The sequence below is a fragment of the Pan troglodytes genome, chromosome 6 (assembly GCF_028858775.2).
Source record: "Pan troglodytes isolate AG18354 chromosome 6, NHGRI_mPanTro3-v2.0_pri, whole genome shotgun sequence".
NCBI classification, from domain to species: Eukaryota; Metazoa; Chordata; class Mammalia; order Primates; family Hominidae; genus Pan; species Pan troglodytes.
The window spans coordinates 163,720,628-163,792,716 of NC_072404.2; the positions used below are offsets into that span (position 1 = coordinate 163,720,628).

The 72,089-nt window shown below is 43.6% G+C and overlaps 1 protein-coding gene, 1 long non-coding RNA gene and 2 pseudogenes across 2 annotated transcripts; 3 read left to right on the forward strand and 1 right to left on the reverse strand.

The window, feature by feature from the left end:
- The first annotated feature begins 8,172 nt into the window (after positions 1-8,172).
- On the forward strand, positions 8,173-8,748 carry LOC129144509 (large ribosomal subunit protein eL32-like; annotated as a pseudogene).
- A 10,014-nt stretch (positions 8,749-18,762) lies between these two features.
- On the forward strand, positions 18,763-43,713 carry C7H7orf33 (chromosome 7 C7orf33 homolog). Its single transcript, XM_001164684.6, has 3 exons — positions 18,763-19,034; positions 41,895-42,149; positions 43,180-43,713. The coding sequence occupies exons 1-3, from the start codon at positions 18,831-18,833 to the stop codon at positions 43,252-43,254; spliced, it is 534 nt and encodes a 177-aa protein (XP_001164684.4). The 5' UTR covers positions 18,763-18,830; the 3' UTR covers positions 43,255-43,713.
- LOC129135575 (uncharacterized) lies at positions 34,846-57,864 on the reverse strand. The gene is made up of 2 exons (XR_008536542.1): positions 57,740-57,864; positions 34,846-35,347 (listed from the first exon to the last, which is right to left on the reverse strand). It is a non-coding gene; the product is annotated as an uncharacterized LOC129135575 (long non-coding RNA).
- An 11,726-nt stretch (positions 57,865-69,590) lies between these two features.
- On the forward strand, positions 69,591-69,985 carry LOC107971641 (huntingtin-interacting protein K-like; annotated as a pseudogene).
- Positions 69,986-72,089: the final 2,104 nt, after the last annotated feature.

Genomic DNA, 72,089 nt, shown 5'->3' on the forward strand with positions numbered 1-72,089 from the left:
CAGGTGAATGCCAGCAGTTGTGCCAATGGAAAAGGCTACCTGGGACTAGGCATGTTCAAAACGGCAGCTCCATCGTCTCTTTCTGCCAGCCACGTGTACAGTATGGCGCAGACAAGATGGCGCTGGCTGAGTGGAAAGTCCATTTGCAAAGTAAGATGAGGATGGGGCAACCAGCCTTCCCTGCCACAATGTAAATGTCACACCTGGTTGAACCAATCTGGGGGCCCTATGTAAATCAGACACTGCCTCCTCAGCCTGCCTATAAAATCTGCTGCGTCCACCACAGACCAGCTTTTCCCTTTCAGATGAGGACAGAGACAGAGAGAGCGAGAGAAAGAATGAACTTCCTTAAAGTAGGACCTATATTTATTCAATCAGGACATATTCCGTTAATATATGCTCATAGAAATATTTTTGAACTGAAAGAGAAAAATCTGTTTCTGAAATATTTCTAATCTAACAATATTTATAATTACATTGTGATTACCTAAATTAGAATTTAGGATTGCCTATACTTGTTTACCTGGTCTATTTTTCCAATATTTCTGAATAACTACATAAAAAAATTTAACAGATACGACATGCGTGGTTCTCTGTGGAAAAAAAACTATAAATTTGCTTCAAAATTCATGTACTGAGGAACAAACTTGAATGTTTACTTTTTTTAGGTTTTTAAAATACTGACTAACATAACTGCCAAATAATTTAGACAGAGTTATATTTATACTTCCACGTTTCTCCCCTATAATTCATTCTCCTTTGCTTCCCCAGAGAAAGGGGGACGTGTAAGAATATTTATATTCAGCCCCCACTTTGTTGTAAAATCAAAGACCTAAGTAAATAGAGAGGAATTCTGCTTTAAGCTGTGAGAGATCTGTTATCATAATCAGAAGGTAAAAGTAATTTACCAAAGATAAGCATTCAAGCCCTAAATTTTTATCAAGAACAGAAATGTTTCTTAAAGCATGAAGTGTTTTACTAAGTTTTATACAGTTAGGAAAATGCCAATAAAATTTTCACTACCTGTTTTCGTAATAAAATGAATACTGCTTTATTTCATTTTCTGAATTCTGCCTTCATTTTCTTCAGTAAAACTGAAAATTGCACTTAGGAACAGACACACCTGAAAATATATTCAACTGTATTTATCTCACCTTTCAAGGTGAAATTCCAGATTTTAAAATTGTAGTTATCTCAGATGATTACCAGAATGCGATGTAATGATATCTTGCATTTATGATTATTGATGCACCTTTTTATAGATTCATTTTAATGTTGAACTACTTATTTTATATGCATTGATGAGCATAATTGTAATTAGTTGTCTAGTTTGGTAAATGAGTACCTGGGATAATTTATGAGTGCTTCTAATTTTTTTTTCTTTATGTCTTCTAAAAAAAAATGGGATACATGTGCAGAAGGTGTAGGTTTGTTACATAGGCAAACGTGTGCCATGGTGGTTTGCTGCACCTATTGACCTGTCCTCTAAGTTCCTTCCCATCACCCCCCACCCCCAACAGGCCCTGGTGTAAGTTGTTCCCCTCTCTGTGCCCATGTGTTCTCAATGTTCAACTCCCACTTATGAGTGAGAACATGAGGTGTTTGGTTTTCTGTTCCTGTGTTAGTTTGCTGAGGTTGATGGCTTCCAGCTTCATCCATGTACCTGCAAAGGACATGATCTCATTCCTTTTCATGGCTGCATAGTATTCCATGGTGTATATGTGCCATATGGTTCCATGTCTTTGCTATTGTAAATAGTGCTGCAAGAAACATATGTGTGCATGTGTCTTTATAGTAGAATGATTTATATTCCTTTGGGTATATACCCAGTAATGGGATTGCTGGGTCAAATGGTATTTCTGGTTCTACATCCTTGAGGAACCGCCATACTGTCTTCCACAATGGTTGAACTAATTTACATTCCCACCAACAGTGTAAAAGAGTTCCTATTTCTCCACATCCTCTCCAGCATCTGTTGTTTCCTGACTTTTTAATAATCACCATTCTGACTGGCGTGAGATGGTATCTCATTGTGGTTTTGATTTGCATTTCTCTGATGATCAGTGATGTTGAGCTTTTTTTCATATGTTTGTTGGCTGCAGAAATGTCTTCTTTTGAGAAGTGTCTGTTCATATTCTTTGCCCACTTTTTGATGGGGTTGTTCGTTTTTTCTTGTAAATATGTTTAAGCTCCTTGTAAATTCTGGATATTAGACCTTTGTCAGATGGGTAGATTCCAAAAATTTTCTCCTATTCTGTAGGTTGCCTATTCACTCTAATGATAGTTTCTTTGGCTGTGCAGAAGCTCTTTAGTTTAATTAGATCCCATTTGTCAATTTTGGTTTCAGTGCTTCCAATTTTTAGTTCAGGCTTGACATTTTGATATTGACTTGAGTACTTTATATACCTTGCTGGATATTTTTGATAATTCACACTTACAATGAAGAATATACTACAGAAATTTATAAGCATAAAGTTAAGCCTGGAATTTATTCATTCAATATTTATTTTTTTCAAAATATAATGAGCTTCTGCTGCTCAAAAAGGACTCTCCAACCTGAAAAGCAATTTCTAAAGATATTTATTTTCTTCAAGTCAACTGTATTAGTTATGAATTAGAAACCTAATTTATTTTAAAACTTGAAGCTCTATTTTTAAATCTTGCTATTTTATTTATAAACCTAACTAATTTTATATGAAGAAGGACAGCCACTTCTTTTTGTCCCTTTATTAATATTTCGATGAACTCTTACCTAACCAAATCATATTTAAATGTTTAACATGACTTAGAAAATTAAATTCCCTTAGACACTTAAACTCTGATTACAAAATTAACACATCTGGTTCTCTCACTTCAAACACCTAAGAAAATGTCTTAGCTTAAGTTATCTGCCCCCGTTATGTAGCAGTAAGCCTGCCTTCTCATGACAACCTGTCACCTGTCAGCATACTGGCTCCCTCATTGCCTGCTGTCCACTGCCAGGAGGAGACCAAATGACCTGACCAATTGGCATCGACAGCTTTAGGTATGGTGGAAACCATATTGTATTCCCTATTGAAAGTGTCCAGACAAGAATTCATGTAAAAGTGGGCTGGGCGCGGTGGCTCACACCTATAATCCCAGCACTTCGGGAGGCCAAGGCAGGCAGATCACTTGAAGTCAGGAGTTTGAGACGAGCCTGGCCAATATGGTGAAACCCCATCTCTATTAAAAATACAAAAATTAGCCAGGCCTGGTGTAATCCCAGCTACTCGGGATACTGAGGCAGGAGAATCACTTGAAGCTGGAAGGTGGAGATTGGAGAATCACTTGAACCTGGAAGGCAGAGATTGCAGTGAGCTGAGATCACACCACTGCACTCCAGCCTGGGCAACACAGCCGGACTCCATCTCAAAATAATAATAATAATGGTAATAATTCATGTAAAAGTAATTTATTAGGAAAAAATGGTAAAGGAATGGAGAATTAGGAATAGGAAGGCGAGGAGGCCAAGTAAGGGTAACAATGTCAAAGTCGCATATAGAGTACCTTCAACTCAATCCCAGAGAGAGCTCTGGAGACAACATAGGTCACACTTGAGAACTGTCCTAATTAGCAGCAAAAGAGCAGGGAATTTATACCCCAGTAGCCATCAACTATTGGCCAAGGGTGGCCCCAAGGGAATATACTAATACATTCTCAGGCATTTCCAGCTCTGGCCGCTGGAGGGCAGCCCTCCAACAAAGAGATGTGGCTCCTGACTGTTGGGAGAGAAAACCCTCAGGAACTAGTGTGCCCAAAAATGGTTCAAGGTCACAGGGGACATGGGTAGAGTACTGCCCACCCATTGCACCAGCCAGATCCATTTGTGCCTGTCAAGGTAATCCTCTGCGACAGGGGCTAGTCACAATTTCTAGAAGAAAAAGCTTTGAAGAGAAAGATGAGTGGAACAAGTTTCTACTGGTTGGTCCTCAGACTGTAACTGATTTTCACCTTTCTCCTCTACTCTCCATTCTAAATTTCCCTCATTCTAGGCCAGTATTTGTCTGATGGGTCATCTCTGAGGAGCCTGCACCCCTAGTTGTCACCCCCTGGTCACATTGTAGTTGCTGTAATTGTCTATTCACTGTTATAAGTGCAGAACAGTCTAAGAGGTGGCATGGTGGGTTGTATTTTTGTTTTGTTTTGTTTTGTTTTCTGAGATGCAGTTTCACTCTTGTCACCCAGACTGGAGTGCAATGGCGCGATCTCGGCTCACTGCAACCTCCACCTCCCGAGTTCAAGAGATTATTCTGCCTCAGCCTCCTGAGTAGCTGGGACTACAGGCACCCACCACCATGCCCGGCTAATTTTTGTATTTTTAGTAAAGACAGAGTTTCACCACGTTGGGCAGGCTAGTTTCAAACTCCTGACCTCAGGTGATCCACCCACCTCAGCCTCCCAAAGTTCTGGGATTACAGGCGTGAGCCACGGCGCCCAGCCGAGGTGCCCTAGTGGGTTCTAAACATGTGCCTCTCTGTCCCCATCATGTAGCAGTAAGCCTGTCTCCTCATGACAACCTGTCACCTATCAGCGCACTGACTCCCTCATTGCCTGCTGTCCACTGCCAGGAGGAGACCAAATGACCCCACCAGTTGGCACCTACAGCTTTAGGTACTATGGAAACTGTATTGTATTCCCTATTGAAAGTGTCCTCCCTGCAAACCCTCAACAACCCAGCAGACATAAAGTTACAAGTATAGGAAGCCTGCATTTCCCAAGTGGGTCCCTGAAGGTGATAGTGAGAAGGGCCACTCCTACTTCTAGGCGTTGGTTCCCAGATGTCCATGTGCTACCCCTCAGGGGCAGAGCACATGTGATGACGGTTGGTTCCAAGGTATGTACTGTTCTCTAAAGGACAGTAAGCCAACCCCAGAGGTGTCCTCTCAAGCTGGGGGCTCAGATGTGCTTTTACCAGCCTGGGCAATACAGCAAGACCTTGTCTCTATTTTATTTATCTATCTTTTTTTTTTTTTTTTGGAGACAGAGTTTTGCTCTTGTCACCCAGTCTGGAGTGCAGTGGCATGACCTCAGCTCACTGCAACCTCCACCTCCCAGGTTCAAGCAATTCTCCTGCCTCAGCCTCCCGAGTAGCCCGTCACCATGCCTGGCTTATTTTTGTATTTTTAGTAGAGATGGGGTTTCACCATGTTGGCCAGCCTGGTCTCGAACTCCTGACCTCAGGCAATCCACCTGCCTCAGCCTCCCAAAGTGCTGGGATTACAGGAGTCAGCCACCGTACCTGGCCTCTACTTTAAAAAAAAAATAAAAATTCACCAGGCGCAGTGGCATGTGTCTGTAGTACGAGCTTCTCAGGAGGCTGAGGCGAGAGGATCACCTGAACCCAGGAGTTTGCAATTGCAGTGAGCTATGGCCTCACTGCACTCAGGCCTGGATGACAGAGGGAGACCCTGTCTCCAAAAAAAAAAAAAAGATATGCTTTTGTTAGCACCATTCTCTAACCAACTGAGCTAACCAGCCCCTCTAAGATATGCTTTTAAAAGGACACCCCAATATTCTTCCATGTCAGGAGCTGGACCTGGCTCAAGGATGGTTTAGCTAAAAATGGATGGCTACTGTGCTAGAACCCAACTCGAAAGTGACCTTGAGAAGGGGCGGTGAGGGGAAAGCCTTCCAGTGTGCAGAACTTTCGCTCGGTATGGAGGGAAATGTGCCCCAAGTACAGGATACGAATATACGTGGACTTGGCTGGGTGGTGAGGAGCATAGGAGGACAAAGACTGGCTGATGGGGGAAAAGCAGTCTGAGAAAGACTTGTGACATGAGAGGGGCATAGCCAGTGGATCCCTTGGTCATGTGTCCACTGTTGCACCTACTTAGCTATGAAGTGAGCCCCTTCATGCAAGGCAGCGTTTTGCAAGATCTCCTGTCAATAAATTGGGCATTTTATGTGCCCTTAGATAGTAGTGGCAAAAAATTTAAACCCGTATCTGGAAGCTATACCAATTCTGGTCACAAAGAAATCACTGCCACATATTTCTAGGGTGGAAAGTCTCTAATATAATCGACTTGCTGCCAAGTGCCTAAGTGGTCTCAAGAGATTGTACCATGTTGGCTAGGCGCGGTGGCTCACGCCTGTAATCCCAACACTTTAGGAGGCTGAGGCGGGCAGATCACATGAGGTCAGGAATCTGAGACCAGCCTGGCTGATATGGTGAAACCCCGTTTCTACTAAAAATACAAAAATGAGCCGGGTGTGGTGGCAGTTACCTGTAATCCCAGCTACTTGGGAGGCTGAGGCAGAATTGCTTGAACCAAGAAGGCGGAGGTTGCAGTGAGCTGAGATCATGCCACTGCACTCCAGCCTGGGAAACAAAGGGAGACTCCATCTCAAAAAAAAAAAAAAAAGAAAGAGGTTGTACCATGTCATGGAGCCCAGTATTAGTGTCTGCTACTGACAGGCAGAGCAGGAGTCAAATTAGCCTTAGTGATCCAATGCTGTCAGGCACATTCACAACCTCTACCTCTCCCACCAAAGTTATTCCCCTGGTGGGCCCATGGTGTGAACACTGGGCTGGCTGAGGACGGCGGCTGGCTGACATCAAGGTGAGTCGTGCTGTCCATCTGCTTATCCAGTGCCTCCTGTAAAGTGGATGTTCCTGGCTGGGCCTCGATGAAGATACCAAAAGTCTCACACACTGGGTGGCTCCCCTAGGTCCACCCGCAGGCCTCTTTCCCAAACTCCTTTGCAGATCACTTCTTCCAGGGTCCTGACAAACCAGGCAAGCCTTAGCCACTGCTCAGGAGGCCAAGCGCATCCTTACCTGGGGCACTTTTCTCCACGTGAAGGAGAAGCTCTGTGGAGAGAGTTTGCGCTCACCACAAACTTCAGGGCCACTTCTGAGTCAGGCAGTCCTGCGGTAGAAGTCCAACCTTCCACAAACCAGGCCCAGATTGTTTCCTCCATCAGTTGGTCATAGGGAGCACCCCACAGGGCCATGGACAGAAGCTTGGGAGAAGAATGGATGCAAGGGCACTGAATGACATGGGGTCTGGACCGCCTCTTTGTGTAACTTACTTTTGCCCCAGACATGCTTAGGCTCCATCCTGGATGCAGCACTTTTACATTATCCTAGATCGCTCTGTGCTCAAGTCACTTTATGACAGCACCATAGCAGCCAACTCGTGATAGGCGCTCTGGTCATACGTTGGTTGATATCCATAGTCAAAATATACTTCGTGCCTGTATTAGTTCGTTTTCACGCTGCTGATAAAGACAGACCTGAGACTGGGTACTTTATAAAGGAAAGAGATTTAATGGACTCACAGTTCCACATGGCTGGGGAGGCCTCACAATCATGGCGGAAGATGACGGAAGAGCGAAGGGACCTCTTCAATGAGGCAGGCAAGAGATTTTGTGCAGGGAAACTCCCCTTTATAAAACCATCAGATCTCATGAGGCTTATTCACCATCACGAGAACAGCCTGGGAAAAACCCACCCCCGTGATTCAATTACCTCCCACCAGGTTCTTCCCATGACATATGGGGATGGATGATCACAATTCAAGGTGAGATTTGGGTGGGGACACAGAGCCAAACCATACCAGTGCCCAACAGCATAAGAAGAGCTTTTTCCAATGATGTATAGTTTTCCTCCCCAGGTGGCATGGCCTTGTTCAGAATTTTGGAGTCTATATTGACATGCTTTTAATGGGGTTTGCTAGAGATGGTGTCTTTATCAAGCATGGATTCCTCTAGCACCATGGGATCTGCTGAGCCATATGGCCCCAGTAGCAGGGCCATTTGTTCCACAGCTTGGACCTGCTGCTAAGCCCCCTCTTGCTCTGGGACCCACTCAGAACTACCCTCCATATGCAGGTACTTGCTGGGTGTCAGAGAGAAAATTGCTGCCACTAGTAAGCCTGAAATTGGAAAAAGGATCCAAGAGCAATGACAGCATCTGCCACAGAAGGCAAAAATTCTGCACTCTTTTAAGTGATTTTTGTAAGTCATAATAGTAAATTTAGTAAATCAGGTTTTCTTAAATGTTGCAATGATTGTCTAAATACGAGAGAATACTCAAAGAATTCAAGATTACGGATTATTACCACACCTATATAAACACACCTAAACTGAATGCAGTGACTCACACCTGTAATCCCAGCACTTTGGGAGAGTGAGGTAGAAGGATCACTTGAGGCCAGGAGTTCAAGACCAACCTGGGCAACCTAGTGAGACCCCCCAACTTCTACAAAAATAAAAATTAAAAAATTAGCCAGTCTCTCTTCCTCGGTGCCGCCTACGGAGGTGACAACCATCTACTTGACATGATGGCTGACCTCAGACCCCTCATGAAGCCCAAGATTGTCAAAAAGAGGACCAAGAAGTTCATCTGGCACCAGTCAGATCGATGTGTCAAAATTAAGTGTAACTGGTGGAAACCCAGCAGTATTGGCAACAGGGTTCGGAGAACATTCAAGGGCCAGATATTGATGCCCAACACTGGTTATGGGAACAAAAAAACAAAGCACATGCTGCCCAGTGGCTTCTGGAAGTTCCTGGTCCACAATGTCAAGGAGCTGGAAGTGCCACTGACGTGCAGCAAATCTCCCTGTGCAGAGATCGCTCACAGTGATTCCTCCAAGAACCACAAAGCCATATGGAAAGGGCAGCCCAGCTGCCCTCAGAGTCACCAACCCCAATGCCAGGCTGCGCAGCAAAGAAAATGAATACACAGCTCATGTGCATATTTTATTTATGTTTAAATAAAACCATTAAAACTGCCAAAAATTTAGCCAAGTATGGTGACACGTGCCTGTAGCCCTAGCTACCCGGGAGGCTGAGGCGTGAAGATTGCTGGAGCCCAGGAGTTTGAAGGCTGCAGTGAGCTATGATTGTGCCACTGCACTCCAGCATGAGTGATACAGTGAGATCCCATCTCTAAAAATAAATTAAAATAAGATAAAATCATAACAAATAAACACACCTTAAAATGTGAATTATTTCTTCATCATCTGTATTAGTCAGGATTCTCTTAAAAGGACGGAACTAATAGGATATAATAGGAGATATACATATATATATTATATATATATAGGAGTTTATTAAGTATTAACTTACATGATCACAAGGTCCCACAATAGGCTGTCTGCAAGCTGAGGAGCAACGAGAGACAGTCTGAGTCCCAAAACTGAAGAACTTGGAGTCTGATGTTCGAGGGCAGGAAGCATCAGCACGGGAGAAAGACATGGGCTGAGAAGCTAGGCCAGTCTCTCCTTTTCACGTTTTTCTGCCTGCTTTATATTCTCTGGAAGCTGATTAGATTATGCCACCAGATTAAGGGCTGCCTTTCCCAGCCCCCTGACTCCAATGTTAACCTCCTCTGGCAACACCCACACAGACACACCCAGGATCAATACTTTGTATCCCTCAATCCAATCAAGTTGACACTCAGTTTTAAACATCACATCATCTCTCTACTTTTTAAAAAATATCTTCCTGGGGAAATGATTTTAAGGAGGTTAATTGATTGAAAATTCAGAATCAAAGAATTTCCAGACCACTGGGGACACCGCTCCTCAGGATGTTTAACAAAATGCTCCCCAGAAACTATTGAGATGAAACCCACTGAATGGCCATCATTGATCTGACAGGTCAATGGAGTTTTTCTAGCTCTATTTCCATCAACAAGGTTTTAAGCAATCCCGTAAGTTTCAATTTCTTGAAACTCAATTCCTTTCCCCTAAATGACCTATGTGTTAAAATAAATGTGGACGTTTTAAAGTCCCTGGGTTTCACTTCATCTTGTGGATAAAACCTTATTGTGTAACCTCCTGAAATGCAGTCTGGTGTATACTGGTAGAAAATGCACGCCTTCATCAGTCCCTATTCCACCCCCTTGCTTTTTTATCTTTTTCTTCATCTCATTGACCACCTTTTTTTTGAGACGGAGCCTCACTCTGTTGCCAGGCGGGAGTGCAGTGGTGTGATCTTGGTTCACTGCAACCTCTGCCTCCCGCATTCAAGCAATTCTCCTGCCTCGGCCTCCTGAGTAGCTGGGACTACAGGTGCCCGCCACCACGCCCAGCTAATTTTTTTTTTTTGTATTTTAGTAGAGATGGGGTTTCACCATGTTGGCCAGGATGATCTCGAGCTCTTGACCTCGTGATCCGCCTGCCTCAGCCTCCCAAAGTGCTGGGATTACAGGCGTGAGCCACCGCACCCAGCCTGACCACCATTTTTAATTACTGTGTGTGTGTTTTTTTTTTTTTTAGAGATGAATTTTGGTTTTTAATTTTTTTAATTTATTTTTTAATCTTTTATTTCCAAAGATTATTGGGGAGCAGGTGGTGCTTGGTTACATGATTAAGTTCTTTAGTGGTGATCTGTGAGATTTTGGTGCACCCATAACCTGATGAATCACTGTTTTAATGAAGAGGAATAAAACCTACACACGTCATTCTGCCATGATGCCTCATACCACCTGAAAGAGTACACAGTCACACGTGGAACATACACAGTCACTAACCTAACTGGAGAATGGTACAAAATACAATCGTTACAGGTCGTGCTAGGAATATTTCCAGCATATGGACAGCCTGTCTTCCTGGGATAGGCACCTGGAAGTCCCTGAGGCCTTATCTCCCTTCCTCTTTCCTTCTCCATCACTCTTCTCTCCACAGTACCAAGTTCACCTTGCTGGAGCCTCTAGGGCTCAGGCTGGTAAGCGCGCTTTTCACCCTGTGAGAAAGGCCTCTTCACGCAAGGTCCTGGCATGCTGCCTCTTGTGTTCAAGGTCAGCAGGGCTCATCCACTTTGGTCCTCTGTACTTCAAAGGGAAGCATTTGAAAATTAGTTTTGTTTTATTTTATTTTGAGATGGAGTCTCACTCTGTCGCCCAGGCTGGATAGAGTGCCGTGGCACGATCTCGGCTCACTGCAACCTCTGCCTCCCGGGTTCACGCCATTCTCCTGCCTCAGCCTCCCGAGTAGCTGGGACTACAGGTGCCTGCCACCACGCCCGGCTAATTTTTTGTATTTTTAGTAGAGACGGGGTTTCACCACGTTAGCTAGGATGGTCTAGATCTCCTGACCTCGTGATCTGCCCGCCTCGGCCTTCCAAAGTGCAGGGATTACAGGCATGAGCCACCACACCTGGCCTCTTATTTTTTTGAGACAGAGTCTTGCTCTTGTCACCCAGGCTGGAGTGCAGTGGCATGATCTCAGTTCACTGTAACCTTCACCTCCTGGGTTCAAGCAATTCTCCTGCCTTGGCCTCCCAGAGAGTTGGGACTACAAATGAGCACCACCATGCCCAGCTAATTTTTGTATTTTTAGTAGAGACAGGGTTTTGCCATGTTGGCCGGGCTGGTCTCAAACTCCTGACCTCAAGTGATCCACCCACCTTAGCCTCCCAAAGTGCTGGGATTAAAGGCTGAAAATTATTTTTAATGCAATTTTTATGCAGATGATATATGCTGCCTGGAGCAAGGAAGGGAAGAAATAAAGGATGAAAGGAACACCAAGAACCCCAGATCTTTCCCTACATTTTTCCCTCCAGCAAGGATCTCATTACTCCCAAAGCACTCTTAACCTACCCCACCATGACACAGGGGCTCACCAGTTCCTCTGCCTCTCCACCGCGATCATTCTACAGGTGATCCAGATTCACAGTGGAAGAATCAAAAACGAAAACTAAGACTGTAGCTCCAATATTGCTAGGTCTCACCTCTAAGTGTATTAAATATTCTCAGAAAGGGCTGGGTGCAGTGGCTTATAACTGCAATTTCAGCACTTTGGGAGCCCAAGGCAGGAGGATCGCTTGAGCCCAGGAGTTTGAGACCAGCCTGGGCAAAACAGTGAGACCCTATCTCTCCAAAAAAAAAAAAAAAAAAAAAAAAAAGCCAGGTGTAGTGGCATATGCCTGCAATTCTAGCTACTCAGGAGGCTGAGGTGGGAGGATTGCTTGAGCCTAGGAGGTTGAAGTAGCAGTAAGCTATGATGTGGCACCACTGTACTCCAACCTGGGCAACAGAGTGAGACCCTGTCAAAAGAAATAAAAGAAAAGAAAGAAAGAAAAGAGAGAAAGAGAGGAAGGAAAGAAGGGAGGGAAGGAGGGAAGAAAGAAAGAAAAGAATGAACTTCTAGCTCTTGTAGGTAGCCTAAATTAAATTTATGGACTGTTCCTATAATATTCGTTACTGATTCAGGAACTGTCTCCAATCTGAAACTCCTTGAAGAAACCTAGAACCTATTTTCAGCCTTCTCACCCCAGTCAACTCTGTCTGTTCCTCCCTGGCACAATGTAAAACACTTAGCTGTGTAATCCAAGTGTTGACTGGCCTCGCTGCCTAAAATATAATGAGAATGAGATAACATCAGCTTTAAAAAAAACTGTTGTAAAATATACATGCACAAATGTACCATCTTTATCGTATTTATGCGTCCAGTTCAATCATTTTCAGTAGAAACACATTGTTGTGCAGACATCACCACCACCCATCTTCAGAGCTCTTGCAAAACTGAAACTCTGTACACATTAAACAAGAATTCCTCATTTCCCCCTTCCACCAGCCCGTGGTAACCACTGTTCTACTTTCTGAATTTGACTACTCTACATACCCCTTATAAGTACAATCATAAAATATTTTGTGGGGTTTTTTGTGGTTGGCTTATTTCATTTAGTATAACGTCCTAAAAATTCATCCATGTTGTAGCATGTGGTAGAATTTCCTTCATTTTTAAAGCTGAATAATATCCCATTGTATGGCTAGAACACATTTTGTTTATTTATTCATCTGTGTGTGAACACTTGCATTGCTTCTAACTTTTGGTTATTGTCAATAATGCTGATTTGAACATGGGTATAAACATTAGCTTTTAATGCCCAAATTATTATGACATCCAGAGCCTCTTAACTAGATGCCTTTCCCAGGTATTTCTGAGGATCTACAAATAAAATGACATGCTCCACACATCCGTCCAGTGGAAAGCTTGCGGCCTTTGGTGGTATCAGGCCTCAGACTGCCCCTGTCCACCTCCCCGCTGCAGATGACTTCCTGTAGGGTCTGCATCAGCTTCTGAAGCTGTTGCTGTTCTCACACAGTGCGCTTTAGTCAAGCATGGGCAAGGACCCCTCGTGAACTTTCCATGGTGATAGATGAGACATAGCTTATACATTTAATAAGATAGCTTTAGAAGAAAATGACAGAAACTCCAATCGAAACTGACTCCAGCCAAAAAGAGAGAGTTCTTTGGTTCACAAAGCTGAAAAAGTACAGGCATATTCTTAATTTGGGCATGGCTGGATTCAGAGGCTCAGGTCTTCAGTCTGAAGATATGGCTTCAGGTCTTCACTCTGAAGACATGGCTGCAGGTCTTCAGGATTCAAGTTCTCTTTCTTGGCTCTGTTTCGCTCTGTGTACTTTATTCTCCAAGTGGTGGTCCCCGGAAGCTCTAGGCTTGTTCCTTCCAAAGGTAAGAGGATGACTCTCCCTGACAGTCCTACCAAGACCCAAGCCTGGCTCTGATTGGCCCAGCTGGGGTCACATGCTCAGCCATGAACCAGTCACCATGGCCAGCGGTGCACAGTACTCACATCGGCCAGCTCTGTTGTCACTAGTGTACCCACGAAGCCATGGGATGGGGCCAGCCCTGTCTGAAACCCATGGGACGAGTGGGGAATCCAATCTTCCCCAGGAAAATTGAAGGTGCTATTACCAAAAAAGGGTGAGTTGAACATTAGGAGGGCAAAAACAAATGTCCACTACTCTTGGGGATAATAGGAAATAATTGCAATACAGAAATTCTTTAAAACTGAATTCTAGATAAGACTGCTTTCAGAATTTGTAAGGCACGGACCATTCAACAGGGTCCCTTCTGGCCCACGAGGCCCGGAGAAAGGGCAGTTTCTCCATGCCCTCTCCCAGGCCAAAGGCCACTTCCCCAGGCCTCATTCACCATCCTGGGATTATTGATCTTCTCAAGATCTTTGATGGTGGGAATATCCACTCTCTCTGGGAAAAATTCCCAATTCCTGCCAATAGTGCCGTCTGACCATAGGATTTCAACAAGACATTCACATCAAAACACAGTAGTTCAGCATGTATCAGACTTCTCAGCATCTGGCTTATTCAGTATGGAATAACATCATGAACGGGACACCAAGACTTCAAGCCACATGGGGTTTAGCCTGGCCAAACCCAGTTCCTTTTCTCCAGATGAAGGTTGGGCTTGTGTGTCTTTCCTGTAGTCCTGGAGACTTCTCTACATCTCGTGTAAAGACCTACATGAAAAAGAAGCCATATCACCCTAATGTCAGAGGCATTTGAACCAGAGCAACTCCATCTTGAATAGGAGCTGGGTAAAATGAGGCTGAGACCCACTGGGCTGCATTCCCAGACAGTTAAGACATTCCGAGTCACAGGATGAGATAGGAGGTCGGCACAAGATACAGGTCATAAAGACCTTGCTGATAAAACAGGTTGCAGTAAAGAAGCTGGCTAAAACCCACGAAAACACAGACGGTCACAAGAGTAACCTCTGGTCATCCTCACTGCTACACTCCCACCAGTGCCCTGACAGTTTACCCATGCCATGGCAACGTCAGGAAGGTACCCTATATAATCTAAAAGGGGGAGGCACGAATAATTCACCCCTCGTTTAGCGTGTAATCGAGAAATAACCATAAAAATGGGCAACCAGCAGCCTTCGAGGCTGCTCTGTCTGTGGAGTAGCCATTCTTTTATTCCTTTACTTAATAAACTTGTTTTCACTTTACTCTATGAACTCGCCCTGAATTCTTTCTTGCACGAGATCCAAGAAACCTCTCCTGGGGTCTGGATCTGGATCCCTGTCCAGTAACACTAAGATCAACCCATAACTTACTGATCTGGAATTGTGAGTGTGAGGTGGTTTGGAAGGATAATTCATCTGAAGCACTTAGCATCAGAGAGCTCAAGAAACAGTAGATATCAGTTTTTTAAATTACAATACAAATATTCCAGGCAGGGGCTGTTACTGCTCTGGCAGAGACAGACGCATCCAATGCTGAAGGAGGAAGTAGGAAGCCCGCCGTTAGGAGAATGGTCTCTTAGCCAGAAAGGAAGGGACAGGGGAAGGGGAAGAGGCTCTCCCAGGATGGGCAAGAGAAAGATGGAGCACAGCAGCTGCTCAGTTGCTCCTTGAAGGACCCCACCCTGAGAGCCTGAAGGCAGCTGCTGTCAGCCCCCAGGAGGCCTACAGACCAGAGCCCAGAATAGACACCAGGCTGCTTGGGGCAGTCTAATCTCACGGAGGGTTTTAACACTAATGTTGCAGAGCCCATGTGTCTTTCCACCATGCCACTGCCATCCATGCAACAATCAACACAGAAGGAAAGGGTCAAAAGTCGCTTTTGGAGCTTTGCATTTGCACATGGGTGTTTCTAAGTCAGATGCTAATTAATGCTTGGGGGGGCTGCCAAAACCTTGTTTCTGAAATATTTTCTAGACCCTTTAAATTCATCAGTATAGACACAATGACGATAAACATTTTTATAGTAGACTTTCACACAAGACAAAGATCAAAGGCATGTGTAATCGATGATAAAAGGAAGTGTTTCGAGTGATAAAAAAGTCATTCTCAAGTATATCTTGGTGTCGATTTTATTTTTAATAGCTCAGCTATGAGACTGTGACTTTGTGCATATACTTAAAACAGAGCTAACATTGGAAGCCTCTAACTTCACAGTTAGAGGGTCTTCATGCCCAAAGCACCTCCAACCATCCAAGCCATGATGGCACTCATTCTGCTGTTCCATCCCTTTTCTGAAGATTTGCAGAAGTCATCCTGAGAGTCCTTGGCACTATGCTTATAATTTGGACTTTGAACACCACGTGAACTCTGGCACCTGGTTATGGGGGTCCAGTATCCACAGCCCCCAGTGGGAATTATGGCATTTCTCTTTTGTAGCATACAATACCAAATAATTAGGCTTTTTCTGTGAAAATAAACTGCTTTTAATACATGTATTATTAAACCAATAAAGCATTAATATTTACTAATTACTAATTTAAGCAAAGTAAAACCTATTTCAGAGTAAGGGAAAAGCATGCAGAAACACACATTGTTATGAGTTGTTGATAAACAAGGCTTAATATAATCCTGGTTTTCCCCATTCTATGTTAAAGGGACATTTCAAACTCTTGCTTTCATAAACAAACCTTTGTAATTTGAAAGAGTCCAGGTTTTTATAATGATCAGGTTCCTTAAAATTAAACGACAGTTTTCACTTTTCTTAAAGGGAAAAGTGTTCAAAACTTTCTCACAGAGAGAAAGCATTGATTTTCCTCTGAGTTCCTCCCATGAACTGTCTTGATCGCTGCCAACTCAGTTCCTTCTGTATTCTGTGCACGTGGAATACACTGTTTTCTGCTTAACGAGTTATTTCCAACCCCATCCCCAGCCACACCTCAGTTCCACGAGTGTTCGTGGCTCAATGACCTAGGGACCCCAAGCATTCACCATAAATAAGGCTGTTTACTGACCTATTTTTACTAGGACTACTGAGATATGCTGAACCCTGGCGGGGGTGGGAGTCGGGGGGATTGAAGGTACACTTCTCCCTAGCACCACTAGTCATTGTTCAGATATTTAAATTTCACAAACAGAATCAATGGCCTGCTGGGGGCATTGTCACTTACACCGAGCAGGGCCATCTGTCGCAGCACTGGCATTTTCAGGCATTTTAGATGACAGCATTGCGGGATCTCTTTCTTTGTTCGTGGATTTCAGGATGAAGTCCTTCAATGGGGCTTCATGACTGACCAAGGTTTGAAATTGATAATGTCCCCAGATGGGGACTTGCTGATGTGGCTGCATTCACAGCAATTAGAAGATAATCTGGTGTAAAAACTGTCCAGAGAGCGAGGGGCACAGAATCCCTGAGCTCAGGTTGAGCAGGACAAGAGAAAGCCAGATCTCCATTCCAGAGGCAGAGTTTTCCACTTTTCCCTAAGGGGTCGTCTCAGCAGCCGGCCTCTCAGCTACAACGTGTGGAAATCTCACTGCCCGATGTGCTAATCACAGAATTGCACAGGCACTCCCTGAATCCAACTCGGGTTATTAAAACAACAATGAGGCTTAGGCATTTGGCTCAGTCCACCCCCAGGGTGACCAGCTGGTCACCTCACTCCGCACCCCAAATCCGGGGGATTCATTCATTGTCTAGGAATAACTTCTTCCACCTTGGGAATTCTCTGGTTTACTCTTACCTAGGTCCACTGGTCTTGACCAAAATGTGAGGTGTCCTTAACTTAAGGTTTTGACTTTTAAGAGGCAGTCGAGGAAATAATATTATGAGGTCTGTCTATTTCTCTAGTGGTCAAAGACAGATAAGTAAAAAGGCAAAGCTAGAGTCCGAATGTATGGCTGCAGGTTCAAGATTCCAGGCCGAGTTCTTGGAACTCCAGCACCTCTAGACTCACCAGCCCCACCAGCCCCTCTGGCCCCTCCAGCCCCACCAGCCCCTCCGGCCCCTCCAGCTCTGCTGCAGGAAATCTTGCCTCAGGGAATCATGATGCACCACCCAAGGAAGTATTTGCAGAAAAAAGAGATTCCACTATTGCCTTCCCTCAAGGGTGGTGTTGAGCCCATTAAGCTTTTCCCCAGCAGTACACAGAGTAATCTTAGGGATTCTGGTGGGAAAATATCCCAAATTCTGCTTCCTTATGCTTCACCACATGACCCTAGGGCACACGCACTAATCAAGAACAGCCCAGGGCATCCTGTCACCCCCCACGGTGCACCTGCAAACTGGCTTTTACAGCAACCTTGTCTTCCAAATGGGTCCGTATCTTTCTAGGCATCTTTTGTAATGCTAACCTGTTTGGCATTACCCAGAAATGCTAACATCTCTACCACTTTAACTAATCTTAAGAGATTAAATCACACTCCATGATACTCCTGACAACAAATAGCATTTTAACCAGTAATTTACGATAAGAAGATTTTCAATCAGTGGGCTAAGCCCTTCCCTGGTGATTTAAGAAACTGCCAGCCTCGATGGAGATTCTTCCATCAATTCCTCATCATTATAAAAGAAACAATGGAGGAAAAACTCATCCAATTAAGTGACAATTCCAATGTGTAAATCTTATAATATTTTTTGCATTTGTGATATGGGTTCTACACTAAAAACGCAACTTGTCTAATCTGAATGAGATGAAAAATCCTGAAAAAGGATGTTATCCTCAATGTTTTGTTTGTGCCTCTTGATTTAGTCAACTCCCAACCACTTTTTCATCCTTCCCCGCCAAACCCCACTACAAAATGTTTCTCATTATGACCTGAGACATTAATTCTGATTGTAGAGGTTTTAGATCATTTCTTCTAGGTGTTAATCAGTTCTGGCCATATGGTGAGGGTGAGGTAATCATTATTACTTTACAATGAATGCCTTTAATTACTTTTTCAGTAGTAATATTAGTCCTTGTGTTTATTTGAGTACCTAAGAGCTGCAGGCAACGTGATCTGAATTACATGGAGGACAAGCTCCAGCTGACTTTCCGTAAACTCGCATTAGGATTCTAATATGCGACGACAGGAGCAGGTGGGGATAATGAGCTGGCGGAAGGGGCTGCCTATCACACTGCTCGGTGGCCCCTCTTTCACCCCCACTTTGCCTCAGGCATTTTCTACTCAGCTGTGACCTTACTTATGGTGATGCCAATCCAGTGGTCAGGAGCGAGGCGCCCAGCCTGTGTCTGAATCCTCCTACTGACCCTGGGGATCCGTGCGACTTGATCTTAGATATTGGTGGTGAAGCGCCGCTCTCCTTGACAGCATCCAGGAAAGGTAATTACCTTTGCCAAAATGCAAGTGGAAGTTCAAAGCCTCAGCCTTGAAGAGTGTCCCTGGAGACTTCCAGGCCCCCAATGTGAATGTGAAGCCCTCCTGCCCAGTGGGGCAAGGCGCCGGATTGACCTTCGCCTGAGTGGGAGGGCAGTCGCTGTTTGGGTCCACGTTAGGGACGGTCCAGGTCAACTTAACTTGTCATATGCCACGGGAAGACATAAGGTAAGTTAATGATTCTAAGATGAATCAACTGCTCTTTTAGTCAGTCAGTGTCTCTTGAGAATTCATTCACTCAATCCATGAATGTTTTTGACTCTCTACTATGTGTTATGGAACTGGGCTTAACGACATTTAAGTAAAGAGAGAGACAGAGATTAATTCACTGCCCCAAAGAAGGCCTGGAATCTTCTTAGGGAAAAGAATCCTCACAAAACACTCCACTGAGTATTCTTGTGTTTAGCCTGAGTCATGTTGATTTGAAAAATTCCAGCGTAAAAATTGTATATTTTCACACAGTGTGGTAGAAGGAATGCGCTTGTTCTCAGACTATGTTTTGCCCTGGAGATGGGTCCACAGGAAGCCTCTATCTTGGTCACCCTTTGGCACAAGCTTTGCACCTGTTCCCTTCTCCTTGCCTAGATTCTTGTCTCTTCTCTCGCTTTAAAGACCAGGAGTTGTTGTTGTTGTTTTAGAGATAGTATCTTGCTCTGTCACCCAGGCTGGAGTGCAGTGTCACAATCATAGCTCACTGCAGCATCAACCTCCTGGCTTCAAGTGATCCTCCCAGAGGAGCCTCCCGGGTGACTAGGACTACAGCCATGTGCCATCAGGCTTAGCTAATTTTTTTATTTTTTGTAGAAATGGGGTCTTGCCATGTTGCCCAGGCTGGTCTTGAACTCCTGTCCTCAAACGATCCTCCCACTTCAACCTCCCGAAGTGCCACCCATGCCCAGCAAGACCTGGATCCTTAACTCTTTGCCTGTCTTTGATCTTTGACACCTCCTGATCCCCAAGCCCCTGCCTCCCACTAGGCAGGCATTTTTGGTTAAAGTATGAGCTCCCACTTTGTATTTATCTCCAGCTTTGGGTGTTCAGTTTGATGGGGACCACAGGTGTCCCCACCTAATTCTCCAGCCCTAATTTGTTTTCTCCCATGTTGCAGTTCCTGGCTTCTTCCCATTTGCCCACACCCTCATTGTGGCACAGTGCCTCAAACTGACACATGCCACAGGCTCAGAGTATCTTCTGATATGAAGAATGACTCTGGTCATTCGAGGGCAGAGAGGATTTCATGACCTTTCCCTGAGAACAGCAGCATGAACTGCAGGGTCAGCAAGGGGGTCGTGTCTGCCTGCTGATAAGGTCAGATGCAGACAGCCCATGTCAGGGAAAGCCCATTTAGCATTAGAAGAGTAAAAAGAAGAAAATACCTCCTCAGCCAGGGGTACTTTGATGTGAACCAATACAATTAGTCTCTGAATGATGAATATAAATGATAATCAATGACATATATGTGCTTAAAAGGTGAGAAGAGATTATCACTGCCTAAACCTTCCTTCTAAAGGATGCCACAAGTGCATGGGTGGAGCATATAGGGTAGATAGGATTTTTTTTTTTTTCAAGATGGAGTCTAGCTCTGTCGCCCAGGCTGGAGTACAGTGGCGTGATCTTGGCTCACTACAACCTCTGCCTCCTGGGTTCAAGCGATTCTCCTGTCTCAGCCTCCCAAGTAGCTGGGATTACAGGTGCACGCCACCATGCCCAGCTAATTTTTGTATTTTTAGTAGAGACAGGGTTTCACCATGTTGGCCAGGCTGGTCTCAAACTCCTGATCTCAGGTGACCTGCCTGCCTCAACCTCCCACAGTGCTGGGATTTCACGTGGAAGCCACTGTGCCCAGCAGGGTAGATATGATTTAAATCTTTTTTTTATTATTGTTTTTTTGAGATGGAGTTTCACTCTTGTCACCCAGGCTGAAGTGCAATGGCACGATCTCAGCTCACTACAACGTCCACCTCCTGAGTTCTAATGATTCTCCTGCCTCACCCTCTCCAGTAGCTGGGATTACAGGCACCCACCACCACACCCTGCTAATTTTTGTATTTTTAGTAGATACAGGGTTTCATCATGTTTACCAGGCTGGTCTTAAACTGCTGACCTCAAGTGATCCACCCACCTCACCTCCCAAAGTCCTAGGATTACAGGCATGAGCCAACATGCCTGGCCAACAGGATTTAAATCTAATTAGATCACTGGAAGACACAGCAAAGTCTCAAAGTGGTTGTCTATGGATGGCACTATGGGTTACATATTATTTTTCCAAAGCTCAGAATGTTCTGAATTTCTTTATTTTTGTTATTCATTTTGAGATGGAGTCTTGCTCTTGTTACCCAGGCTGGAGTGCAATGGCTCAATCTTGGCTCACTGCAACATCCGCCTCCTGGATTCAAGTAATTCTCCTGCCTTAGCCTCCCAAGTAGCGGGAATTACAGGCACCTGCCACCACTCCCAGCTAATTTTTTTGTATTTTTAGTAGAGTCGAGGTTTCACCATGTTGGCCAGGCTGGTCTCGAACTCCTGACCTCAAATCATCTGCTTGCCTCAGCCTCCCAAAGTGCTGGGATTACAGGTGTGAGCCACTGCAACTGGCCTGAATTTCTTTAAATAGAGAATCTCTATTGCCTTCATAATAACATGTTTTAAAGTTAGTTTTTATTTTAAATGTTAATTTGAAGTCAAAATGCTTTTCCTCTGACTGGGTGTTTAATGCATTTAGGAAAGGCTGAGCATGAAGCCAGGGTTGGGGGATACAGCCTGTTTGGAGGGGATTGTAAAAACGGAGACTCCCAACTGGGATTGTCAGGAAAGGGTCAGAGCCCAGAGAGATGCCTGCTGGAAAAGAAGTGACATGGTTGAATATTTGCCCGGCTAAGCGTCATGCTGGAATGTGATCCCCAGTGTTGGAGGTGGGGCCTGATGAGAGGTGATTGGATCATGGGGGTGGATTTGTCATGAATATTTTAGCGCCATCCTCTTGGTGCTGTCCTTGCGATAGTGAGTGAGTTCTCACAAGATCGGGTTGTTTAAGTGTGTGGCACCTTCTCTTGCTTTCTTGCTCTCACTTTTGCTGTTCGATGTGCCTGCTCCTACTTTGCCTTCCGCCATGAGTGAAAGCTCCTTGAGGCCTCCCCAGAAGCCGAGCAGACGCCATGTTTCCTGTACAGCCTGCAGAACCATGAGCCAATTAAACCTCTTTTCTTTTTTTTTTTTTTTTCTGAGACAGAGTCTTCGCTCTGTCGCCCAGGCTGGAGTGCAGTGGCACGATCTTGGCTCACTGCAAGCTCTGCCTCCCGGGTTCATGCCATTCTCCTGCCTCAGCCTCTCGAGTAGCTGGGACTACAGGCATCCGCCTCCATGCCAGGCTAATTTTTTGTATTTTTTAGTAGAGACGGGGTTTCACCATGTTAGCCAGGATGGTCTCGATCTTCTGACATTGTGATCTGCCCACCTCGGCCTCCCAAAGTGCTGGGATTACAGGCGTGAACCACCGCGCCCGACCAACCTCTTTTCTTTATAAATTACCCAGCCTTAGGTATTTTACAGCAGTGCAAAAACAGCCTAATACAAGAAGTAAGAGGAAAGATGATACCAACTTACCAGTAAGGGTACTAAGATGACACCCAAGTAAAATGCAGAACAGTTATCATTTCATTTGCTTGGCAGAAGGAGGGTGACAGTTTGTAGGGAGATACAATCCAACCAAATTGTTTAGGGGAATGTGAAACCAAATGGTTTAGGGAAAATATGATGAAATTCAATATATTTGAATTTGGGAATATATTCAATATATTTCAGTCCAATATATCCTTACAGAGTGAGGTTTGGCATGGTACCACTGTGGATCATTTGTCTTCTATTCAAAAGAAGGACAATGTCTATGTTAATGTTATGGTTCAGGAACCTAACAGCAAGTACAGCCTGCAGCCTGCACTCCCAGCCACTCCTGCTTACATGAGACAACAGTGAGCCACAAGACAGTGTCCCCATCTGAACATGCTTGGCCCTGGGAATCATTAGGGACTCTTAAGAAGCAGAAAGTCCTGACCACCTAACAATGAGCACCGGCTTTTCACTTAATAGTTTCTGAATATTCACCAGGTCAGGTTTTCTTTTGTTTGTTTTGTATTTTTTGAGACAGGCTGGAGTGCAGTGGCACATTCACGGCTCACTGCAGCCTTGACCTCCTGGGTTCAAGCGATCGATCCTCCTGCTTCAGCCTCCTGAGTATATTATATAATGTAGATATCTATATTATATGGATATATATTATATAGATATATATCATGTATAATATAGAGATATCTATATTATATAGATATATATTATATATATAATATATTATATAGATATATATTATATATATAATATATAATATAGATATATATTATATATATAATATATAATATAGATATATCAATATAATATAGATCTATATTATATTGATATATCATAGATAATATAGATCTATATTATCTATGATAATCAATATAATATAGATCTATATTATATAGATATATATAGATAATATAGATCTATATTATCTATGATATATCTAGATCTATATATAGAATATAGATCTATATATATAGAATATATCTATATATATAGATCTATATATAGAATATATCTATATATATATAGAATATAGAATATATTCTATATAATATAGATCTATAGTATATATTATATAGATCTGTATTATATATAACATATAGCTATATAATATATATAATATAGATCTATATTATATAGATATAATATACATATTATATGTATATTAGATATAATATACATCTATATTATATAGATATAATATATATATATCTATATCTCAAGCAGGCCACTGTGCCTGGCCTGCTTGCTTCTTTTAACCTATGCTATTCCTATTTTTACCTTGACCTTAAAGCTGATTGGACTTCATTTTATGAGAGGATGCTGTGGCTTACCCAGGTCATAACCATTAAATTTATCACATTAACCAATGTTTAACCATGATCACAGATTACTGAGAATACTGGCAAGAAAATGAGTAACTACAAAATTGCAACAGGTTGTGTGCAATTAAATTTTTTTTCAAATATATTTTAGGTTAACATTAAACATTCCAGTTATAATCTCTATTCTGCAGTTGATGCAGAGTTCGTGTTTTAAAAAAAGAACTGCCTTCACAGAAATGTGGACTTATATACTTTTATATAATAAACTTTATATTTTTAGAGCCATTTTAGGTTCACAGTAAAACTGAGCAGAAAATAGAGATTTCTGATACCTCTTGCCCTCACACATGCACAACCTCCCTCCCTATCAACTTCCCCCACCAGAGTGGTAGATTTTTTACAACTGATGAACCAACATTGATGTATTATCACCTGAAGTCTATAGTTTAGATGACAGTGGGTTTGGACAAATACATAAGGTCATGCATCTACTGTTACAGTCTCATTCACTGCTGTATTAGTCTGTTCTCACGTTGCTGATACCTGAGACTGGGCAATTTACAAAAGAAATAAGTTTAATTGGACTTACAGTTCCACATGGCTGGGGAAGCCTCATAATCATGGTGGAAGGCAAGGAGGAGCAAATCACGTCTTACATGGATGGCAGCAGGCAAAGAAAGAATGAGAAAGACGCAAAAGCGGAAACCCCTGATAAAACCCTCAGATCCCATGAGACTTACTCACTACCATCAGAACAACATGGGGGAAACTGCCCCCATGATTCAATTATCTCCCACCAGGTTCCTCCCACAACACTTGGGGATTATGGGAGTACAATTCAATTTGAGATTTGGGTGGGGACACAACCAAACCATATCAACTGCCCTAAAAATCTTCTGTGCTCCATCTGTTCCTCCCTTCCTCCTTCCCCACTCCCTTCCTCCCCCACTCTACTCCTTGGCAACTACTGATCTTTTTACTGTCTCCATAGTTTTGTCCTTTCCAGAATGTCATATACTTGGAATCCTACAGTCCGTGGCCTTTTCAGATTGGCTTCTTTCACTTAGCGATATGCATTTAAGCTTCCTTCAGGCCTTTCCATGACTTGATAGCCCATTTCCTTTTAGTGCTGAGTAATATTCCATTGTCTGGGTGTACCACAGTTTATTTTTTCATTTACCTACTGGAGGACATCTTGGATGCTTCCAAGTTTGAGCCAATTATAAATACAGCTGCTACCAACATCTGTGTGGATATTTTGTGTGGACCTAAGTTTTCAACTCATTTGGATACATATATATATATACACATATATATAATACATACATATATATGCATATATATTTAACCAAAAATTATAATTAAAATAGTTTCAAAATGTATTTAAAATGTTATTTATTTATTTTTATTTATTTTTTTGAGATAGAGTTTCACTCTGTCACCAAGGCTGCAGTTCAATGGCACGATCTCAGCTCACTGCAACCTATGCCTCCCGAGTTCAAGTAATTCTGCTGCTTCAGCCTCCCAAGTAGCTGGGATTACAGGCACCTGCTACCATGCCTGGCTAATTTTTGTATTTTTAATAGCAATGGGGTTTTACCATATTGGCCAGGCTGGTCTCAAACTCCTGACCTCAGGTGATCCACCCACCTTGGCCTCCCAAAGTGCTGAGATTACAGGTGTGAGCCACTGCACCCTGCCCAAAAATATTTTTTAGACAAAAGTCATCAAATAACATAACAAGAATCTTCATGCTACTATCCAGCATACTAGCCTCATCCTTCCCAATCTCCCATCCCAAAAAGTAACCATTATTCTGAATTCATTGTGGATCATTCCCTTCCTCTGCATTTCTTTTCTTTTTTTTTGAGACGGAATCTCGCACTGTCGCCCAGGCTGGAGTGCAGTGGCGTGATCTCAGCTTACTGCAAGCTCCGCCTCCCGGGTTCACGCCATTCTCCTGCCTTAGCCTCCCGAGTAGCTGGGACTACAGGTGCCTGCCACCATGCCCGGCTAATTTTTTGTATTTTTAGTAGAGATGGGGTTTCACTGTGTTAGCCAGGATGATCTCGATCTCCTGACCTCGTGATCCTCCCGCCTTGGTCTCCAAAAGTATTGGGATTACAGGCGTGAGCCACAGCGCCCAGCCTCCCTTGCATTTCTTATACTCTACTTATATATGTATTCTTAAACAACACACTGTATTTTTGCGTGTTTTCAGCTTTATATCAGTGGTATTATACACTGATTATTTTGCAATCTGCCTTCCTCCTCTCCTGCCCCCACCCCTTATATGAGGCTTAGGAAACGCATCCATATTGAAATGTTCAGTTCCCTCAATTTCATTGCTGTTTTGTGTGCCATTCTATAAACATCCCACAGTCTGGTTTTCTACTTCTTTGTTGATGGACACTTAGGTTGCTCCCAGATTGTTGCCACAATTGCCAACGATTAGATTACAAACAATACTAACAGAAACATCCTGGTACGTGACAACTCTGGCACTTAAGCAAAACTTTCTCTGGGACAGTGCTACTCAAAATATGGTCTGAGAACTGTTTGTTTCTAGTAAACCAATGCCCTGCTTCCTTAATCATGAAAATCTTACTATGAAACAAACATCAGCTAAACTTGTTATGTTGCATAATAAAGTTAATCTACAACATTCTGGTGCAAGTTCTTCCTTCTTATAGCAGAACTGGCACTCTGCAAATAAGTGAACCTATATTCTCTCTCTCTCTCTCTCTCTATATATATATACACACACACACACATACCTATATACATGTATATATATATATAAAAATTTCATTCCTGGAGATAGATATATATATATATATAGAGAGAGAGAGAGAGAGAGAGAATGAGAATATATCCAGGAATGAAATTATTTATTTTATCTTTTTTTAATTTTTATTTATTTATTTATTTTAAGACAGTCTCACTCTTATTGCCCAAGCTGGAGTGCAATGGCATGATCTTCGCTCACTGCAACCTCCGCCTCCCAGGTTCAAGTGATTCTCCTGCCTCAGCTTCCCAAGTAGCTGGGATTACAAGCACTTGCCACCACACCCGGCTAATTTTTGTATTTTTAGTAGAGATGGGGTTTCACCGTGTTGGCCAGGCTGGTCTCAAACTCCTGACCTCAAGTGATCCACCCACCTACGCCTCCCAAAGTGCTGGGATTACAGGTATGAGGCACTGCCCCTGGCCAGGAATGAAATTATTGAGCCAGATGCAGAATGGTCTATTTTCTAAATTATGGCAAACTGCTCCCACAGCTTAGTACCTAATATCGTAGTGTTAATTCCTACAAATCTGAAATCTTAAGAAACGGGTCTACCTCAAATATTATAGGGCCTGAGACAAGAACACAAATGAAACCGCTGAACAATATGTCTAAATATGAAAAAGTTTGAAGTCATGTGAATAAACCGTTAAATATCTTCTATCCTCCTACCTTGACAAAAATGCCTTTATAACAACCTGGAAGGCCAGGTTCAAATTTACAATTCTCAGATTTTTTTTTTTTTGGAGACGGAGTCTCGCTCTATCGCCCAGGCTGGAGTGCAATGGCATGGTCTCAGCTCACTGCAACCTCCACCTCCCGGGTTCAAGCAATTCTCCTGCCTCCAGCTTCCCAAGTAGCTGGAATTACAGGTGCGCACCATCATGTCCTGCTAATTTTTGTATTTTTAGTAGAGATGGGGTTTCATCATGTTGGTCAGGCTGGTCTCGAAATCCTGACCTCGTGATCCACCCACCTCGGCCTCCCAAAGTGCTGGGATTACAGGCGTGAGCCACCACGCCCAGCCTAGAATTCTCAGATTTCTTAAAGTCCACCCTGGAATGTGGGTGGCTGTGGAGAGCTGGCCCTTGACCTGCAGCACGACTACTCTCTTCCCATCTCCAGCTCTGCCCTGCACCTCAAGGACCTCCTGAGTGTGTTTACAGACACACAGCTTACGTGTCCAAACTCCATCTACACACCCATAAACAGCCACCCCTTAGCCACTTTGGGAGGACAGGCTGCATGTAGGAAAGAGCCTCCTCGATCCCTGGAAATGAACTTAGAGCTGCTTAGAGGATTTCACAGCCCGTGCCCCGCAGTTTTGTGGTAGGCAAACAGGCTCCAATGGGCACAGCCTCTTGTCTCTGGGTACCTCTAGCCATTTGGGGATGGGTAGAACCAGAGGAGGGTCAGAGTTGAGCCTCTAAAATAGGCCCAGAGCTGGGCGCAGTGGCTCACGCCTGTAATCCCAGCAATTTGGGAAGCCAAGGTGGGCAGATCACTTGAGATCAGGAGTTCAAGATCAGCCTGGCCAATATGGTGAAACCCCATCTCTACTAAAAATACAAAAAAATTAGCTAGCCATGGTGGCGGGTGCCTGTAATCGCAGCTACTCAGGAGGCTGAGGCAGGAGAATCACTTGAACCAGGGAGGCAGAGGTTGCAGTGAGCTGAGATCATGCTATTGTACTGCAGCCTGGGTGACAGAGCAAGACTCAGTCTCAAAAAACAAAAATGAAAAATGAAATGAAATAAATTAAGCCCAGAGCAGGGACCCCTCTTGCCAGGATATAAGGGCAATACTGGCAACTTTTTACTGTCAATGAGGTTTTCAAATTTTCAATGTTTGTTGTTCATGGTACTCATTAAGATAAAAATTTGTTATGCACCTATATTCATTTCTGCATTTCAATTCTTTATTTTGCCTATATTCATCTTATTTTGTGTTTTCTTGATCCATTTTGCCAGGGTTCTGTCTTATTAATCTTTCAAAGGACCAGCTTTTGGCTTGATTCGTCTTTATTTTTCTGCTTTCTCCATTTTATGGACTTCTTTTTTTTTTTTTTTTTTTTTTTTTTTTTGAGACGGAGTCTTGCTCTGTCACCCAGGCTGGAGAGCAGTGGCGTGATCTCGGCTCACTGCAACCTCCACCTCCCGGGTTCAAGCGATTCTCCTGCCTCAGCCTCTTGAGTAGCTGGGACTACAGGCACACGCCACCACACCCAGCTGATTTTTTGTATTTTTAGTAGAGATGGGGCTTCGCCACGTTAGCCAGGATGGTCTCCATCTCCTGACCGCATGATCCGCCCACCTCAGCCTCCCAAAGTGCTGGGATTACAGGTGTGAGCCACCGCGCCCGGCCTTATTGACTTCTTTAAGATCATTCTTTGAGTTCATTTGATTTAACCTTTCTTGTTGCCTAATTTATTTTGAGTGAAGAATTTTTCTCTAAATACTGTTTTGGCAGCTTCCCACCAATTTTAAAAGACAGTGTTTTCATTATTGCCTAGTTCTACATATTTTGTATTTGTATGATTTTTAAATCCTTTTAAAATTTATGATTCTTTAGTAGCATGTTATTTATTTTCCAAATAAGTGAGCTTTTAAAATTTTTTTTTATTTTTTGAGACAGAGTCTCACTCTGTTGCCCAGGCTGAAGTGCAGTGGCACAATCTCGGCTCACCACAGCCTCCACCTCCTGGGCTCAAGCCATCCTCCCACCTCAGCCTCCCAAGTAGCTGGGACTTCAGGCATGTACCACCACACCTGTCTAAATTTTTGTATTTTTCGTAGAAACGGGGTCTCACCATGTTGTTCATGCTGGTCTTGAACTCCTGGACTCAAGCAATCTGCCTGCCTTGGTCTCCCAAAGTGCCGGGATTATAGGCATGAACCACCTCGGATGGGCCTTTTTAAGCAACCCACTTGTTATTTGTTATTAGTTTTTAATTTTATTGCAATATGGTTAGAGAACATATTTTTTGTTTGTTTGTTTGTTTTTGTGAGGTTTTTGTTTTGTTTTGTTTTGTTTTAGAAACAGGGTCTTGCTCTGTTGCCCAGGCTAGAGTACAGTGTTGCAATCATAACTCACTAGAGTCTTGAACTCCTGGGCTCAAGTAATCCTCCCACCTCAGCCTCCTGAGTAGCTACGACTTCAGGCACATGCTCCCATGCCCAGCTGATTTTTTTTATTTTTTGTAGAGACAGGGTCTCACTATGGTACCCAAACTGGTCTCAAACTCCTGGCCTCAAGCGATCCTCCTCCCTCAGCCTGCCAAAGTACTGGGATTACAGGTGTGAGCCACAGCACCCGGCCCAAACTGAGTTTATCTCTAGAATGCTAGAGTGGTTTAGCATTGGAAAATCTATATGAATCTCTCTTTGTCAGTTTATCTAATTGAGATTAAAATTATATGATTTTTCTCAGTTTTTATAGAAAAAGCTTCATAAAATTAGTATTAATTCACCATTAAATTATTTTTTTAATGTGAAAATAAGATAAAGGGCATCTACAGCAACCATTATATTTAATACCAAAATGTTGAAGGCATTATCTCTAAGATTGATAATAATAAGTTAAGGGTGGGTCACGGTGGCTCAGACCTGTAAACCCAGCCACTTCAGGAGGCCAACGCAGGTGGATCACTTGATGTCAGGAGTTCAAGACCAGCCTAGCCAACATAGTGAAACCCCATCTCTACTAAAAATACAAAAACTAGCCAGGCGTGGTGGTGCATCTCTGCAATCCCAGCTACTCGGGAGGCTGAGACATGAGAATTGCTTGAACCCAGGAGGTGGAGGTTACAATGAGCCAAGATTGTGCCACTGCACTTCAGCCTAGGCAACAGAGCAAGACTTCATCTCAAAAAATAAAAAATAAAAGTCAAGGATTCCTGCTATCAACACTTCTATTCACAATTGTACCAAAAATCCTGGCCAGGGCAGTAAGGCAAGAAAAAGAAACAAGAGTTGTAAGAATTGGAAAAGAAAAAACAAAACTGCCTTTATCCACTGATGATGTAATTGTCTGCCTAAACATTCCAAAAATAATCTAAAGATAAACTGTTGTATTAATTTTAACATTTATCGAAGCTGTTGGATACAAAATAAGTATGTGAACTCAATTACATGTCTATCTACCAGCCAGTTAGAAAAGTAATATATTTTTAAGAGAGTCATCCTTTCCAGATTCCTACAGGATAATGGCTACTTCTTAAGTCTGAAATTCTCCATTTATTCTCCAAAAGGCATAAAGATCAACAAGAAAAGCAAATGAAACCATCCCAAAAAGCCTGTCAACATCATCACAAAGAGAACGCTACAAATGTCCATTTACATGCAAGGGAGGAAATAAAGATACAAAACCAGCAGACCCAGCCCCAGAGCCCACACTGAAGCAGTCAGATGAGAACACACAGAAATGAGGAGAGGAAAGCCAGGTTCCTAGTGGTGGCAGAACACAAATAAAACATCACACCCAGAATGAAAGGGTCTTGCTCAGGATGGGGGAAATCTCAGAAGAGCTCTGAGACCAGGCTGATCTGGCTACTAAAGAATCAAAAGGAGGCCAGACTCGGTGTGTCATGCCTGTAATCCCAGCACTTTGGGAGGCCAGGAGCTCGAGACCAGCCTGGCCAACATGGTGAAACCCCATCCCCACTAAAAATACAAAAATTGACCGAAAATCGCTTGAACCTGGGAGGCAGAGGCTGCAATGAGCCAAGATCATGCCACTGCACTCCAGCCTGGGCAACAGAGCGAGACTCTATCTCCAAAAAAAGAGAATCAAAAGGAAGAAAGGTACTGTAGAGTGTGCAGGATCCGGGATGCAGCATTAGGACAGCACTGCTTCTGAGTGAGAATTTGGAAGAGGAGGCATCTATTGAAGTGAAAAGGGAAAGTCAAGCAGTGGAAATTATGGATCCCACAGAAACAAAGAAGTCATAAAATTGGAAATACACTGACCTTCCCAGGCGCCAGAAAATAAGTCATTTGTTAAAGAACCTGTACTTCACTGTACCAACAGGAGAGAGCATTCTTAAACTAAGAAACCTCATCAGTCATTGAAATCCCTCACTCACTCCATAGACACATGTGTTAATGGCTGATCAAGAAAAATTCAAGACACTTTAGAGAACTACCATTTGATGGTAGTTATTGGTATCTACCCAGAGGAAAAGAAGTCATTATACGAAAAAGATACTTTCACACACACATTTATAGCAGCACAATTCCCAATTGCAAAAATACAGAACCAAACCAAATGCCCATCAATGATTTGATAAAGAAATTGTGATATATGTATCCCATGGAATACTACTCAGCCATAAAAAGGAATGAAATAACAACATTCCCAGCAACCTGGATGGAATTAGGGACCATTATTCTTTTTTTTTTTTTTTTTTTTTTCCTTTTTTCAAGATTGAGTCTCACTCTGTTGCCTAGACTGGAGTGCAGTGGCACAATCTCAGCTCACTGCAACATCCGCCTCCCGGGTTCAAGCAATTCTCCTGCCTTGGCCTCCCAAGTAGCTGGAATTACAGGCACCTGCCACCACACCCAGCTAATTTTTGTATTTTTAGTAGAGAGAGAGTTTCACCATGTCGGCCAGGCTGGTCTCAAACTCCTGACCTCAAGTGATCCGCCCACCTCGGCCTCCCACAGAGCTGGGATTACAGGCGTGAGCCACCACACCCGGCCTAGGGATCATGATTCTAAGCGAACTAACTCAGGAACAGAAAACCAAACATCCTATGTTCTCACTTCTAAGTGGGAGCTAAACTATGAGGATGCAAAGGCATAGTGATACAGTGGACTTTGGGGACTCAGGGGAAAGGGTGGGAGGGGGGTGAGGAATAAAAGACTACACATTGGGTACAGTGTACCCTGCTCAGGTGATGGGTCCACCAGAATCTCAGAAATCACCACTTAAGAACTTATTCATGTAACCAAACACTGCCTGTTCCCCAAAAACCTATTGACATTTTAAAAATAATTCCAAGACACTTTAAAATAAACAGAAGAAGGCAGGCTACCTCCATAGGAAGTTACTACAAGAAGAAAACAGGAAGAATCCAAATTTTTCCACCAATAAAAATATTTCCAAAAAAAGGCAGAGAAAAACTATATAGCACATGCTTCAACATGAATTAAATATAATTAAACTAGCAGCAATGTCTATACACACATACAAAAAAACACGAATAAAAAAACTCCTAATAGAGGCTGAACACGGTGGCTCACGCCTGTACTCTCAGCTCTTTGGGATGCCAAGTTGGGTGGATCGCCTGAGGTCAGGAGTTCAAGACCAGCCTGGCCAACATGGTGAAACCCCATTTCTACTAGAAATACAAAAATTAGTCAGGCATGGTGGCACACACCTGTAGTCACAGCTACAAACAAAGAAAAAACTCCTAATAGAAAAAGACAAAAATGAGATGTAAAACAATTTATTTAGCTCAGAAAAGAAAAGTGCAAGAAAAGACAAAATCATCTCAGGAATTAAGACCAAATTACAAGGTGTTCAGAGGAGAATAGTGGAATAAAAGCATCCAAGACAGTGAGCAATAGTGACCTACCCAGCTATGCCCATCATTAAGCCATTGGTGTCTCAGCTCCAACTCCTCCCTTCTCAGCTTTGTGATGTCAGGGCAACTACAACTGCATTTTGCTTTGCCAGCTGGACCCAGGTTGGCCTTTGGCAAGAAGGGGAGCAAAAGGGAGACTGCAAGGCTAGAGGAGGAGGAAAGGATGAGTTTCCTCCTGTCTGCTCACTGCTCCTGTGAGTATCATCCTAGCAATGCTTCTTCACCCCGACAGCAGCACTTCCTTTCTGAAGAAGCTTTTGAATGTGGTTTGCAGTTTGCAGTTTTTCTAGCACTTGCAGACCTGACCTCATACGGCCCATCTCATATTCACCAGAACCAGTGCAGAGCCCCCACCTTGAAGGTCTGAGTTTTAGCTCCAGGTGCCCCACCTCTAAGTTCCTATTTGTTCCCTTTCTTATTGTTTCTTTAACCCTGGGAGTGGAAGCTGCAGTTGCTACCTCTATGAGACCTTAGAGTTTTCTTTTTATCCTGTTACAACTTTATAATGAACACATTTTTACCTAGTTAACACTTTTTGTATTAAATTCTTACTGTTCAACTAACTTGTGTGTATACTATCTCTTGGCCAGACCCTGACTACGCTGGTGAACTTAAATAGAAAACTAATTTCTTGAAATGATCCTGGGTGGTTTATAGGATAAACAGAATGGCCTGAGAACGAGGCTTAAACAGATGGAAGCCCAGCCATGTTCATCTTGCAGGAATCATCTGGGCAAGACAAGCTCTTAATGCCTTTCACATTGCTGCACCCACCATCACCACCACAAATCCCAACATGCAGAAGATTATGAACAGACAGATAAGGCTCGTTCTGCAGATAGGTAGGGACAGGACAGTAAAGAAATTCGGAGGCAAGTTTTTAGACAGTTTCACTTTTCTTAGCTTCATCTCTCCAAAAAATATTTATCAAGTACCTTCTATGTGCTAGGCATCAGAAGGGAACAAAAATAAATGACATGGATCTTGTCTTAAAATCTAGACCACTGTTTCGCAACATTAGAATTTATCAAAATCTGGGATACTGTCAAAAATACCTCACCTCTGGAGATGCTGGGTCATTGCAGCTGGTGTGGAACCTACAACATATACTTTTTAACAAGCATCCCAGGTGATGCTGAAGTTGGTAGCCCACAGACCACTTTGAGAAACACTGATATTACAAACAAAAAAAAATATGCAGCAGACACAAAATCATGTGTAGGGGAAGAAAAATCATTGTTTCCTCAATCCTCATAGGTCTTTTAAAAACAAACAAAAACGGAGTCTTGCTCCGTTGCCCAGGCTGGAGTATAGTGGCGTGATCTCAGCTCACTGCATCACTGCAACCTCCACCTCCCAGGTTCAAGTGATTCTCCTGCCTCAGCCTCCCAGGAAGCTGGGATTACAGGCACCCACCACCATGCCCAGCTAATTTTTGTATTTTTAGTAGAGACGGGATTTCGTCACGTTGGCCAGGCTGGTCTCGAACTCTTGACCTCAGGTGATCCACCCACGTTGGCCTCCCAAAGTGCTGGGATGACAGGCGTGAGCCACCATGTCTGGCCACCTCATAAGGTTCTTAGTTGGAATAGACCCCATTAAAAAATATATATATATATATATATGTATATATACACACACACACACACACACACACACACACACGAGAAAAACAAGTTTATTTACATGTATATTTCACATCTACATGGCAGACACCCAGGGAAGGAGTAGTTCTCAAAGAAATAGCTTTGAATTCCAGTTTGTATAGCATCTTCAACAAAGAATAGTGATTTTTAGAGAAGTGACAGGACAAAGGAAAAGGACTTTGGGTCTCTAGAGGGGGCTTCTCTGCGGGGAAGCAAGTAACCGGCAGATAAAAGCGAGTTGGTAAAGCATGTTCAGGTAGATTCCTCTTGCTCCAACTCCTGGCAGATAATGGTCTAAAACTGTCTTCAGTGGTTAACCTTTGTTCTCCCTGGTAAAAGACAGGGGCAGGATGTCTTTTATCTTGTAAATCTCTGTCCTGCATTTAAGCAAATGGAGGGCAGAGAGCTTTCCTGCATCTGTTTCTTCTTAATTGTCTTCAGCTCAACAATCCTCCTTCTTTTGGAGTGGCATGTTCTGGACTCCCGCACATGTCTGGAAGCAATGGTCAATTTCCCTAGAATGTAGATTTATTGATTAAAAAGAGACAAGGAAGAATTTCTTAGGAGGTCAGTTTTATGCCACTACAGGACTTCAGAAAAAGAACAGATCCTTCCTGCTTGATTTTAGGCAATAAATGCTTCCTATCTGACTGATCAGAAGACCACAGCCTTTAGAAAATATGACTCAAAAAATATTTTTCTTTGAGTTTTTTGACCAACCTTAAAAAAAAGTCCTGCAGGATATTTTCACTTAGGAACCACCAACCAATGTATTTTTTGTCTGTTACCACAAGAAAGCGTATCGGGTTTAAATATGTTTCTTTAATCGTACCCAGGCGAGCCTGACACTTATACTCTTTTGTATTCCTATATTCTTTCTTCCTCTTAATACATTTTTCTTCCTTCTTTCCTGGCTCCAAACCCCTAGTTTTCTCCCTTTCCTAACTGATGATTTTTTTCAATTCTTCAGCCACAGGTGCCCGATAAAATGGCCTTCAATCCCTGCCTTTACTTCCAGCGTATTACCTCACTCCCTCTCAAACGCCAATTAAAGGCTTTGTCCATTCCTGCTTAAAAAAATAGATGAAGGAAAATGAGATCTTTCTACCCAGAAAGACAAGTGCTTGGAAATTGCTAATTAGGTAACCAGAAACTCTGTCAATAATGAGCCCCGGGCTGGGTGCTGTGGCTTACGCCTGTATTCCCAGCACTTTTGGGAGGCCGAGGCAGGCGGATCATGAGGTCAAGTTGTCAAGACCATCCTGGCCAACATGGTGAAACCCCGTCTCCACTAAAAATACAAAAATATTAGCTGGGCATGGTGGTGCGCGCCTGTAGTCCCAGCTACTTGGGAAGCTGAGGCAGGAGAATCGCTTGAACCCAGGAGGCGGAGGTTGCAGTGAGCTGAGATCAGGCCACTGCACTCCAGCCTGCGTGACAGAGTGAGACTGCATCTCGAAATAATAATAATAATAATAAGTCCCCTCCCCTTGCCTGCCAAAGTGACTCCAATAATCACTCGACATGGACTTTACTTAAGGGCTGGTTTGACTTCCCATCTAAATTGCGGTGGCTCAGTGGCTCATGCCTGTAATCCCAGCACTTTGGGAGGCCAAGGCAGGCAGACACCTGAGGTCAGGAGATCGAGACCAGCCTGGCCAACATGGAGAAACCCTGTCTCTACTAAAAATACAATAATAAGCCAGGCGTGGTGGCGCATGCCTGTAGTCCCAGCTACTCGGGGAGGCTGAGGGCAGGAGAATCGCTTGAACCTGGGAGGCGGAGGTTGCAGTGAGCCACGGTCACACCTCTGCACTCCAGTCTGGGCGACAGAGCAAGACTCTGTCTCAGGAAATAAATAAATTGCAAGGAAAGGCAAAACAAATCTCACTGTGAATGTGGCTTGTCCATTTGCTGTAAAAACAGCCCTATTGCCTCCCTAGTGTGAAGCATCAGGTCCTGCTAAGAATGCTGGGTGGAAAGGCCTCTTTTGGAAACATGGCTTTGCTTTGGCAAATATTGTTGCTGATCTACCTGGGATCAGAGCTTAAGGTTCATTCTTACCTTGAGGAAGCAAAGGGGTTTTCATGTGTGTGAAATAGAAAATACCTTTCATGTTGCAAAGACGCTATTTTGAAAAAAAAAAAAAATCAGGCCCAATGTAATGGAGAAGAGGTAGCACATCAACAAGATTCTGGAATAAATACAGTACTAACTCCCATCCCCCTGAGTACTAGCTACTAGTAAAATGAGATATAATGTTTCAGGCTTGACAGGGTCTCTGTTACAAACCATTGTGACATTCCTGGGCACAGAGCTAGTCTAAACATTCATAGAGCTCTTCAATTATATTTTGGCTCTTATATCAGCAGAGTTGAAGAGGAAAACAATGGCAGGGTATATGGGCCTCCTTTCAGATACAGAGTAACAGAAACCCCAACTCAAAGGTCTTTCCAAAAAGGAAATCTACTTATTCATAAAAAGAGAATTTCAGAGATAAAGCAGACTTCAGGTTACCCTCAGTGATGTTAGCAACAGCCCAGATTTTCAAATCCCAGCCCACAATCTATATTGACATCTTCATCTTGAAGTTGGCTGTCCTCCTAGGTGTAAAGTGGCTGCCAATAACAACTGGACTTTCTCTCTAAGGAGGGAGGAAGGACTTCCTTGGAAATCACAAGCAAATCTCTCCCCGAGGCTCTGCAGCCACAAGTTGGTCACATTTCCATTTCTAAACCAATTCTTGACAAAAGGGAACATATTATCCTTAAATTATTTCAGCCCAGGATAAGCTTTCCCTCTGATACTTGGCCGCTTAGTGGAGGGTGGAGGGTTGGAAAAAGTCAGGCCTCTGTTACAGGAAGAAGGAGAAATGCTGAGTGGGCTACCAACAGTGTCCCCCACCTGGAGGGAGAGTCTTCGCTGAGTAGGAGCTTGAAATGGCTAAGTTAAAAACGGAAGTACATCTGAGGACCCTTCCAACTAGCAGATTCCAAGAAGACTCAATAATGCCTGATCCCAAATCTATTCTGAGCTGAGGCACTGTGTAACATCAGGAAACTGTGCAGGTTCTGCAAGAGGCACAAAGATAAATAAAAATGGTTCCATCTGGACTTTATTGCACAGTGAGAGTCATATGAGGTATCTGTAAACAACAAGAAAAGGTAGAATCACTTTGTGGGAAGTCTGATCCACAAGTAAGACTTCTGTGATGGTTAATTCTGTCAACTTGATTGGATTGAAGGATGTAAAGTATTGATCCTGGGTGTGTCTGTCAGGGTGTTGCCAAAGGAGATTAACTTTTGAGTCAGTGGGCTGGGAAAGGCAGACCACCCTTAATATGGGTGGGCACCATCTAATCAGCTGCCAGCACAGCTAGAATATAGAGCAGGCAGAAAAATGTCAAAAGACTAGACTGGCCTAGCCTCCCAGCCTACCTCTTTCTCCTGTGCTCGATGCTTCCTGCCCTTGAACATCAGACTCCGAGTTCTTCAGTTTTGGGACTCGGACTGGCTGTCCTTTCTCCTCAGCTTCCAGACAGCCTATTGTGGAGCCTTGTGAGCACGTGAGTTATTACTTAATAAACTCCCCTTCATATAATATTTTATATGTGTATATATATCCTATTAGTTCTGTCGCTCTGGGGAACCCTAATACAACTTCCGAGGAGGGAGATCATTTCTGAGCAAATTATGAGGAATGGCAGCAAGAAGAAGGTGGCTTCTGAGCTGAGCCTTGTGAGAGATCAAATTTTACATAGTATGGGGGACAAGCATTCCTGGGTAAAGGGACAGCAATGGGGCAGGGCTAGTTAAAAAACAAGATGAGAGCATTATCTTCAGTGTAAATTGCTCCCCCACCAAAAGGACAAAGTGTCTGACTCACCACCTAGTGACTTCACTGGATGTTCTCCTTCTGCTCCACAATCCACCCCTCATTCTTCTCCACCTTCTTGTTCTGTGGCCCCAGAGGCTGGCCTTATGGACTGTATCAACTAGGCCACCTTGTTCCTGGTGTGAATTGGGTTCGACTAAGATGGTATGGGCAGGAGATGACAGAGTGAGAGGAAAGAGAGTTGGAGGTGTGATTCCTCCAGCGTGCTCCTTGCCAGACTATAGGTGGGCAGTAGCCATATTCCTCTAGCAAAAGCTATGGCTTTCCCCAAACAGCCCTTCCCTATAACTAGTGACATGGGAGTTGGGCAGGGAAGTGCTGGGTAGAGAAGGGCCAGGTCCCTGGTGAGGGCTCCACCCTCAAGCCTGTGCCACAGATCTAAGTGGGAACAGGCACTCCTGTTTTCATGACTGAATGTTGCATTTTCCAAGACCACCCTGGCCAACCAAGCCCCCCATCCTGTACCCATATAAACCCAAGACCTTAGTGGGTACACACACAAGCAGCTGAATGTCGAGACCAGCCGACCAGTGACAGCAGAACGATGCAGCAGAGAAGAAAAAGAGGGACGTCTTGATGCCGAGGGAAGGTCGGCCAGGGGTGACTGGAGAAGGGTCCGGCTGCTGGGCAGCCCGACTCCAGGGAAAGATTATTTCCCACCCCTCCACCTTCCGACTCCCCATCCATGTTGCCGAGCGCCACCTCCATCACTCAATAAAAACTTGCACTTATTCTTCGAGCCCATGTGTGATCCGATTCTTCTGGGACACTGGGCCAGAGCTCAGGGAACAGAGGCTGTCACACTGGCCCTCTGCCCTTGCAATAAGGCAGAGGGTCCATTGAGCTGACTAGCACACAAGCCATCTGCAGATGGCAAATCCGAAAGAGCTTGGGTTACACGTGCCCACCTGGGCTTTGGGAGTTGCAGACACCCACCCCTAGACATTGCTGCAGGGCCAAGAGCCCAAAGCATTCATCCTGGCATCTGCACCTGCCAGTCTGCATGCTCCCCCTAGGGGTTTGAGCTGCAGGGCAACCAAGCAGGTGAGCCACACCCGTGTTGCATGTGCTGCAGGGGGAATCAGGGAATTCTCCCATTTCACTAGCTTTCAGTACCTGCTCCCTCCCTGTCCACCACACTGGAATAGCAACCTTGCAGCATTGCCAGCCCTGGGGGCTTCATTATAATGCCTGGTTTCCTTGCACTATCAATGCCTCTATAGAAAAGGCGCTTGATTAAATTCTCCCCAGTCAGACCTTCTGAATATTCCACCTGCTTCTGGCCTGGACCATGACTGACAGAGATCTTTGTAGTCAACTGAAGTTAGCCAGTGATTATTTTTTTTAATTTCCATTGCTGTTTTCTTATTTCTTGGTTCTAAGTATCTTATTTCCTCATCTTCTAAGTGTGGCATTAATAATGAACTTCCCATCAGATCTATAAGTTGAAACTCTTTCGTCTCTACCTTGAAGAGCTAATATTTCTTTCAAAATGTTGGAACAATACAAATGACAAAAGAAAAAACAGAGAAATTGGACTTCATCAAAATTAAAATCTTTTATGCTATAAAATGTATTATCGACAAAGTGTAAAGCAACCTGCAGAATGGGAGAAAATATTTGCAAATCGTATCTGATGAGGGACTTATATCCAAAATATAGAATTCTTACAACTCAATAAATAACCCAGTGTTTTTAATGGGCAAAGAATATGAACAGATATGTCTCCAGAAAAGATTACAAATAGCCACTGTGTACATGAAGAGATACTCAACATCATTAGCCATTTGAGATATGCAAATCAAAGCCAGAATTAAAACCACTTCCTCCCCACTAGGATGGCTGTAACTAAAAAGGCAAGTAATAACACGTGCTGGCTGGTGAGGATGTGGAGAAATTGACACCCTCATGCATTGCCAGTGGGAATACAGGATGGTGCCAGCCACTTTGACACTTCCTCAAAATATTAAACACGTGCTAGATCTTTTCCCTTTTATTTTTAGTTGGCACATAATATTTATGTGATACAGAATGATATTTCCATACATGTATACAATGTATAATGATCAAATCAGGGTAATCAGTATATCATCACCTAAAATCTTTATCATTTTCTTGTGCCATAAACATTCAAAACCCTCTCTTCTAGTTTTTTGAGAATATAGAATAAATTACAGTTAACCGTCTTCACCCTACTGTGCTACAGAACAGCAGAACTCATTTCTTCTATCTAGCTGTCATTTCGTATCCATTAACCAGCCTCTCCCCGGAGTCTCCTCCTCACCACTCTTCCCAGACCCTAAGACTCACTGTTCCACTCTCTATTTCCATGGGCTCAAGTTTTCTTTTTAGCTTCCACATATAAGGGGAACATGTGGTATTTATCTTTCTGTGCCTGATTAATTTCACTTAACATAATGACCCAGCAATTCTACTTCTAGGTATATACTCAAGAAAGTGAAAATATGTGTCCACACAAAAGCTCTGTACACAAATACATGCATAGCAGCATTATTCATAGTACTCAAAAAATGGAAACAACCCAAATGTCCACCAAATGATGAATGGATAAATAATTCGTGGTCTACCCATATAATGAACTATTACTGGGCAATTAAAAGGAATGAGGTTCCGATTCATGCTACAACATAGTCGGACCTTGAAAACATCACGCTAAGTGAAAGAATTCAGTCACAAAATACTACATGTATGATTCTATTTATATGAAATGTCCAGATTGGCAAATCCATAAAGGTAGAACGTAGATTAGTGGTTGCCTGGGGAGACTTAGGGAGAAATGGGGAGTGACCGCTAATGGGTACAGGATTTCTTTGGGGGATGATGAAAAAGTTCTAAAATTGACGGTGGTGACGGTTGCACATTTCCTTGAATATACTGATAACCACTGTAAACCTTGAATTGGTGTATTACCTGTGAATGATAAAGCTAATAAAATTTTAAATGATGTGTTTTAAAATTTTGGAACCAACTAATTCTAAAAGCAAATGTTGCCAAAATTTCCAAAATATCTTTGTCTATAATCTTTAGGCTATTTCATGTGTCTGACAGCTACTTAGTAGCCTCAAAAGAAATGTGAGAACAAATTAGTAGCTTACTGATCACCATCTTTCCACCCTTTAACCCCCTTTGTTTGTTTGTTTTTTCCAGAAGCCAAACCCACACCAAAACATGAACCGGGGGATGGAATTTATTGCTCCTGTATCAGCTCCCACCAAATCTGGTGCCCCGTGGCATTTTCTTTCTCAAGGTCCCACGGATGCCCAGAGAGCAGTCAGAATCAGGCCAGGCACCAGGATGGGCTTGTCCTCAGATCCAGTTGTTGGCACCTTGTCTTCCAGTTACCTAGATCTGCTAACTCTCTCTTACAAGCCTGGGAGGAGAGTGACAAGTTCATACCTAATTGTAAGCTCCGAAGGGTCTTAGCACCTCCAAGTTTAAGGAAACCCACGGGATGCTCTGAAACTTCCATGAAAATGAAGATTGGAGGGATTGTTGCATTCTTGCATGCCTGGATGTTTCATATTCTCTGAATATCCAGCATGAAACTGATCTGATCCCATGCTTTCTTGCCAGCTTGATTTATGTTAAGATAAAAGAAAGCGCCCCTTACCAAGATGCTCTGAAAGCACCTTCTCCCTTGTATTAATGATAACTAATGTTATTAAGAGAACATAAGGCAACTTTAACAAAATAAGAGCTCACTAAAGGGGATCCTGTATGGAAATTCTTCGTGCAAATGCCATTTCGGAGGTGGCATTGTACTTGCAGATGGAGTCTCTACAGGAAGCTATGGCTTCGGTCCTACGTGAGCCTGTACAACCACTCAGCACATAAAGTTCCATGAAATTGGTGCCTCAAACCACAGTATCTATAAAGGAACTCCTAACTTAAAAAGTAATCCATCAATAGTGAGGATTTTTAAACTTTAGCCTAAAAATTTTAAATACTGTTAGTAGTAATAAAGCAATGAGATTTCTCTAAAATTATTGTTGCCTGTATCACTTTAAATCTTTGACATAAATGGAAAGTTGCATGGAAAATGCTAAAGTTCTAAGCAAATAGGTTGAGCATTAATAAATAGGAAGATGAAGTAGGTGAAATTGATTTTGTTAGGAACTGGTGGGAGCTGGTAGAGATAGCGATTTTTTAAAATACTTTTTAAATTTTTTATCTATTTATTTATTTTGAGACCAGGTTATAAGACTGGCTAATTTTTATATTTTTGGTAGAGAAGGGGTTTTGCCATGTTGCCCAGGCTGGTCTCAAACTCCTGGGCTCAAGCGATCCACCCACCTTGGCCTCTCAAAGTGCTGGGATTATAGGCATGAGCCACCATGCCAGGCTGAGACAGTGTTTTAAACTGTGCTATTGATGTTCTAGGGAAAAGGTAAATCAGCCTGAGATAACAGAAGTCTTCGTAATCCACATGTAGGTATGTGGGCATGAAGTAAGAAAGCTCCAGAATTCTGTTGAGGCCACAAGGATTTCCAGAACTGGCAGCAGTTAAGAATTTCGCAGACTCGAAGACTCACACCTCTAAATTTGTGTAGATTGTGAAATCTCTTCTTGCAAGAAAAAAGAGAAATAGCTGAAGTTCTGGAAATAACAGTTGATGAAAACTTGGTAATCTGAAGTCTGAACTTTGAACACCAGCAGACAGGCTGAGAATTCTCTTTGATCATGAGCCCAAGTTCCACGTGTACCTGCAGGAATCTGTGCGGCATTTGTGCACTGGTGTGGGGCCCAGGAGAGGACCACGGAGTGACAAGCCACCAGGTTCTAAAGGGAGACGAAGATCCCCAGAGGACCTGGATAGAGATGTTTCCCTGACCATTGTCTGCTGTGTGCTCCCGATGATGAGACTCTAGAGTTTACAACTGAAACACACTGTCATTTATGATATTATTTGTAATATCTGGTATGTCTAAGTAAAACATGCATTCAGTAAAACTTGCGATGAAACTTATCTCATTGTGTGGATTTCATTCTTCTCAATTCTTTTATGTTTTCTGGGGTTTTTTCTAGACGGAGTTTCACTCTTGTCGCCCAGGCTGGAGTGCAATGGTGGGAGATCTCGGCTCCCTGCAACCTCTGCCTCCCGGGTTCAAGCGATTCTCCTGCCTCAGCCTCCCGAGTAGCTGAGATTACAGGTGCCTGCCACCACGTCCAGCTAATTTCTGTATTTTTAGTGGAGACGGGGTTTCACCATGTTGGCCAGGCTAGTCTCGAACTTCTGACCTCAGGTGATCCACCCGCCTCAGCCCCCCAAAGTGCTGGGATTACAGGCGTGAGCCACAATGCCCAGCCTTTTATGTTTTTTTAATGTCCCAGTTTAAACAAATGAAAATCTTATGTTGGGTAAGGAGGCATGTCTGACAGGATGATCAGTGTTTACAACGAAGCTTGAGCACGTGAGGAAGGTACGTGCTGCTCGATTTTGCTGTGAACCTGCAAAGCTCCTCTCAAAAAGAAAGTCTGCTTTAAAAGGAGAGGTCTAGAACTGGGCTTTGTACGATAGGTACGATTTGCAAAGCCAGAAGGACAGAGAGACGAGTATTTAACAAATAAGGCAAGATGACCCTAATCTCTTCGAACCCAGAGGGAGAGGCCCTGATGAGACCAGAAGGGGCTGGCACGGGGAGGAGCAGTGGGGAAAGTTGAAAGAGTAGGTGCCTTGAGGCCGGCAGAGGAACTCAGACTCGAGGTTTTAGATATTAAAAAGCCATTGTGTTTGAAGTGTGTTCTGGAAAGATGACCCACTCTGGTGTGCTTGCTGGTCTGCCCTGGCTAGGCCAACCCCAAGTCTTGGGCCTACAGAGGTTCCTGAGGGCTGCCAGGGAGGGCCAGAGAGGAGTGAGCCAGAAAGGGGAGGCCCAGCAGAGCCATCGCTGTGAAAGAACAACTAAGAGAGGACAGGCCCATGGGCTTGGTCCAGGTGACAACAGTGCCCAGCCCTGTTCTAGGGAACTGAGGCCCGGTGGCCTTTCATCTCTTGGCCTCAGATATACCTGGTCAGCCTCCTCAGGGGAGGCAGAGCTCTCTAGACCTTAAAGAGCCTCTGGGGTGTTACAGGTTGATTTGTGTCCCCCAAAAAGATATGTTGAAATCCTAATCCCTGTACCTGTGAATGTGACCTTATTTGGAAAAGGGGAGTTAAAATGAGATCATTGGCCAGGCACACTGGCTCACACCTGTAATCCCAGCACTTTGGGAAGCCGAGGTGGGCAAATCACCTAAGGTCAGGAGTTCGAGACCAGCCTGGCCAACATGGTAAAACCCCATCTCTACTAAAAATACAAAAATCAGCTGGGTGTGGTGGTGCATGCCTGTAATCCTAGCTACTCAGGAGACTGAGGCAGGAGAATTGCTTGAACCTGGGAGGCGGAGGTTGCAGTGAGCCAAGATTGCGCCACTGCACTCCAGCCTGGGTGACAGAGCGAGACTCCGTCTCAAAAAAAAAAAAAAAAAATCATTGTGGTCATTCAACAGACATGGGCTGATCATCCGTTACGTTCAAAGTACTGTCCAGGAGACTGAATAAAACACAGACCTGTCCTCAAAGAGTGAACAAGCCACTAGATGTGTTGGTAAAATCCTTGAGATTCTTGGGGAAAGATAGCTTTTCTAACCATAAATGACCTCTTTAACTTAGTTGGTAGCTCTTCAACTACAAAGTATGTCCAAAAGAGCACTGCGTTTGGGGACTTATAGATGAACAGAGTGCTTTTGGGGTCCTGGCATTCCACAGCATAAAGACATATTCCTGAACTGGCTGCCTCAGAGCCAGAGGGCAAGATGGAGAGGCACTTGAGCTGGTGTTCAGGGCAGGGCTGTGCAGACGGCAGGGCGAGCCACCGTCACGCCCAGACCAAAACACAGGTGAGAGAGAGAAGGGAGAAGAAACTGACACAGCACCAGCAATACACCACGCTTGCTGCTTGGGGCCCGCTCCTTCTAGCTGCAGACCACCCACAGATTAAACTGTACTCAAAAGAAGTAGATTGCACAGCAGTGAACACCATTGCTCCAAGTTATGTACAACAGGGAAGGGTGATAGATATTTTATGCACATAGAAAATACATGGAAGGTCCGGGTGCGGTGGCTCATGCCTGTAATCCCAGCACTTTGGGAGGCCGAGGCAGGCAGATCACTGGAGGTCAGGAGTTCGACACCGGCCTGACCAACATGGTGAAACCCCGTCTCTACTAAAAATACAAAAATTAGCCAGGCATGGTGGTGCGTACCTATAATCTCAGCTACTCGGGAGGCTGGGGCAGGAGAATCACTTGAACCTGGGAGGCGGAGTTTTCAGTGAGCTGAGATCATGCCCCTGCACTCCAGCGTGGGTGACAGAGCAGGACTCCATGTCAAAAAATAATAAGTAAATACATAGAATTATCACATGACCTAGCAATTCCACTTGTAGGTAAAAACTCAAAAGAATTGAAAGCAGGAATTTAAACAAATACTTGTACGTGCATGTTCATAGCAGCATTATTCACTACAGCCAGATGTGGAAACAACCCAAATGTCCATCAGCTGATGAATGATGAACAAAATGTGGCATATCCATAGGATGGAATATTATTTGGTCATGAAAAGGAATGAGGTAGTGGCACATGGTCTAGTGCACATGAAACTCAAAAACATCATGCTGAGTGAAGGAAGCCTGTCACAAAAGGTCACGCATTGTATGATTCCATTTATATAAAATACACAGAGTAAGTAAATTCAAAGGGACAGAATGCAGATGGATGGTTGCCAGGGGCTTAGGGGAGGAAGGAATGGGAAGCAACTGCTTAACAGGTACCAGGTTTCCTTTCGGGGTGATGAAAATATTTGGAACTAGACAGAGGTGGTGGTTGCACAACACTGTGAACGTGCCAAATGCCACTGAATTGTTCACTTACAAATGGTTGACTTTATGTTATGCGACTGTCACCTCAGTAAAAAATCAATTAGTGATTTTTGGGTTTTTTTTTTTTTTTTTTTTTTGAGACAGAGTTCCGCCCGGTCACCCAGGCTGGAGTGCGATGGCACGATCTTGGCTCACTGCAACCTCCGCCTCCTGGGTTCAAATGATTCTCCCGCCTCAGCCTCCTGAGTAGCTGGGATTACAGGCGCCCGCTACCACACCCAGCTATTTTTTGTATTTTTAGTAGAGATGGGGTTTCGCCATGTTCGCCAGGCTGGTTACGAACTCCTGACCTCAGGTGATCCGCCTGTCTCGGCTTCCCAAAGTGCTGGGATTCGAGGTGTGAGCCACCATGCCTGGCCTAATAAATTAGTTTTTAAAAAAGTAAATGGCCAGGCATATTGTCTTGTGCCTGTAATGCTAGCTACTCAGGAGGCTGAGGCAGGAGGATCACTTGAGTCCAGGATTTTGAGTCCAGCCTCCTGCAACATAGTGAAACTCTGTCTCTAAAGAAAAAAAAAATTTTAATTTTTTTCTTTTGAGACGAAGTCTCATGCTGTCACCCAGGCTGGGGTGCATTGGCACAATCTCGGCTCACTGCAACCCCCGCCTCCTGCGTTCAAGCAATTCTCGTGCCTCAGCCTCCTGAGTAGCTAGGATTACAGACGCCCACTACCATGCCCAGCTAATTTTTGTATTTTTAGTAGAGACGAGGTTTCACCGTGTTGGCCAGGCTGGTCTCAAACTCCTGACCTCAGGTGATCCACCCGTCTTGGCCTCCCAAAGTGCTGGGATTATAGGCGTGAGCCACCGTGCCCGGCCTAATTTTTTTAAAAAGTAAATGAAAGTGGAAGGGATGACGAAGTAGCAGGAAACAGCACAGATCACCCTCACAACAGCAATCTGCATGTCTGCAGGTACGGGTAGGAGCCCGAAAAACTAGCTGGCCATACATCAGCCCAGGGCACTCTTTAAAAAGAGTTCACTGAAAATAGAGCATAATGAGATTAACTCAAAAGTCAAGGTAATATTCCTGAAGCTTGCCCACAATCCCATCACACTAAGAACTACTGTATCTTCATTTCTTTTCTGACGATGGGTTTTTTGTTTGTTTTTTGTTCTTGTTTTTCTTTTCTTTTTTTTTTGAGATGCCATTTTGCTCTTGTCACCCAGGCTGGAGTGCAATGGCACGATCTCGGCTCACTGCAACCTCTGCCTCCCAGGTTCAAGCAATTCTCCTGCCTCAGCCTCTCGGGTAGCTGAGATTACAGGCGTGCGCCACCACGCCCTGCTAATTTTGTATTTTTAGTAGAAATGGGGTTTCACTATGTTGGCCAGGCTGGTCTCGAACTCCTGACCTCAAATCATTTGGAAACCATAATATTGAGTGTGCGGAGGGGAAATCCTGCCGGTTTCAAATGCAGTTTGGCCGCTTCTTTACTCTGTGATAATATTGTGTTTGTCGGCAAGGGTTCCCTAGCAAGGTACCACAGACTGGGGTTGGGGGACGGGCTTAACCAACAGAGGCATATATCCTCACAGTTCTGAAGGATAGAAATCAGCGCCCAAGGCATGGGCAGAGCCTTTTGAGGCCCTTTGGCTTGTATAAGGCCATTCTCCCTGCGTTCTCACATGGTCGTCCCTCTGTGCATGTCTGTGTCCTAATCTCTTCTTCGTATGAAGACACCAGTCACACTGGATTAGGGTCTACTCATATGACCTCATGTTAACTTAATTACCTTTTTAAAGGCCCTATCTCCAAATACAGTTGCATTCTGAGGTTCTAGGGGTCAGGACTTCAGTATATGAATTTTGGGGAGACAATTCAACTGATAAAAATTGTATTAGTCTGTTCTCACACTGCTACAAAGAAATCCCCAAGACTGGGTAATTTATAAAGGAAAGAGGTTTAATTGACTCTCACAGTTCCGCATGGCTGGGGAGGCCTCAGGAAGCTTACAATCATGGCGGAAGGGGAAGCAGGGACCTTCTTCACAAGGCGACAGGAGAGAGAGGGCATGCAAAAACAAGGAAGTGCCACACTTTAAAACTATCAGCTCTCATGAGAACAGCATGGGGGAATCGCCCCCATGATCCAATCTGCTCCTTCCCTCAACACATGGGAATTACAGATCCCTCCCTCAGCACATGGGAATTACAGATCCCTCCCTCAGCACATGGGAATTACACATCCCTCCCTCAGCATATGGGAATTACAGATCCCTCCCTCAGCACATGGGAATTACACGTCCCTCCCTCAGCACATGGGAATTACACACCCCTCCCTCAGCACATGGGAATTACCGATCCCTCCCTCAGCACATGGGAATTACACATCCCTCCCTCAGCACATGGGAATTACACATCCCTCCCTCAACACGTGGGAATTACAGATCCCTCCTTCAGCACATGGGAATTACAGGTCCCTCCCTCAGTACATGGGAATTACACGTCCCTCCCTCAGCACATGGGAATTACAGATCCCTCCCTCAGCACATGGGAATTACACATCCCTCCTTCAGCACATGGGAATTACAGGTCCCTCCCTCAGTACATGGGAATTACACGTCCCTCCCTCAGCACATGGGAATTACAGATCCCTCCCTCAGCACATGGGAATTACACATCCCTCCCTCAGCACATGGGAATTACAGGTCCCTCCCTCAACACATGGGAATTACAGATCCCTCCCTCAGCACATGGGAATTACAGATCCCTCCTTCAGCACGTGGGGATTACAGATCCCTCCTTCAGCACGTGGGGATTACAGGTCCCTCCCTCAACACATGGGAATTACAGATCCCTCCCTCAACACGTGGAAATTACAGATCCCTCCCTCAACACGTGGGGATTACAGGTCCCTCCCTCAACACATGGGAATTACAGGTCCCTCCCTCAACATGTGGGGATTACAATTAGAGGTGAGATTTGGGTGGGGACACAGAGCCAAACCATTATCAACTGTGAAAACATTATGTAATAATAATAACAACAACATCTTCCAGAGATAGCTGTGTTGCAGGCACTGTCCTAAGTTCTTACATGTATTATTTCATTAATCTTCTAGAACAACAGTCCTAAAAGAGAGGTCCTATTTTACAGATGAGGAGCCCAAAAACGAGCTTAGGGTCACACACAGCTAGAATGTGGGACTTGAACCCAGGCAAGCTCAAGGCTCTTGGTCAATCCATGGAAGGAGAGAAAGGAAAAAGAAGGGAGGAGGGAGGAAGAAGGGAAGGCTACCAGGGACCATAGTAGAGAAAGGCTGGGTTTCCTGCTACTACAGTGGGTAGGGCTCAAACAACCAAATAGAAAAATCTTTTTAAAATTCTAACCATACTCACCAACCCTAAATTAGTAAACTATTTTTTATGCGTGTCCTTATGTCCTAGAAAATGGAGTCAAACTGGTTTTTGTTGTGGTAGTAGTTTTTGAGACAGAGTCTCGCTCTGTCGCCCTGCTGGAGTGCAATGGCTCTATCTCAGCTCACTACAACCTCCGCCTCCCAGGCTCAAGCGATTCTCCTGCCTCAGCCTCCAGGGTAGCTGGGATTACAGGCGCACACCAGCACGCCCAGCTAAGTTTTGTGTTTTTAGTAGAGACAGGGTTTCGCCATGTTGGCCAGGCTGGTCTCAAACTCCCAACCTCAGATGATCCGCCCGCCTTGGCCTCCCAAAGTGCTGGGATTACAGATGTGAGCCACAATGCCTGACCTACTGCAAACTGTTTTATAACTAGCTTTTCACTTAACAAGATGTCAGTTTACTTCCATGCCATTCCTTTGAAACATATTATTTAGTGGCTGCATTGTATTCTGCTGTATGGGTGCACCATTATTCAGCCAATCCACATTCACTGGGCATTTGTGTTCTTTCCAATTGTGTTAGTCCATTCTCACACTGCTTATAAAGACATACTCAAGACTGAGTAATTTATAAAGGAAAGAGGTTTAATTGACTCACAGCTCAGCAGGGCTGGGAAGGCGTCAGGAAACTTACAATCACGGTGGAAGGGGAAACAAACACGTCCTTCTTCACATGGTGGCAGGAAGGAGAAGTACCGAGCAAAAGGGGGGAAAACCCCTTATAAAACCTCAGATATCGTCAGAACTCACTATCAGGAGAGCAGGATCGGGGAAGCTGATCTCATGATTCAGTTATCTCCACCTAGTCTCTCCCACAACACGTGAGGATTATGGGAACTACAATTCAAGATGAGATTTTGGTGGGGACACAGCCAAACCATATCACCAAAGAACATCATTGTATTTCAGATCTTTAAAGTATCTACAATGCTGATTTCCTTACAATAAGTTCCTAGATGTAGACTTTTGGGATCTCTGAGAATGCAGATGTCTAAGGTTTTTGCTGTTGTTGAAACCTCTACCTGCAGTGGGTACGATGGGAAAAAGATTTTTAGGGTGGAAGAAATTAGCATATTTAATCGCTCAAGTCAATAAGGTGAAGAGGTAGAGATGAAAGATACAGAAGGAAGCAGGGCACACTGGCTCACACCTGTAATCCCAGCACTTTGGTAGGCCAAGGCGGGCAGATCACTTGAGCTCAGGAGTTTGAGAACAACCTGGGCAACATGGTGAAACCCTCTCTAGTAAAAATGCAAAAATTAGCCAGGCATGGTTGTGGGCACCTGTAGCCCAGCTACTCAGGAAGCTGAGATGGGAGGATCTCTTGAGACCAGAAGATCCAGGCTGCAGTAAGCCAAGAGTGCACCAATGCGCTCCCGTCTGGGCGTTGGGAGTGAGACCCTGTCTCAAAAAGAAGAAAGAAAGAAAGAAAGATACAGGAGGAGAAATGGATCCTGTATGGAGCAGTCTCCCCAGTGAGGTTGACGGGATGGAACTAGAGCTTTACAGAGGAACAGGCATACTTCTCCCATTTTAGCTGCCTGTAAATGCAGTTTTGTTTAGAGTGCTCTAATAGTGTCTCTTTAATAGTGTTTATTTTCTCCATGAAGTAGGACGCAAAGTCATCTGCTGCAAAAGAGGAACTGTGGGTTTGGAGGCTTCTAAAAGTCATTAAAGGAACATTGCTAGGAAGATTGAGGACCTACATTCCTACATTCAACTGCATTCTCCCTTACTAAATGTGTATCTGATCTCTGAAAATCACCCCTTTTGGTTGAAAAGACTCATCCCAGCCGGGCGCAATGGCTCATGCCTGTAATCCCAGCACTTCGAGAGGCCGTGGCAGGTGGATCACCTGAGGTCAGGAGTTTGAGACCATCCTGGCCAACATGGTGAAATCTCATCTCTACTAAAAATACAAGAATTAGCTGGGCATGGTGGCACGTGCCTGTAATCCCAGCTACTCGGGAGGCTGAGGCAGGAGATTCGCTGGAACCTGGGAGGCAGAGGCTGCAGTGAGCCGTGATTGCACCACTGCACTCCAGCCTGGGCGACAGAGCAAGATTCTGTCTCAAAAAAAAAAAAAAAAAAGAAAAGAAAAAGACTCATCCCTTCTGGGGCCCCTGACCCCTGGATGTCTGTAAAGTCTACTCCTTCTATATCATGAACTTGAGAACACCTGTCCATTCCATCTCCTAAAGCCTCAGGAAACACATGCCCCTGTTTCCCTGAAGCCCTTCCTGGACCCCCAGCAACCTGGAAACCTACATCCTGCAATATAAGAAGTAGCTCCTGGCCGGGCACAGTGGATCATGCCTGTAATGCCAGCACTTTGGGAGGCTGAGGTGGGTGGATCACAAGGTCAGGAGTTCAAGACCAGCCTGGCCAAGATGGTGAAACCCCGTCTCTACTAAAAATACAAAAAATTAGCCAGGCGTGGTGGCAGGAGCCTGTAATCCCAGCTACTCAGGAGGCTGAGGCAGGAGAATTGCTTGAACTCGGAGGGAGGAGGTTGCAGTGAGCCGAGATCACGCCACTGTACTCCAGCCTGGGAGACAGAGTGAGGAGCAAAAAAAAAAAAAAAAAAAAAAGAAGCAGCTCCTATTCTATCCCCTGAACCCAGCAAAAGCTTCTGTTTCTCAGAATGTGCCATTAACAATTTCCGTGAGTCCTAGATTTCGGGATTCTCCAGTTCCTCTGATATTACAATCTGGCAAGAGGTTTGGACAAATAGGACATATTTTTGGTTAAGTATCTGTTGACGGTTCTATAGAAGTTTGTTCTACCATTCTTGAAGCTTTTCTGTAGGTTTGAAATTTTTCAAAATAAAAACTTAGTAAATGAGTAATCCAAGACTCTGTCCATATTCTTTTTCAAACCAAATCAGCCTGGGGCACTATTTCCCCAGATGAAGATTCTTGACACCTCTCAAGGAGAGGGAGACATTCCTTGGAGCCATCAGTGGCACCCAGGAACAAAACCAAACTCAGCCCTAGGATCCCCCTTAGAGAAACAAACTGCGCATGCCAGGAGACAGAAGGCTCCTTGGTGGATGGGCTGTGATCAGCATCCGCTCTTCCAGCTGCCGCTTTGACTCAAGCACAAGCACTTCATCTTTTTGCTGTCTCCCGTGAAACCCCACTGCCACAATAGTTAGCTTCTGCTCTAGTAAGAAATGTCAGCAGAGGCTTCCTGGCTGGGATGACTAAGAGTTAATTTAGCGTTCAGCTGGGCGTTGCCCAGTCCCCTTGTCTGGTTCTCACCTCTGTTGTGTGTCCAGTCTGCTAGCTGTTCACTCACCTTCCTGCTGACTTACTGCCTTGCCTCATCTGGCCTTGCCCTTTAGTTCCTGGAAAGTCCCTGGCTCCTGACTGTTATCTGACCTTCGACCTGCTGCCTCTCTTGATTAACCTTCAGATTTCTGCCTGCCTGATTTCAACCACTTCCTTGAACTATGCACATATTCCTGATATTAAAGCACTGACCATGATATTCACCCATTTCTTAGGGTCTGACCAACCCTCAGCACCTCCTTGAGTTATGTGCACCCAGCCTCTCTCCAGTCTTGTTAAATGTGGCATTCACAGATTGTCCAGCCCTGCAGAGCTCACTTAAGCTATCATGTATGTTTGTAACACCGGCATTAGAACAAACCCGACATTCACAAATTTGGTCCTGAAACTCCCTGACCTTTATCTCACATCTGGTTCTGTATACATCTTTTGTGACTTCATGTGCTGCGACACCTGGCATTTTTATCCTCTTCCCATTGTTCAGACTTTCCAGCCCCAGCCCCCCACCTCCTAAGAGGAAAGGGGGGCTAGAGGTTACATTGGTCACTAGTGGCCAATGACTTAATCAATCATGCCTATGTAATGAAGTTTCCGTAAAATCCCAAAAGAAGAGAAAGTAAAATATTTTTTTAAAAAGAATTTAAAAATTAAAAAAAAAAAAAAGGACAGGTTGATAGAGCTTCCAGATGGCCAAACATATGGAGGTTCCTGTGTAACGGCCCAACAGGTTCACCTTGCCCACTCACTGCCTAGACAGAGCCAATTTCTCAAGACAGGGGAATTACAATAGAGAAGGAGGAATTCATACAGAGCCAGCTGTGTGCAAGACCAGAGTTTTATTATTACTCAAATCAGTCTCCACATCTGGTGTCAGAAGTGATCCGTGTTGTGAGAGCATAGTAGGAGAAACTGCTTTTGTTTTCTCCTCTATCTTGTCGGGAGCATAGGAATGGAGTACATTTTCTATTTCCCAGGCCAGGGGTTAAGCTCACTAATACACAATGAGCAGCTACAAAATGATTTTTTAAAAATCAACAACCCAATAAAAAAGTTGGCAAAGTATAGGTAGGAATGAACGATTTACAAAAAACAAAATACAAACGGCTCTAAAACATATAAAAGATACTCAACCTCGGCCGGACGGGGTGGCCCATGCCTGTAATCCCAGCACTTTGGGAGGCTGAGGCAAGTGGATCATGAGGTTAGGAGATCAAGACCATCCTAGCCAACATGGTGAAACCCCGTCTCTACTAAAAATACAAAAATTAGCCGGCCATGGCAGCGGGTGCCTGTAATCCCAGCTACTCAGGAGGCTGAGGCGGGAGAATTGCTTGAACCTGGAAGGCAGAGGCTGCAGTGAGCCGAGATCACGTCACTGCACTCCAGCCTGGGCAACAGAGCGAGACTCCGTCTCAAAAAAAAAAAAAAAAAGAGATATTCAGCCTCACTCATAAAATACGAATGCCAGTTAAACCACACTGAAACATCGCTTTCACCTATCAAATTGGCAAAAATCTAAGAGCTTGGTAACATATCCTGTCACTAAGGCCATCAAGAAACAGACCCTCTCACACATTGTTGGTGGAAGTGTAAATTGGTCAAACGCCTGTGGCAATTTAGCAGTGTCTATCAAAATTATAATGCATGTACATTTGTTCCAGCAGTCCCACTACTAGCAATTTATTTTATGAATATTCCCACGTAAGTGTGAAATGATCAGGGATAAGGTTATCTATTCCAATATTGTTTATTAGGGGATATTCTGAGTATATTCAATATTTGATAAAGTAAATTTTAAAATAATTTAATAAAAACCATTTTATTAAAATATTTTGTGGTAAGAACACTTAACATGAGCTCTACCCTCTTAACAAATGTTTTAAGTGCATTACGCATTATTGTTGACTAGAAGAAAGCTCTGTTTTTGAAATAATAAAGGAAATAAATTGTTAGAAATACCGAAGAGGAAGATTCTGAGAGTGAATCCTGAAAACACTGTCATTTTGTAACTCCGGCTCTCCATCTGGGTCTGCAGAGTTTTAAAATGCATTCCCCACAAAAGCCTGAGGGCTGAATGAGAAGCTACTTCTCCAAAAGCCCGTATCCCTCAACAAACAAGCTCGCCCCTGTGGCAAAGCACACCCTCTGGTTTTACTGCTTACGCAGAGCCGTTGCTTAATTGACAGATGGTGCCACTGTGAAAATACAGCCACGTGGGAGAGAAATAAATCAATAAGAAAGAAGACTGAAACACCCTCTCCAGATTCTTTTTTATTCTAGTGAATGTGAATCAGGATTTTCTAATAAAAATCAAGTTAAAAAAATTTATGGCAGGTGTGCTACATATTGAGCGGTTTCAGGAAAATATCAGAACTGGCTGTGGCTACAATGAAAAACATTTTACAGGCTGTTTGTAAAAGCTGGTCACCCCCCCAGCCTGGCCAACACAGTGAAACCCTGTCTCTACCAAAAAAATACAAAAATTAGCCAGGCTTGGTGGTGCGCAGCCTGTAATCCCAGCTACTCAGGAGGCTGAGGCAGGAGAATCACTTGAACCTGGGAGGTGGAGGTTGCAGTGAGCCGAGATGGCACCACTGCACTCCAGCCTGGGTGACAAAGTGAGTCTCTGTTTCAAAAAAAAAAAAAAAAAAATGCTGGTCACCTCGATCTTTATCGCAATGAAGAAAAGACAACACATGTTTTAACAGCCTTCATCCCCCTAATTAGCTTATTTTTTTAGCATGCAGTTAATTTGAAAACTTTAAACGTAAATTGAGTGGATCAGTGTGGAAAGGTAAGTCAATACACAGCAGATTAAAGATAACAAAAAGAAACAAGTGACCTATATTTTCAGAACTTTTCCAGAATGATCGTTTGTTTTGTTTGATCAGTGCTAGAGAAAGAAGTGGCTGGAAGTTGGCAAAAGAACAAGTGGGAAACTGTAAAACGGCCTGTCTGAAATCTGTTCTTTTTTGTGGTTATTTGGGCCAGGCTGACTCCTCATTGCCAGCACTTCTCACACCAAGCACCCGGTCCACCACAAATATGCACATCTCGTCACATGCCGGTGACATTACATGCCCTCCAGTGGGTAAGCTTTCTTCACTTTGTCTAAATCTTTTGGAATTACAGCAACCAATTGACTGGATGTGACGGTTTCTATAATTTTTCATCTAGTGACTGAAAAAAAAAAAAACCCTGACGTTTGAAAAGAGCCACTTTAAAAAGTTGTAAACAAGCATGAAGAGGCTTTCCTGGGTCATTAGCTGATTTTTATTTTGCAAAATGCATTCCCTGGAGACTTTCTAAGAAACTACTGTGCTTAATACCAAACTCATAAAAAGCTAGAAATTAGCCTTAATTGTTTAAAAATGGCCATCAATCATCTAAAGCCAGGATTGCTGTAATTTACGAAAATATCTTTATAAAGTATTTAAGATATTGTGGAATAATATATAGTTATAGATACACTAAGCTCAACAGTACCAACAGGCTAGCTCCAAATTTCCCCCAAAAGCTAAAGTTTTCCCTTTTTTGTACAGGAAGTTGGAAAAAAAAAACTAAAAATAGAGCTTTATTTTACTGAGAGGCAAGCAAGATTTTACTATTTTTTTCTTCTGGAATATTCCATTTAATATTGGTGAAATGCATATTTCATAACAAAAGGAGAAACAAAAGAAAATTGTCATGAAAACAATGCCTACGTGAAGTTAAAATGCTGCCTTCTAAAACACTATGTACCTGTTTATTCCCTCTCATAATGCAAGCTTTATTTCAGGAAAACCACACTCAGCTCCATCTCTCTGTGCCTAGGAGGGCTGGGTTGTCAATGTCAGGGAGGAGAAGAAAACCCAAGACAGGTTGAGCTGAGGTCAGGTACTTGGAGACGCCAAAGCCTGGTACAAAGTAGAAAAGCAGATTTAAGGATGGTCTGAGGTCAGAAAATGAGTCAAGAGCCAGATACACCAAGTTCAAACCAGGACAAGCCAAAAACCAGAGCCTTTGTGACAACTCTAAGAACAAATGAGACAGGGATATATGAATCGGCAAGTTAAACGAGACTAAGAAGCACATCAAATGGGTGTAGCTAAATCTACACAGACACTTTGTTCAGCGGCAGGACCTCTTCCTCCACCAGCAGGCTTTCGCCAGTCTTAAAGGAGCAGTATTCTGAAAATATTATGGAAGGGACCAAAACAACTAATATAAGATGAAGACTTGGTTATGCAAAAATGCACCGCCACTACAATCCCCAAAAGGAAGGTCTACAAGGAGCACACAAGCTAAAGATTGCCATTGCTATTGTTAGAACAATAAATTATATGTGAGTATTATTTAGCACCCTTGAACACACAAAATAAGACTGATGTAACATTTAGCCCATAAAGTATTCATTCAAAATATTTATTGAGTACTTACAGCCAGGCACTGTGCTGAAAGCTGGGGATACAAAGTTAAGCAGAACGTAGTCTGTGCTCCCAAGAAATTCACAGAGAAAGAGAAAAGAAGCGATTCCAATACAGTGTAATAAGTACACTGCAAGGGGTAAATCACGGGGTGTAAAGATAGAAGGATGATGACAGCTTCCCAAGGACAGGAAATCTAAGCTGAGAACTGAAGGAGTGACGCAGGACAGCCGGCGGGAGAACTTCTCTCCTTTATGTTTAATTACTGTCCAGAGCCATGGAGAATTTAGAGATAACACAAAAAAGACAAGTAAATGAATGAAGGCCTCAAAAATATGACCATCTGCAGGGAGTGAAAGCAGTAGCATGGTCTGATCTTGAGTACTGTTAAAAGTAGAATTTTCAAAATGTTAAAACAACACATATACATAAGAGCATATGTCAAGGTTATTTTTAGCTCGCTAATGAGGGAACAAACAGAATGACAAAATGATTCAAAGGCAGATGCAAGAAACGTATGTACATATTTCCCATCAAAGAGAAGAAGGCTAGAATAAAATTATTAAATACTAAAACTCATCATTGTTCTACAGAGCAATAAACTATAATCTTTAGGGTTTTTTCTCTAATGAACAGAAATAATTGGCATTATTATTAGACAAAAATAATTTTTATTGTAACAATTTATTACATATTAACATCTAACTTTTGTTGCAAAAATGCCTGGGCCCTATTCATTAGCCAATAGGAAGTTAAATTGTATTCGCCAAGAGAGTCAGGTGATCCTTACACAGGCTTGTTAAGTGAACCCCTAGCCTAACAATAAAATTCACACCATCTTTTTCGCTGCCTTCTATGTGTTGGATCATTTTGTTTAGTAACCTCCAAGAATGTTTAGCCTCTGAAATGTACCTAGTATGAAGACATCCCACAAGGAGAGTTGTGATCTTCCTCAATCTCCCCAAACAGACTAAAGCTTATAGGAAAATAGATTTCTTCTATCTGATTCTAAGGCGTAAGGATGATAAGAACCACCCACATTCTGGCTGGGCGCGATGGCTCACGCCTGTTATCCCAGCACTTTGGGAGGCCAAGGCGGGTGGATCACCTGAGGTCAGGAGTTCGAGACCAGCCTGACCAACATGGCAAAACCCTGTCTTTACTAAAAATACAAAAAATTAGCTGGGCATGGTGCCGGGCGCCTGTAATCTCAGCTACTCGGGGGGCTGAGGCAGGAGAATCACTTGAACCCAGGAGATGGAAGTTGCAGTGAGCTGAGATCGTGCCACTGCACTCCAGCCTGGGCGACAAGAGTGAAACTCCGTCTCAAAAAAAAAAACCGCCCACATTCCAAGCAGCGTTGTTACACTGTTTTTCTCATTTAATCATATCACCAATCCCATGCAGTAGGTTTGACTACATTGAATTTGTATACTTGAGGAAACAAAGGGTCACAGAAAATAAATAACTTGCCCAAATATAAATTTAAAAAGCTATTTGAAAGGGCAGCTAGGCAGTATCAATCCAAATTTAAAACATGCATATCCTCTGACCCAATTCATTCTTTAGAATCTATCCTAAAGAAATGTTTACTGCTGGGTACAGTGGCTCACGCCTGTGGTCCCTCAGCTACCCTCACCTACCTGGGAGGCTGAGGCCGAAGGATTGCTTGAGCTCAGGAGTTCAAGGCTGCGGTGAGCTAGGGTGGCGCCACTGTACTCCAGCCTGGGCAAGAAAGCAAAACCCTGTATTAGCAAAGGAATAGGAAAGAAGGAAGGAAGAAAGTGTGACAAATCTGAGTCATCATAAGAGGATATGGTGAAATAAATTAAAATATATCCACATTATGGGATATTAAGCCATATTAAAAAGGAATGAGATACATCCACACTTACCTCCAAGATATACTGTTCAGCAAAAGAAGCAACTTTCATGATAATGTATACATGTAAACAAAAATATGCTCTAAAAGCTGGAAAGGATGTAGCTCAACTGTTAATAGTGGTTATCTCAGGCAAGGGGAGGAGGCATGGGGGAAGCAGGGGAAGGTAAGAGTGGGAGGAGGAGAGGTTTGTATTTCATCCTATAGTCATATATTTCTAGAACCATTTATGATGGCAATGTATTACTGACATAATTTTTTAGATAATGAATGTTATGGGTTGTGGAAGGATAACTTGCTGGAGATTACCCAAGTAGTAAAAGCAATTTACATTGGGATTCAAACTCGGGTCTGACTAATTTTTTTTTTTTTTTTTTCCTGCGACATAGTCTTGCTTTGTCGCCCAGGCTGGAGTGCAATGGCATGATCTTGGCTCACTGCAATCTCCACCTCCCAGGTTGAAGCAGTTCTCCTGCCTCGGCCTCTCAAGTAGCTGGGATTACAGGCTCCTGCCACCACGCCTGGCTAATTTTTGTATTTTTAGTAGAGATGGGGGTTTTGCCATGTTGGCCAGGCTCGTCTCAAACTCCTGACCTCGTGATCCGCCCACCTTGGCCTCCCAAAGTGCTGGGATTACAGGCGTGAGCCACCACACCTGCCCCGGTCTGACTAATTTTTAAAACTGTAGCCTTTGCAAATTATCATTTACGTCACTAATCATCCAGGACTGCATTTGCTACGGGAATGTTCTTGAGGATGTGTTTGCCACATCTGTCAGGAAGAAAATTCCTTTAGAGTTAAGGGCTGGTGACCGGCTTTGCCTCTCCTAAGACACTGGTATGGTTTGTTTGTCTTTTCCTCCAGGACAATGAGAATTCTGTACGAAAATCTAACTGCTTATCTTGATCACCAAGAAACTCGGAGTCAAATCTACCACCTAACTGTCATAATCTGGTTTCATGGTAGGTCCTCAGTCAAGAAGTGAGTGACAGTAAAGTCCAAGTCCACGTCAAAATAGGACCTGCCGAGTCAGACTCAGCCTATTAGACCCTATCTCCTTTAATCCCCTCGGAAAATGTCAGGAGCCATTCTAACAGCAAATTCTCAAGCTTGAGTATGCTTAAGAATCACCTGAGATTAATCACTAAAAATACAGATTCCCGGCCAGACACGTATCCTGGCCAGGCACGGTGGCTCACACCTGTAATCCCAGCACTTTGGGAGGCCAAGGTGAGTGGATCACCTAAGGTCAGGAGTTCGAAACCAGCCTGACCAACATGGAGAAACCCCATCTCTACTAAAAATACAAAAAATTCGCCAGGCATGGTGGCACCTGCCTGTAATCCCAGCTACTCGGGAGGCTGAGGCAGGAGAATCGCTTGAACCCAGGAGGTAGAAGTTGTGGTGAGCCAAGATCGTGCCATTGCACTCCAGCCTGAGCAACAAGAGCAAAACTCTGTCAAAAAAAAAAAAACAAAACCCTTCAAACAGATTTCTGGGTAGACATTCTCAGGGTTTAACAAGGAAGTGGGCTAATTACTTTTAATTAGTTGTGGTAGAGTAGAGTAGGGGAAGTGGTTATCTCTGTACCCAAGTTTGACTTGAAAGGCCACACGGGTAGATGTATCCAGCTTTTGAAGATTCCCTCAATCCACCTCTGCAGGTGCACACCCTCCACCCTAGTTCACCAGCCTTGCTGATTTGGGTCCTCAAAACAAGATGTTCTGCCCTCTCTTCCCTTTCATCTCCTCATACCCAAATCCTGGCTCTGAGGGATTTTGACCCTGACCTCATTTATTTGATCTTTCTCCTTACCTTAAACTTGGTAACTTCTGCAGTTTGTAAAGTTAGGATCTCTGTTTGCTTGCTCTGTCTTCCAAAGCCTTTCTTCTTAGGGGTTAAACATCAATTGGCTCCTAAATATACCTGGAGTTTACAGTGCTCCTCCCTCACTGGAAGAGGGTTTTAGATGACAGTGATAAGGGGGATAGCATAGTTCTCAGCTGTGGCTGGGCTTCTTTTCAAAGTGTGTGTGTGTGTGTGTGTGTGTGTGTGTGTGTTTGTGTGTATGTGTGGTCCAGCTCCCACAGGTGCACGGCCCTGAGTCTCAAAGTCACAGTGCTCATACCCAGTGTCCGATGAGGACTGACAGTCTTAGAACTCTCTAAATGCCTTTTGCTTTTCCTACAAATGACTGTGAACTCAATCTACTGGCATAACATAGGAAACTGAAAAGCCTCAATCTCAGAGGGATAATTATTTAAAAGCTAGAGCTCATTCCATCCTTAGGGTATGAGTCCCTTATCTTTGTAACTTAATTAGCTGGAATCCAATGAGCTTAATTGATATATTAGAAACAGAAAAATAATCACTAATATGATTTATTACAACTTGAATTGAAAGCCTAACTCTATTCCTTCTGAACTATAATTAATTTGTGTTTGTTGTTAAATATGAGTATATTTTGAGTATATCAAAATACATTAGAGGCCGGTCGCAGTGGCTCATGCCTGTAATCCCAGCACTTTGGGAGGCTAAGGCAGGTGGATCACTTGAGGTCAGGATTTTGAGACCAGCCTGGCCAGCATGGCAAAACCCCATCTCTACTAAAAATACCAAAATTAGCCGGGCATGGTGGCAGGTGCCTGTAATCCCAGCTACTTAGGAGGCTGAGGCAGGAGAATTGTTTGAACCCAGGAGGCAGAGGTTGCAATGAGGCGAGATTGTGCCATTGCACTCTAGCCTGGGCGACAGAGTGAGACTGCATCTCAAAAACAAAAACAAACAAAAAGAAAACAAAATACACTAGAGATCTGAAGACACATAATGAGGTTGCAATTAGGTATGCCAGGGGGCACTATGTCGCAAAGCTTACGTTTTACTCTTACTTCTGGCTTGGGACGAAATTTTGAATGAATTTTTTTTAGCATAAAATCGTGTCTTTTAAGGGTTTTATATTTTCATGGTACACTTCTCATTTTTTTCTTCATCTTCGGTTCATCATTGGCCCATCTTTTCCCACTCCTTTTCACTCTACGCTACTTCTCTCTTTTTTTAATGTTTCTCTTCCTCTTTAGTAGTTTCTCTCCTCATTTAACCTTTCCCTAAGTCCAGGATAAAACTTTTGCTTTTTGAAATGACATATATGCTAATTACTGTAAGGTAAGATATACCCAAGGTATCAAGAGAGCACATGTGCTGAAAATGATATCCATCAATATGCACAGAGACCACATTTTCTGAGCCAAAATTGGCATATGTGTTCCAGTAAGTATGAGGAGGTTTTGGCAAGCAGCAGAATAAAATTTTTAAATTGAGACTAAATGCAATAAAATTCAGGTATCATAGTCTTGGTACCTGTATCATATGAAGAAGATCTCAAATGCACCAGCTCGTGCACTTAAGAGACTCCTCATACAGCCTGCCACGGTGTTTCTTCACTTCTCGGACATAAACCTCCTAACATTAGTGTCCTTCCTCTAGGTTATACAATGAAAATGAGTGCATTGTATCTACAAAGCCCTTATTAAATGAATATATTTACCTTGGCAAGAAGGGACCTCTCTTGCTTTCCTTATTGGTTCATTGGCATAAATTGGTTTATAGTGCTGTCTTGGGAGGCTCAATGACCATATCTAGAGCATGAAACTAATATATATTAATTGGGGGAACAGAGAAGATAGGGGGTACACAGCAGCAGAGGACAAGGCAAGGCCAGTTGGGGTGCCTAACCATGAAGCCAGGAGTGAGGAAAGAAAGATGACCTTGGGAGGGGACTGGCCTGGCCCCAGAGACCATGTCACTGTTTGGCCAAGTTGCAGGAAGAAAGTTATTCGTTTTTCTTTTTTGCCCTCTCCATCTCTACCCTCACATCTTCATCATCTTTCTGTCCTCCTATCTTGTCTCTCTCTGCCAGATTTGTGTCTTAGAAAAAGAGCTCATAGATTTACAGAATGATGGAGCTTGGAAGGGAACTCCAGAGTTATCTCCAATCTCTTGAATGAACAAATCATTAAGGAGCCTGGAGCCCAGAGAAGTAACATAACTCACCCTGCTATAAAGCGGCAGAGGCTTATCTTGAAAGTAGCCCAACAGTCAAGGCGTTTTCACCAACACCGTGCTGCCTCTCTCTGGAAGAATTTTTAGGACAGTGAGAAAATAGTAACAAAACATTATACCCTGTCAGGAGAGACAAGAGGGAAGGAAATGAGTGGCTTATAGAAAAAAGAAGAGGGGGCCAGGTGTGGTGGCTCATGCCTGTAATCCCAGCACTTTGGGAGTCCAAGGCAGGTGGATCACGAGGTCAGGAGTTCAAGACCAGCCTGGACAACATGGTGAAACCCCATCTCTACTAAAAATACAGAAAAAAAAATAGCTAGGCATGGTGGCAGGAGCCTATACCAAGCTACTCGGGAGGCTGAGGCAGAGAGTTGCTTGAACCCAGGAGGCGGAGGTTGCAGTGAGCTAAGATTGAGCCACTACACTCCAGCCTGGGTGACAGAGCAAGACTCTGTCTCAAAAAAAAAAAAAGGAGGGGTGGTAATAGGAAGAAGAAAATAGAGTAAGAGAAAAGGAGAAAAACAAGATGGATGGAGAGGTAGAGACATGATGCCACCTTCTAATAAGCCTCTGCTGCTAAGCTATTTAAAATAATGCTGTGGATTCCACTCCTTAGGTATTTACCCCAGAGAAATGAAAACAATACACCAACATATTTGTATAGTTAGGTCCATAGGAACTTCATATATAATATTTAAAAACTGTAAACTGACCAAATGTCCATTAAAAGGAAAATGAACAAATTATAATACATCCATATCATGGAATGCTGGCCAGAAATACTGCCAATATACCCATGAACATGGATGAATCTCACAGACATCATGCTGAGCAAAGATAATCAGACCCCAAAGAGTACATACTCTATGGTTCTAATTATGCAAAGTTCTAGAGCAGATGAAAGTAATTTGTAGTGGAAAACAATCAGAGAATAGTAATTGTCTGGGGTAGGTGGAGGCTGGTGATCCTGATAGGGATTAACTTGGAAGAGGCATGAGGAGAACTTTCTGGTGTGATGATAGTGTCCTGTATCTTGACATGGGTTTGGGTTACACACATGAATACATTTGTCAAAACTCGTGGGAAAATATACTTAAGATCTGTGTATTTCATTGTGTATAAATTTTATCTCAAGAGAAAAAAAAACCACCAAAAAAACCAAACCCTAGTTAATGGTATGCGCGTTCAAGTGCTTAGAGCTGAAGCTACTTGCTTTGAAATGCATCCAAAAAATAAGATGGATTGATGGATGGAGAGATAGAAGATATGGGATAAATCAGGCATGTATATTAAAATGTTAGTTTTATAGTCCAAGTGGTGGGTATATGGGCAGTCCTTATAAAATTCTGTCCACTTTTCTGTATGTTTAAAATTTTTTATTTTAAAATGTTAAGGAAAAACTTACTAAAGGACATAGTACATGTCCTTTAGTGTTCCCACCCAAATCTCATGTCAAATTGTAATCCCCAGTGTTGAAGGTGGGGCCTGGGGGGAGGTGATTGGATCATGGGGGCAGTTTCTCATGAATGGCTTAGCACCATTCCCTTAGTGCTGTTCTCATGATAAAGTTCTCACAAGATCTGGTTGTTTAAAGGTATGTGGCACCTCCCCCTTTTCTCTCTCTCTCTCTCTCTCTCTTTTTTTTTTTTTTCCGAGACAGTCTCACTCTGTTGCCCAGGCTGGAGTGCAGTGGCGCAATCTTGGCTCACTTCAGCCTCTGCGTCCTGGGTTCAAGCAATTCTTGTGCCTCAGCCTCCCAAGTAGCTGGGACTACAGGTGTGCGCCACCAAGCCTGGCTAATTAATTTTTGTATTTTTAGTATAGATGGGGTTTCACCATGTTGGCCAGGCTGGCCTCGAACTCCTGACTTCAGGTGATCTGCCTGCCTCAGCCTCCCAAAGTGCTGGGATTACAGACGTGAGACACCATGCCTAGCCCCCCTTTTCTCTATTGCTCCGGCATCTGCCACGTAAGATGTGTCTGCTTCCCCTTCTTCTGCCATGATCTTAAGTTTCCTGGGGCCTCCCCAGAAGCCACTATGCTTCCTGTACAGTCTGCAGAACCATGAGCCAATGAAACCTCTTTTCTTTATAAATTACCCAGTCTCAGGTATTTCTTTACAGCAATGCAAGAACTGACTAATACAGTACATAAGAAGGAAGAAAGGTTAGAATGGCATGCATGAGGATTTTTAACTGGAATTGTCCCTTAACATAGGTGTGGAGAGAGATAATGAGGATAAGGAAGGGTAGGACATCAGAAGATCAGACACTTCCATCTCACCATTTTATTTCAGGCTGCTCTGTTTGTCTTTTACAAACACACAAACAGCTGGTATTTCCAGAGGAAGCTCTAGAACTGTCAAGTCAAGCCTCCTAAGCTCCTCCTCCAGTCTTTTTTGCATACCTTCCTACCTGCCTTTTCTGCCTTTCTCATATTCTGCACTACTCATGGTCAAACTGTGATTGGTACAACCTTAATATTTTTATCGATTGTCATAACCACGGGTCATTCACTTTTCCAAGTGATCTGTATGCTACATTAACTTCTGCTCCAGTCAGACACTGAGTTCTAACAGCTAGTGTAAGAAACAGCTCAGCATGTGGATCTGAGCTGGTCCTGGTTGAGTTTTGATGGGCAGAATTACCTTGCGGTTTGAGCTCTGGGACGTGGGACTTTCAGTGCCAAAACCAGAATGAGTTAGTCATCCTATCATTGGCAGCTGACAACTCACATTCATAACAGTTCAAGTATATTTCTAAACTAAGATAGTGAGTTAATTCAATGTATTTTACATTTTACTTAGTATCGTATATAATTGTTTTTAATGCGTAAATATCTGATAATGTTTAAATCAAATTCTGTAGATAAAATGCCCTGAAACACAAACTGTCTTACCAAAAATTGGCTGGAAACCCACATATATTTATGATATAGTTCATGAGAACTAACACATGTAAATGAAGCAAAAGAGTGTGGTCTGGCCTCAGGTATGTGCTGTTCACTCGTGGGAGGCCCCAGGCCCCACCTCGGATGGCTCAGGGCATGAGCCCAGACTCTACCCTTGGGCTGTTACTGTACTGCACAGCTCTGCTAAAAAAGAAAATATAGCTTTCCTTTGATTGGTATTTTTCTTTTTCATTACGAATTAAGGCAGCAATACTGATTTCTAGGAATCAAATGTAAAAAGCATTATCTTTTCTTTAAAATCAAACTCATATAGCTAGTTATGTGTATTGTAACTATTCAATAAATAGTCACAGGGATGACAAAATTCAATGTAAGTTGATAATAGATCGCTCCATTAAATTCCTCTTTCGCCCAGGCTGGAGTGCAGTGGCGTGACCTCGGCTCACTGCAACCTCCACACACCACCCCCCCGCTGCCACAACCGTTTCCAGTGATTCTCCTGCCTCAGCCTCCTGAGTAGCTGGGACTACAGGCACCCACCACCACACCCAGCAAATATTTGTATTTTTAGTCAAGACTGGGTTTCGCCATGTTGGCCAGGCTGATCTCAAACCCCTGACCTCAGGTGATCCGCCTGTCTTGGCCTCCCAAAGTGTTGGGATTACAGGCATAAGCCACAGCACCTGGCTGAAATTCCTATTTGAAACATAGCCTACCATCTAATGAAAAAGAATTACTAACTCCATACTAATATGAGACACTTTTTCTGTGGATTATGGTAGCAAGTAGTACTCATGTAAAAACACCTGGTCTCCTGGCTTTATTTGTAATTTTTTTTTTTTAAGACAGGGCCTCACTCTGTCATCCAGGCTGGAATGTAGTGTTGCAATCACGGCTCACTGCAGCCCTGACCTCCTGAGCTCGAGTGATCCTCCCACCTCAGCCTCCCAAGTAGCTGGGACTATAAGCACACGTCAGCACACTCTGTTCATTTTTGTATTTTTTGTAGAGACGAGGTGTCACCATCTTGCCCAGGCTGGTCTCAAACTTCCGGGCTCAAGCGATCCAACTGCTTTGGCCTCCTAATGTGCTGGAATTACAGGCGTGAGCCACTGCACCCGGCCATCTCCTGGCTTTAAATATGGGAAGTGAAATATACATTTTGAAGGAATCTGTAGATGCTCCTGTACTTTCCCCAAGCCTGGATGACATGGATGGTTTCTTTCCAGTAGAAGACCAATAAAATACTCAGGGGTAAAGGACATAAGGCAGATGCCCCGGCACCTGAATGCCTGGTGTGCCTAAGACATCCACCTGCCCTGACTCATTTCACATGGAACAGCAGGACCGGGATGTAAATGAGAATCGCATAGTGCTTGGCTTGTAGCTCTCCTGAGGAACTTCCCATGTTGGTTTCTCATCCATCACACCCTGAATGTGTGATGTTCCTTTATGCCTCTGAGTTTGTAGGTGCTGCACCTTCTTCCTAGAAACCCTGGCCACCCTTCATCTGCTGTGCAAATCCCTAGTCATCCTAAAGACTTATCTTAAACAACACCTCCTCCGTGAAGCCTCCCTAAAGTGTTCAGCTCGTGCAAGCAGAATGAGGTGCTTTCTCTTCTGCTCCTCCAAGTTTCTTGATCATTCTATTATAGCACATGAATAACACCAAAATTATCTGTACACATGTCTTTCTCTGCACTAAACTGTAACTTCGTGAATGTGCACATGGTAGACATCATAGTCAGGAAGCTGCAGGAATGAATGATTATATCTATTTATGTTGGTCCTTTTTCTCCAGTTCCTAATTATGTGCCTCAAGAATATGGGTACAGGTTGTTCTTATTCATTTCCTACACCTTGCAAGTTATAACACATTGTCTTGTACATAGGCAAAAATAAAGACTTGAATGAATGAGATGTCATAGCAATAACCATATCTGCAAAACTGACAAAAGCTTATTTCAACTTCCCCTGTGCTATTTGAATCCAGAATCCATAGTATTTTTCACTCAAAAAGGAAAATACCAAAGTTCTCAAAATAGAAGGAAAGAATAAAGAAAATAATAATACTATAAAAGAAATAAAACAAAAGGAATAAATAGCAATCACTAAAGAATTTTCCAGATTTGTGTAAGATAAGAGGAGACTAAGATCCAGACCACTGATGGCTTTAAAAGTCACACACTCTGTGCTGACATACTAGAGGTGTCCAGATTTTCAGGACCTCAGGAACAATTTTGACGCCCAGGCCTCTGGCCAGATTGAACTGTAGGTGGAGCCTCTTTATGTCATCTTTTCTCCACATCCTGGCTGTTTTTTTTCCCGCCCCTATTCCTCACATACAGAGCTGAGGGTATAAACTGGCAGCCCAACCCACAAACCTGTTTACTCACACAGTGGTTTTATGTTTTTAAATTAGCTGCCAATATGGAAAGAGTGGGGAAGTTCACATAAACGTTCCCAACTTCAGATTCCCAACTTCCCTTAGAAAATCACATCTGGACAATCCTAGGCCCTCATTCCCATGTGGCAGTGATCAGCTGAGCTGAGTAACAGTGGTCCCCATTCAATGAGGATGGCCTCTCCAGGGCCATGGTTGCCTGCTTCATCAATCCCCTTCACCCTCCTCACCCGCTTAGGCAGCCGAGTACGCGCCTCCGGTGCACTGGAAACCTCAGGCAAACGCCCAGCGTGCAGGGCTAGGGTTGCATATTGACGCAGACTCCAGGCTCTCCAGGCTGCTGTTGACCGTCCTAGTCTTCCACCAGGCCCCATGGAAAACTTGTATAAGTCATTGCCCCTCTCTGGGACTCAGTTTCCTCATAAGCCAACTGCAGATACACAAAAGAGTTCACAATCATTTATTTATTAAAGTACCAATAAATTCAAACTTTCTGAGTCTGCATCCAAATGTCTCACCTTGCCCATAAACTTTATGGCTGATGATGCCCCTAAAAATGTAGGTTTTTAAAAAAATGTAACCTTTTATTTGTCGCCGTGAGATGGGGCTTATGCGGCGGCGTGGTGAAATAGATGCGGCGACCGAGGGGGATGTGGAGCTGGAGTTAGAGACTGAGACCCGTGGCCCAGAGCGGCCTCCCGAGAAGCCACGGAAACATGACTGACAGCGGTGCGGCGGACTTGGAGCGGGTCACCGACTATGCAGAGGAGAAGGAGATCAGAGTTCCAATCTGGAGACGGCCATGTCTGTGACTGGAGACAGAAGGTCCCGGGAGCAGAAAACCAAACAGGAAGGGAAGAAAGAACTGGCAATAGTCAGTATCAAGAAGGAAGATGTGGAGCTGATAATGACCGAGATGGAGATATCTCCAGCAGCAGCGGAAGGCGGCTTGCGGGGAACACATGAGCAACGTGGTAGAGGGGCTTATTGCTCTAACCAACTGATGCGGGCTTTCTCAGATATACCTACTGGATTAATTTATGGCAATAAAATTTTTTTGTCTTTAAAAAAAAAGTAACCATTTTTAATGACACTGACCCTTGCCCCCAAAGCCATGAGGAGGTCACCAGTGATCTCCTAAGTACCTAATGATCCCCTGTCTTTTCTCAGTTCTCACCTCTGAAAGCTACCAACATTCCATCCTTCTTGAAACCTTCTCCTTCACTGGCTTCCATCAGTATCTATTTTCTGGATGGCCTGCCTCTCTCTGACTACTCCTGTATTTTCTTCCTTTTTTCTTTACCAAATATAGAAATTCCCTAATGTTCAGTCCATCCTCCAACCTCTTTCCCATGGCTATTCTCTTTTTCAGAAAATGTACTCACTACCATGGCTTTAGTCACGGACTCTCTGTGGGTAACTCCTCTCTCTTGAGCTCGAAACCACATTGTCAATGAACTCTTACCATTTCTTCCCTGCACCCCATCCTTTACTCGATATTGGCATGTCCAAAAATATTAGGCTGGTGCAAAAGTAATTGCAGTTTTTGCCATTAAAAGTAATTACCAGGAGAATCGCTTGAACCCAGGAGGTGGAGGTTGCAGTAAGCCAAGATCGGGCCATTGCACTCCAGCCTGGCCAACAGGGCGAGACCCTACCTCAAAAAAAAAAAAAATTTCCTTTGCACCAGCCTAATAAAATATCTAAATCCAAACCCAGTGGGGTGGATATCAACTGTTTCTGTCTGCCCTGCATTTCTGTTTTCACCGGAGATCTACGAAACTGTCAATCAAAATTTCCTACCTGGCCTAAATGGAGGGAACGCAAACCAAAGCTTCACCATCAGTGTTACCCCATCTTCCTGTCCGCAGTGATAGGGCCAAGGAGTAAGCACCTGCCCTAAGTGGGATTTGGCATATGGAGACGAGAGGGAGTCGTCTTAGATCATGAACTGTGAAGATGCTGCGGCTGTCTTCTCTGGCCACATGGAAGCTTCAGAGGGAAGGCACGGCACCCAAAGAAAAGCAAACCAGAGCCCCCGAGTGCCTAGGACCAGGAGCGTCCAAAGCCCGATGCAAGACCCTGGGTCTCACTATTAGAGCAGTAACCAATTCCATTTGTCCATAAGCTAGTTTGATTGCATTTTTGTCAGTCATCAAAAGAGCCCTCTTGGCCAGGCATAGCAGTTCACACTGGTAATCCCAGCATTTTGCGAGGCTGAGGCAGGAGGATCGCTTGACCCCAGGAGTTCGAGACCAACCTGAGCAACATAGTGAGACCTTGTCTCTACAAATAATTAAAAAATTAGCCAGGTGTGATGGTGTGTATCTGTAGTCCCAGCTGCTCAGGAAGCTGAGGCAGGAGGATTGCTTGAGCTTAGAAGGTCGAAGCTACCGTGAGCTATGATTGTGCCACTGCACTCCAGCCTAGGTGACACAGCAGGGCTCTGTCTCAAAAATTAAAAACAAATAAAAAAAGAGCCTTCTTTTATTACCTCATTCTCCCAGCGTATTAGTCCATTTTCATGCTGCCGATAAAGACATACCCAAGACTGGGAAGAAAAAGAGGTTTAATTGGATTTACAGTTCCACATGGCTGGGGATGCCTCAGAATCATGGTGGGAGGCGAAAGGCACTTCTTACATGGCAGCAGCAAGAGAAAATGAGAAAGAAGCAAAAGCGGAAACCCGTGATAAACCCATCAGATCTCATGAGACTTATTCACTATCATGAGGATAGCATGGGAAAGACGACTGGCCCCCATGATTCACTTACCTCCCCCTGGGCCCCTCCCACAACACACGGGAATTCTGGGAGATACAATTCAAGTTGAGATTTGGGTGGGGACACAGCAAAACCATATCACCTAGTTAACAGGTCATAAATATTGAAGACATCTTTAACTCTCTCCTCTCCTTTCCTCCAATATTCAATTTGCAACCAAGTCTTGAAATTCCATTTCTATAATCATTGCCACAATCCCAGTCTCTTCTCAACCTCATTGCTACTATCCCAAGCTAACAGCCTCATATACCTTTCTAAAGACTTTTGCAGTAGTCTACTAACTGGTCTCCCACCTCCAGACTCTACCCACCCCTGAGACCACTGT

Coding starts and splice junctions, on each gene's coding strand:
- C7H7orf33 (XM_001164684.6), top strand. CDS start 18,831: ATGCAAGTGGAAGTTCAAAGCCTCAGCCTTGAAGAGTGTCCCTGGAGA. Junction 19,035..41,894: donor ATGCCACGGGAAGACATAAG/GTAAGTTAATGA, acceptor TGTTTTTTCCAG/AAGCCAAACCCACACCAAAA. Junction 42,150..43,179: donor TGACAAGTTCATACCTAATT/GTAAGCTCCGAA, acceptor ATCCACATGTAG/GTATGTGGGCATGAAGTAAG.